The 72089-nt window shown below is 35.0% G+C and overlaps 4 protein-coding genes across 4 annotated transcripts; 2 read left to right on the plus strand and 2 right to left on the minus strand.

The window, feature by feature from the left end:
- Window positions 1-14517: 14517 nt before the first annotated feature.
- Window positions 14518-19165, plus strand: LOC147548571 (ubiquitin-conjugating enzyme E2 35-like). The gene is made up of 8 exons (XM_086666325.1): window positions 14518-14684; window positions 14863-14890; window positions 15187-15273; window positions 16551-16609; window positions 17441-17482; window positions 17993-18066; window positions 18144-18241; window positions 18956-19165. The coding sequence occupies exons 1-8, from the start codon at window positions 14649-14651 to the stop codon at window positions 18991-18993; spliced, it is 462 nt and encodes a 153-aa protein (XP_086522451.1). The 5' UTR covers window positions 14518-14648; the 3' UTR covers window positions 18994-19165.
- Window positions 19166-22766: 3601 nt separating this feature from the next.
- LOC147548572 (arogenate dehydrogenase 2, chloroplastic-like) lies at window positions 22767-25241 on the minus strand. The gene is made up of 7 exons (XM_086666324.1): window positions 24787-25241; window positions 24524-24692; window positions 24274-24441; window positions 24057-24139; window positions 23846-23915; window positions 23679-23753; window positions 22767-23213 (listed from the first exon to the last, which is right to left on the minus strand). The coding sequence occupies exons 1-7, from the start codon at window positions 25239-25241 to the stop codon at window positions 22923-22925; spliced, it is 1311 nt and encodes a 436-aa protein (XP_086522450.1). The 3' UTR covers window positions 22767-22922.
- A 26530-nt stretch (window positions 25242-51771) lies between these two features.
- On the plus strand, window positions 51772-53088 carry LOC147548573 (uncharacterized). The gene is made up of 3 exons (XM_086670650.1): window positions 51772-51913; window positions 52402-52443; window positions 52524-53088. The coding sequence occupies exons 1-3, from the start codon at window positions 51818-51820 to the stop codon at window positions 52929-52931; spliced, it is 546 nt and encodes a 181-aa protein (XP_086526776.1). The 5' UTR covers window positions 51772-51817; the 3' UTR covers window positions 52932-53088.
- A 14283-nt stretch (window positions 53089-67371) lies between these two features.
- Window positions 67372-71873, minus strand: LOC147548574 (inactive TPR repeat-containing thioredoxin TTL3-like). The gene is made up of 7 exons (XM_086666388.1): window positions 70261-71873; window positions 69786-69981; window positions 69120-69292; window positions 68703-69036; window positions 68213-68417; window positions 68014-68120; window positions 67372-67860 (listed from the first exon to the last, which is right to left on the minus strand). Exons 1-7 carry the CDS (start codon window positions 71271-71273, stop codon window positions 67708-67710), a joined length of 2181 nt encoding a protein of 726 aa, XP_086522514.1. The 5' UTR covers window positions 71274-71873; the 3' UTR covers window positions 67372-67707.
- Between the last annotated feature and the right edge of the window lie 216 nt (window positions 71874-72089).

Genomic DNA, 72089 nt, shown 5'->3' on the forward strand with positions numbered 1-72089 from the left:
AACTCTCACACAAGGATGAACAAACCTCGCCATACCTTTTACCGACAAAATAAGAGTTTGCCCACTTTTCAAATGGGCAATTCTTAAAGAAATCCGTCAAACGTCTACCACCTACTAACTCCATCTCTTTAAAATGAATGTTAAATTCATCCTTAGTCAACGCACGAGCAGCCCGATACAACAAAGACTCAATGTAATCTGCTCTTTGAGAACCATAACCAATTGCATTAACTAAGTTGTTCCTAATATGCCACACACAATAACTATGGTGTGCATTTGGAAAAAGATCACCAACTCCCTTGATAATACTCGGGTGACGGTCAGACAAGAAAGTATATGTACGACTCCTATCAACAACACGAGCCAAATTCTCCAAAAACCAATTCCAATTTGAATTATTTTCAACACTAACAACAGCTAAAGCAATAGTAAAAAATCCTGAAAAGAAAACGTAGTTAAATAAATAAATTGCAACTAGTTAAACAAAACTATATAAGTTCATCAACTTAAAAAACCATACCAAACATGTTTTCATGACATATATATGCAGATGTTAAATATGCAAACAGGTGTTTGCATACCACACATTGTTCCCAATCAGGTGTGCATACAGAAACCTTGAACTTAGAAATCATACAAACTTAGAAATCATACCTTCATTACCATTCTTCGCAGAAGCAATTAGCAAAGTCCCCTTATATTTGGATTTAAGATGCGTCCCATCAATCCAAATAACAGGCCTGCAGTACTTAAAACCATGAATACAAGCCTCGTATGCTATAAAAACCCTCTCAAACTGATAAGTGTCCATATCAAGTTGTAGCTGCACATAACTACCAGGATTCCACTTCATAATGGACTTCGTATACCAATCAAGTTTAGCATATCCAGATTCCTCATCACCAAATGCAGAATGAAGTGCTTTTTTCTTTGCATTGTAAGCAATATGGTATGGGATTAAGACCATAATCTGATTGAAAAGTAGTAATAATAGCTTTGTTTTTCTTCTTTGGATCAACCTTTACTTCACTTTCTATCAAATTAGACACAACAGTAGAATGAACTGCTGGCTTGTTTATATCAGTAAAACCTCCACCACAAGTGTGCTCAGGAACATATTTTTTCAAATAAAATAACGATGATATACCAAACCTTGAACAACCATGAACCTTCCACCCACAACCCTGAACCGGACATACTGCTACTACCCGATGAGCATGGTTCCTCTTCATTCTATACCCAAAACCAAATTTGATGGAATACCTATTCAATGCAAACCTAAATTGATCAGCACCTCCTTCAAACTTTTGACCAACTTCCGTAAACACAGATCCCCAAGATTCAGACCGGAGAGGATGTTGGAACAACTTCGATGAAGAACTAGCTTGAGTAAAACAAGATGACACACAAGATGACTCAATTAAATCCATCACCTGACCATGAAAACAAAAAATTTAACAATGATGCAAATTGTGCAAACACCATTTGCAGAACAAAAATCAGATTTAGGTTTGAAGATTCATCAAAAATCTGTTAAGAATGTTGCAAATACAAAAGTAATGTTCTAATACAAATCAAAAAGTATAATCAAAAGCAATTCATATATAGGGCTGAAGATTCAACAAGTAGATAGAGGAAAATAAACAACAAACAAATCAAAAAATAATCTATAATCTATTATATAAATAAAACAAACTTACAGTAAAGAAGATGAAGAAGATGAACTTACAGTAAAGAAGATGAAGATGATGAACTTACGAAACGAGTGTGAAGATGAAGATGAAGTAGATAACTTCGGCAAACCCTAATTATTTGTATAAAAAGAAAACTAAAGAGAAGACGAAGACCTAAATAGTTATGAATCAATGAAGGAAGAAATTATATCTTCAAATCATCGTCTTCTCTTCGTCTTCTCGTTCGAAAATTTATGCCCTAGGTTTTCCCCATCGAGTTGCAGCCGTAAGGAGAGAGAGAGAGAGCAAATTTCGAAAAGGGTAATACGGGAATAAAGAAAATTCTGTTTTAAAATTTCGACCTTAATAATAATTAATGAAATTATTTTAAACCTAACCTCTGATTAGTCTTAATATTATGATAGAAAATAGTTAATATTGAAAGATTAGGGTTTTTTTAGCTAAATTGAAACTATTTACTACCTAAAAAGTCATTTCCTATTTTCAAAAACGATGTTTAGAATTGCCTAAAAGATTCACATGGTATTGACAAGAATGAGAGATAGGGCCTTAAATCCCGTCCTGTTCTAAAACAGGGCCAACGACCCACGCCTAGAATTAGTTTTTCGGGGCACATGTACAGGAAACGACGTTTTTAACCATTCTTCATTTTTTAAGTTGTTGCGGAGAAACACGAAGCATGGGAAATAATGTGTTATGGAGATGTTTTTGTATTATGATAGCTCATAATGTATTGTGAAAAGTAAAGATTTCTAGAGAGAAAAAAAATCCTAAAAGCCACTTTGATCGTTTTGATCACGAGATAATTAAAATTTTCTGAAACTTTATATCAAAAGATCATTCAAATATATGGTTGATGTGCTTCAGAAAAAAGAAATGTGGTCGATGTAATGAAATAAATTGACAAACGCATTCGTCAAATTTGAATTAATCGCAAAGTAACACTTACGATGATATGCAAACACTATTATGATTTTTTTTAATGTTATTAAGGTAGTTCACCCATTTGTGGAGGAACACCCGAGCTAATTTCGTATTAAATGGAGTCGAAATGGATTTTTAGACCATAATTCTTAAGAATAAATAATGATAATATAAAATAGAACTGTTTATCTATTGCCGTCATTGGATATATATCCTTAATAAAAATAGGTGGGCAATACGTGGACAATCAATTTTCTTATATAGACAACTATTTTATATGGACAACTAGAAAAATTAAATTTTTTATATGGACAACCGATTTTAAGGGGACATCATTCTATGATTTTTACTCATGTCCTCTAAGAATTCGAGTTTTATATTAAGCCCTCCATCTTTTATTCCAAAAACCCTGAACTTTATTCTACTACTTTTTCTTCTTCATTTGTGAATCAATCGTTTAATCTAGTAACAACACACATAGTTTTAGGTACCCATATCTTTTCCCTATTCGATTAGAGTTAGGGTTTGCATTTCATGACAGATTTGTTAATAATTAGAACCCTAGAAATCTAAAGATAAATTCAATTTATACAAGGGAAGAATGGAAGATCTGGATGTGTTCCATGCTCACCTAACAATAGCAGGATCTAACACAAAGATTACTGCTAGCTTAAGGACTACAATTCTTCTATGAAGAAGATTATGTTCTTTTGTGGGTAAAAAACTGTTCTTGTTAAATGTGTATGAACTGTGAAGGATGATATATTGAGATTGATGAGAGAATGAAATCAATAGAAAGAAGATGAGATTGATGAGAAAGAAATAATAGAAAGAAGATGGGATTGATGAACCATTGATCAACATAAAGATCAGACAAGTGAAATCAATAAAAAGATGAAGCTATTGATGAGAGAGAAACAAAGGAAGGAAGAAAATAAGCTTCAATCATGATTGGTTTATCAAAGTTTCTGATGAGAGCTTAAATTTGTTGTAGAGAGAGAGAGAGATCGAGAGAAAGGAAGGGTTTGTTTTGCAACAGAAAATAGTTTAATCACATGCTGGGACATAGAGTGATAGAGCTTCCATAATAAGTCCTTTTAGTTTTGTTGTCCACTTAATAAATACACGTCAATTATGTCAAACTAAGTTGACTTGCACGGGCCGAACAATAGTTGTCCATATAAGATGTTTGGTTGTCCATATATTGGCCACCTAAAAATAGCTCAAACTTCGAAATTTGATCTGATGATCAATTTTGAATTTTAAGAAGTTACTTATAATTATCAGTGAACTTTAGGAAGTTTTTTTTTGCATTGGAACTTTAGGAAGTTACTCTCACAAAAACTTAGATTTTAGGAGATGTGGAAAAACCAGGGCCGGCCCAAACATTTGGGAGGCTCAAGCAACGTCAAGAATTGGGGCCCTATGTAACGCTTAGAAAATTTTTGTAAAAAAGTACATATGGGTAGAATTGAACCTTTGACTTCTTAAACATGACCCATCGCCTTAACCATTGAACTACAACTCAAGTTGTGGTATAAAACAGTGTATAACGTTATTATTGTTTAACGACTTACATAAAAACCAAAACATTAGGTCCTCCGTCACTGTGGGGCCCAAAGCGACCGTTTTGGGCCCGGGCCGCCCCTAGGAAAAAAATTAAATGTTGGAATATATAGACGATGGAGCGGGAATTTGAGAGAGGGCAATAAAAAAAAATATACTTATCTATTGTATATAGAGAGACAGAAGATCTAATGTATGTGTATGAGATTTGTAATTCCAATGTTGGACTGTCAACAGGAGTTCTCAATCCAAATTTAATATGTTATTACATGTGTGATGTACGTGTGTATTATTTTGATTTCAATTTTCAACTGTAAAATTATTGTTTCTAATTAAAATTTTGAAGTTTAGTTATATGTGATCTGAGTCTAAAAATATATTTAGATTTTCATTGAGGTTTGCCACATCAAATTCCGAATAATAAATTAGACAAGAAAAAAGTTACGTCTAATAAAATAGATTTTAAGGAAATTTGAAAAACATATAAAATAAAATAAATGGGATGGGTCCCCTAAAATTAGGGGATCCACCCCAAAATAGGCCCCAACTGTTATTATTCGAGCTAGGAGCCCCTCCGAACTCTCGTTGAAAGCCCGGAGGTGAGGGGTTCCCAGCCCCTTAGGGAGCCCAACCAAATCTTACTAAGCTAACCGGGCTAGACTCAACAGAAGCAAAACTACTCACCCGACCATCACTCTGGTAAGAGCACTCATTACCCCAGCCTCAGAGCTCCTTGGTTGGAGCACTGATGTATGAATTTCGGAACCCCAACCCCATACGTTGGCTTTGCTCTTATAGGGGTAAGAGAGGAGATAAAGCCTCAAAAGAGAAATTAACCTGCATGGGGTACCCGATTGTCTTTAGTTACAAAGATCCGAGCTGGGTTTAGCATTAGTGGGCCCCATGTTAATGTTTAAAACACGCAAGTGTGGCCTAATGCCTTTTTTTAGTTATGGGTCTCAAAGCGAGACTTTGCGACAAATGAGATGGACAAGAGCATCTTGGGCATCTTGAACACCTTGAGTTGTTCGAGGCACAAGCGAAAAGGTGAATTGAGCCAGCTCTGGCAAGAGCTCTGCTTTGCCTCAAGCAAGAGGGAAGGTGGATCCGAGTCATCTTCGCAACTTGAACCCTGTTTGAAGACAACAACAATTACGCAGAAGCCCAACTATGTTTTCACACAAGAGCAGTTATGTGTCTGAGGATCTGTCAGTGTTTGAAGACACTTAGTCAACAAATATTATCTTTCAAACGACCACGCACACGTGGTTATTATGAGAGCCTGTGTCTATTACCGCATCATCTCAGTCGTGCATTATTATAACTCTTTAAATATATATAAGCATATCAAGTCCTAAAAAGGGATTGAAGGTCATCTTACCCACTCAGACTCGTTTAAATTATTTCGTAAAGATGTTAGAAAATTGTGTTTGAAAATACAAATAAAGAGGGGTAGAGATAGAGATTTGAAACATGCACAAGGTACATTGTCCTTAAAACATTATTTGCCCCCTCTTGATCGAGATTACTTGAAGGTTACAAGGCAAATTGTTTCGTAGGATATGACAAGCTTTTGAGAAATGACACCAAGTAATTTGTGGAGATTTCACGTTAAGATCGTTTGAGCATATCAGTTTTGGCAAAAGATTTTCCGACATAGTTTCTACCAGTTTTTTATTCAATAAACACATTTAGACAAAATCTTATTTATAGAAACAAAAAAACACTTTTGAAGTAAAAAATCTTTTCGCAAAAAAATATATCTCTCCAAATATTTTTATCAAAAGACATGCATATTAGAGATAAAATTCAAATTGAAATAAAATAAGTTTCAACTTTATAAAAATAATTTTATTAATCATTTCAAAAATTCCAATAATCCCCTATTTGGATAACAATTAATAAAACTTAGGGCGCTGCTAAAGGCACCGAGCAAATCTATTACAAGCGAGCAGCTTTATTAGCACTGTGCCCAACAACTACTTTCTCTATAGGTGTCGACCAATCAGTAAGCACCCGACCTAACGTCCATTCCCTCTAACGGTCGTCCCCATCCGTAACATTCTCACCAGTTCAATCTCATTTGAAGTTTCTCTCTCTGTTTTCAAACTCCTCCAAAACCCTGAAACACTTACTTTAATGGTTGATATGGGACTTGTTAAGTTTTATTTCTTCTTTTTCTTCTTGCTTACTTGTTTAACAATATGTTCTTCTAATAAGTAAAAGACTTTTAATTCACTTCTTTTTTAACTTGAAAATGCAAATAGAATCATGTCATCTCTTTGGTTGTGATTAATATTTGACTTGAGAAACCATTAAAGTTATTAATTTGACACCCATATACCTAGAAGCATTTTAATCTTCTGGGTCATAAGAGTCTATTGTTGATCAGATGAACTTCAACTTTCGAAAGTAGAATTTTCTTTTAATATTTTCGTGGCTTTACTAATGTGCACACACTTCTGAGCTAAATTTCTTTAGTGGGTAGAGTTGAATCTTGATTTTAATCTCTGAATTTGTTTTTTTACTTCAGGAACTCTTATGGGGTTGTCCTCCTCGATTTCAAAGAGAAGGACTTTACTTGATAGAACATCGAGTGTCTTGGACGAAAAAAGAAAATCAAATTCAAAGAAATTTTCGGTAGTAGTGCACTCTTCGTTAGGATTTTGTTTTGGAATAAAAAGAATTTTGATTCGGAAGAAGGTAGAAGAAGATGTAAGTGAACTTCACTCAGGTTAGTTGGCCTTGTGCTTATAGAGATATCGGGTCAATGGTCATTAACTCACATGAAGTCATGCATACCGACTTATAGATATATACTAATTATTACTCTTCTTAAATAATAAACATGAGATTCTTCAACTATAATAGTTCTGATATCAAATGTTGCACTTTTATATTGGATACTACCAAGTAAACTATTAGTCTCAGTGATCTTGGAATCTCATGCATGTTTTAAGATTCATATTAGAAATAAGAAATTGGTATGAATAGTGAAATCCATGTGTACCTGTCTTTATAGTGGAAAATGATTTCTTTTGATCCTTAATATTTTCATTTTTCTTGAGCTCTTGAGCTTCTTTGTTTAAGACGAGGACATGAAGTCGAGTCTTTCTCTTTGTTTTCTTTAAATTCTCTAAGTGATGGGGAAGAACTTGATTTCCTAGATCAAGAGCCTTGCTCATTCTCCACCCTCCTGTATAGATACTACCACTTCATTCCAACATAAAGTGTTCCAATGCTAAGTTTCAAAATTCATGTTTCCTTCCTACTAGATAACATATTGGACTGAGTCTTATTAACTCCACTTTATTATGGGCCTTAATTATATAGAACATATATTTTGATCTTTGTACTTGTTATATTTACACTTTTTGAGATTGGACTCCAAGAGTCATTACATTTCAATGGCATCGATACATCATGAATACAATATGCATACAATATGCAATACATTGTAAATGTATTGATCTTCTCTACTCAACTTGAGTCAGAGCTCTTGCGTTTATAATGTTCATGAATACATATGTTTACTTTTGAGAGAGAATAATTACAAAATTCTCTATATACTATGGATACAATATATATTGTTATCCTTCAAATTTTCACAAGTTAAAGAAGCAATATATTGTTCTTAATAAGATAGAAATATAGGATAAGGATAATACATCATCAAGGATAATATATATATATATATATAATATTTCAAAATTTATTTTCTTTATCACTCCCCCCCCCCCCCCCCCCCCCTCAAGATGAACGTGGAGAATCTCAAAGTGATAGCTTGGAGGATAGGAGTCGAAAACGAGAGCTGAAGAGACCCTTTGTGAGAATATCTATGATTTAGTGTCGTGTTGGAATATAGTGAATAATTAGGGTTCCACGATGAACACTTTCTCGAACAAAATGGTATTCTACTTGAACATGTTTTGTACGGGAGTGCTGGACAGGGTTGGCAACCATGTATGTAGCATTGATATTATCACGGGAAAGTACTAGTGGCTTTTTGAAAAAGATATTGAAGTCATTAAGTAAATACTGAATCTATGTCAAATGTGATGCAGCTAAGGACAAAGCGCGATATTCTGATTCAGTGCTTCACTTAGAGACCAATGGTCGCGTTTTGGAAGACCGTGATATAATATTTGACCAAATAATACACATCCACTAGTAGTAGAATGAGTATCATTTGGAAACCCAACTCAATCTGCATCACAATACGCTGTTAGTTCAAAAGAAGAATTTGAGGAGAAGTAAATACCCTTGCCGATATACCCTTCAAATATCGAAGTATTCGCTTCACTGTCTGAAAATGAGAATCAGTAGGACTTTGTATAAATCGACTGACTTGATTAGGCGCATAAGTTATATCTGCTCTAGTCATTGTCAAATATTGTAATGTACCGACCAAGCTACGGTAAAGTGTAACATCCTTAAACAAAACACCACCACTGTTAGAAGAAAGTTTGGGACCACAAGCAGCAGGGGTGCTTACAGATTTGGCATGAATGAGATCAACTATTTTTAATAAATCAAGAGTATATTTTGTTTGTGTAAGGTAGAGGCTAGTTGAGGAACGATTTGCTTCCATTCCTAAGAAATAGTGTAAAGGACCAAGATCGATCTTTGAGAATTGAGAACTTAAATCAGTGAGAAGATTAGAGGTGCCACGCCTGTCAGATCCTGTCAGAATTATGTCATCAACATACAGAAGTAAAGCAATAATCTCGTTGGAAGATGAACGAGTAAACATAGAATAGTCTGATTTTGATTACTATAACCTAATTCATCGAGATATGAAGTAAAACGATGAAACAAAGCATGGGGGGTTTGTTTCAAACCATATAAATCTTTATGGAGACGACAAACATGATTAGGACGCTTAGGGTCGACAAAACTGGTGGTTGTGTCATGAAAACTTCTCCATCAATGTGGCCATGCAAAATTGTGTTTTTGACATCTAGTTGGCGAATGGGCCAGTTAGACATGATAGCAACACTAAGTACGAGACGAATTGTGACTGGTTTCACTACAGGACTATAAGTTTCATCGTAATTAAGGCCGGTGTTGTGAATAACCTTTGAAACTAAATGGGCCTTATACCGATCTAAAGTACCATCAAATTTTTGTTTGACACAATACACCCATTTACAACTGATTAAATTCATGTCTGGTGTTAGATGTTCTAAAGTCCACATTTGATTTTTGAGTAATGCAGCAAATTCTTCAGACATAGCTTGATTCCGACGTGGGTCTTTCGAAGCCTCTGAAAAATAAGTGGGCTCCCAAGGGATGTTAGACATTATAGAAACAAAACAGGAATGAATTGGATGACGAGTAGCTAAAAAAGATTTAGGAATGTTAGGTCTGGTACCATCGAAGAAGGCGGTATTGGGGTTGGTACAGAGATTGACGACAGTGGAGACATAGCAACTTCAGTCGGAGATTGGGATGCTTCCATAGTAGTGTTTGCATGCACTGATTGAAGATCCTGCATATGAGGTGTTGGTTGAGAGATGATCTTATGTGTGGTATGTTGTAATGAGGTTATTCTTAGCATTGATGAAGTTAAGGGATGTGTAACAGATTGTGGCCAAATTAACTCAACCCATGGTTCTACATTATGTTGAAGGGCAGGTTGGGTTTCAACAACAACAAAAAATGGGAAAATTGTTTCATCAAACACTACATGACGACTTATATATACTCGATTTGTGTTTGACTCTAAACATTTGTAGCCTTTGTGTGCATCATTGAATCCAATGAATATGCATGGTTTGGTTTTTGGATGAAACTTGTGTTGATTATATGGGACTAAGTATGGGTAGCAACGATTGTCAAATACACGCATGAAAATTGATGTGAGATACAATGGGTTGATAAAAAATCTTTGAAAGCATTGGAAATATATTCCCCACCATCTGTTTGAAATACTTTGATAGAGGTTGAAATTATATTTTCCGTTATTTTGTTGAAATTGGTGAAACACCCAGTAAATTCAGATTTATTGTGAAGAAAAAAGATCCAAGTGAATCTGAAAAAATTGTCAATAAATAAAGGGTTAATTCCATTTTGGCCCCCTAAAGATGACCAACTGACCAAAATGGCCCCCTAAAGATGATCAGCTTCCAATATGGCCCCCTTTTTCATCTTTCCGTCATTTTCATCGTTAGGCGTTAGTGAGCTGGCGATTTACTGCCGGAAATGCCCCTGCCCGTATCTTCCCATATCTTTAATAAGGCACAAAAAAATTTTATAGTCCCAAGGTGGTCAAATCAATTAAAATCATATTTACTTTTCAATTTAATACCCAAAATATGGCTATAAATACCCCTTCAACTACTCACCATAAATATCCAAAATATCCATTAAAACCACCATAAACCTTGATAATGGCTAACACCTCCATGAAGAGCCTTAACAATTTGACCAAAAACCAGACGAAACAAATAGGAAAAAAGACCACGAGTCTTGTCCGATGAAGCAGAAGTTCCAGATGCTTCGTCATCGGAAATTACACAATCAACCCTAACCACAACGTTGTCGATCTGAGGAACAAGACCATGAAAACGTTGTGAAACTACACATCACCGATCTAGGGCTTTAACATCTCCTATCTTGTTAAATAACTAGCTTCTTCTCATCAGATCGAACCAAATGAAATCTCTCTAACATAACCCTAATTTAAAAACATAACCCTAAGGGAGAAGAATACATAATAAGGAATCAAAAGAGAGATTATCTCTGTGCACATTCATAAATCGTTAAGGAATCAAAATAAAATAAAATTGATTAAAGACAAAAAGAAATCAAAGTTTATAATCTAAAATAAGAAAAGTTCAGAAAGAAATGAAGAAGAAGAATAATAGGAAAAAAACAAGTCATAACAATACAATATTGTTTTTTTATTTATTTACATTGTTCATCAAGACCTGATTTTCTCTTGTTCCAATAACAAATCTCATCAGATGAATCCATTTTCATTGATTTTCTTCTACTTGCCGCTTCGGATTTACATCTTGTTAATCTTACTGTCAGTATTTTTTTCTTCTTCTTCTTCTGTGATTTTAGTACTACTTTTTCTTCCACTTCTCCAACTTTCATTGAAAAATCCAAGGTTTTTCTCAATTTCTGGATCTGATTTTGGTATCAAAACTGAAAGGTGGGGTTTATCCAACTTGGGTTTCTCTTTAATTTCTTCTTGCTCATCTTCATTTTCAATTTGAGTCAGGTCTCTGTTTTTCAGTTCTGAATCTTCATCAGTGATGGAAGGAGAATCCCAAAATCGAGTTAACATTGAAGAATTTCGATATGGGTATGATCTATATCTCATTAAAAGTAAATCATTTTTTGGTGGTGTTGATGAAACAAAACCCTTATTTTCACTCTCTTCATCAACATCACTATCAACATCTTCTTCTTTCTCTAATGAATCTGCTTCCTCTTCTTCTTCATTTTCTTAAGGTTATTCTTCATTTTCTGTTCTTGATTTAGAGTTTTCTTCAGTAAAATCTTCAAAGATTTCTACTTTTTTTTTTATATCCATTTTGTGGAAATGAAAACCAACTTCTCCAAACAGGATTAAAATTGAAAAGTAAATATGGTTTTAATTGATTTGACCACCTTGGGACTATAAATTTTTTTTGTGCTTCATTAAAGATATGGGAAGATACGGGCAGGGGCATTTCTGGCTGTAAATTGCCAGCTCACTAACGCCTAACGGTGAAAACGACGGAAAGATGAAAAAGGGGGCCATATTGGAAGCTGGTCATCTTTAGGGGGCTATTTTGGTCAGTTGGTCATCTTTAGGGGCTCAAAATGGAATTAACCCATAAATAAAACAAAGTATTTGTAACTAGAATTTGATGTTATAGGAGCGGGCCCAAATATCAGAATGTATCTGGAATGAAGGTGCAGATTCAATAAAATTATAAGAAGTAAAAGGTAATTTGTGATGCTTTAAGGCCAAACAACTTGGACAATGATTTAGTTTATTCAAACTAGATGCCAATAATAAACATTTATTCGATTGTAGATTGGAAATAATGAGCTATTAGGATGTCCCAAACGCATATGCTAAACTTCAGCAAGGGCTTTCAATGTTAAAAATGCAGTGGGTACACCAGGTTGACCCCATGCGCAATGCTACGTATTGGAAACAAACCGCCTTCATTCCGGCTTTGAGTACAATTCTCCCGAACCATCGTTCCTTAATAAGAAAGTTAAATTATCAAAGATAAAGACATAATCATGATCTCGAGTTAGTTTGGAACCAGAAATGAGACTTTTGGATACACATGGTAAATGTAAGACATCTTTAAGAAGAATTTTAGTGTATGGTGTTTCAAGGGAGATATTACCAATACCTTTGATTGGAAGGCACATACCATAAGCAATAATGATTTGATCCGAGTTAGTGTAGCCAGATCGGTTTGTCATGAGTCATGCATTTGGAGTCATGTGGTGACTGACCTCACTATAAACATAAAGGTATTGATCATAAGGGGTTGCTGCTAAATGCATGGCTGCAAACAACTGAGGCAGATCTTGTGGTTGGAATGAGTGATTGGATCGCTGATGACACTGAACAACCGTGTATCCATTCTTTCCACATAGTTGACAAGTTAGACGGGTCGAACGTTCACCGGGAGGGGATCCTAGAATAGATCTAGTTGTTAGTTGGAGCGTCCACGACCACGTCCACGAAAATTATTGTTTGAGCGATTTGAGTAGATTGATGACTGATGGTTGGCAATGAAGGTTGTTGTTGTATGTGCTAAATTTATTTGCTTGATGTTATCCTCAATTATAGCTTCATGGCTAAAAGTAGTGCAGAAAGTTCAGAAAAACATAGCAATAGGACGAGTATACGCCGATGTTGTAAAGGCTTCATAATATAGTCCTAGACCACGAAGGGTATTGGATACAATATCAATATCTGTGACAGGATGCATAACGGCAGCAAGAGCATCAGTTATTAACTTAGTCTTGTGAAGATAATCTGTAATAGCGGAATTTTCTTTACGAATTGTTTGCAACTGAAGACGGAGTTGAAGGATACAAGCATTATTTCGAGAGGAGAATGTTGACTCTAGTGTGATCCAAACATCACGAGCAGTTTGGAGTCCAACAACTTGGGCAAGCAATGGTTATGTAAAAGTAGCATTAATCCACAAAAGAAGTGCTTGATCAACTCAACACCACTGCGTGTAAGAGGGGTTAGGAAGAGAAAGACAAGTAACTGTATTAGTTATTTCAGCTGTAGGAACAGGAATAGTCGGATCAACATATCAAAACAAATCTTGACTGTTTAGAACTGGTAGCATTTGACTCTTCCATAGTAAATAGTTATAATGGTTAAGTTTCATGGAGGCCAATTGACAGATGTTAGTAAGGGATGGAAATGGTAAAGTTCAGGTGATGGGAACTGCAATAGAGTCGGATGAAGTATTGGCTGCCACAGTTGGAAAAAAAATTGAGATGTTTAAATTGAGTAACTTGGGCTCTTATACCATGTACTAGATGTATTGATCTTCTCTACTCAACTTGAGCTAGAGCTCTTGCATTTATAATGTTCATGAATACATATGTTTCCTTTTGAGAGAGAATAATTACAGAATTCTCTAGATACGATAGATACAATATATTGCTATACTTCAAAAATTTTACCAGTTATGGAAGCAATATAATGTTCATGAATACATATATTTCCTTTTGAGAGAGAATAATTACAGATGTCTCTTTATACGATGGATACAATATATATTGCTATTCTTCAAATTTTCACAAGTTACGGAAGCAATATATATTGTTCTAAATACGGTAGAAATCTAGGATAAGGATAAGGATAATACATAATCAAGGATAATATATATTGTATCTCAAAATTTATTTTCTTTATCATTATGAATCTGGATAAGCACTATAACTGCCAAGTAAAGCATCTTGGGCTTTAAAGGCCATGTAAAGCATCTTGGGCTTTAAAGGCCATGTAACCCTTAGGGTCATTTTAGGTGGGCCTGAAAGCCCATCTACTCCTACCTCTACTTTATTTAGTGCCTAACTTACATTGGATAAATTTTGATGGCAAACTGTTTCCATCGAGACTCGATCTCACGACCTCATGAGCTAAAGAGAGGGTGTCCAACCACTACACCGACGGATGGTGGACTTGTTCTATTTCCATTGAGCACACTTAAATGTAGAAGCCCATCTTACACAAAGTACATATTGGTTTAGTTTAATTTTGTTCGACATTTGATTTATTTTTAACTACCCCTACTAAACATGTGATGCCTATATAACTTCCCATGAATGGGCAATGTGGTCTAATATCCTACCCGTGGACCACAACCCATATACCCGAAATTCTTCCAAACGCCACCCGTTTTGTTATGCCCTTATTTCCGCTGAGAGATCAGAAAAGACATTGACTCTCTCTCTCTCTCTCTCATCGAAGCTCCAATGGCGAACAGCAATCTACCTAGAAGGATTATAAAGGTTGGTCACGATCTTTACTAGTGAAATCTTTCTCTCTATCTACTCGATCTTGTTCATTCTTGAAGTTTCATCACATGTTAAAATTTAGGGTTTTATTCTTCTTAATCAATTTATTTTATATGCTCAAGCTTCGAATTCTGTACTTGATCGTAAATTTCTTTGTTCCGTTAACAAACAGGAAACTCAACGTCTCCTCAGTGAACCAGGTCTCTCTCTCTCCCTCTCTCTTTGATCCATTCTTTATACCTAATTTTGCTACTCGTACATTAATTATGTTCAATTGACGTGTCCGTCTTATTTGAAATTTCTTTCTTTAACTCGATTCTAGGGTTTTACTTGATGTCTTTAGTTATCAACTTAAATTACTGATGTTTGAAGATCATTAATCAAATTTTGTTGAGAGTTTTACTTCGAATTTGAGATTAATTCAGTCATAATTTATTTCAAATTGGGGTGATGTTTAAGTTGTTTTAATTCGTTATCGATATATTATATGTTGCAGCTCCAGGAATCAGTGCGTCTCCATCTGAAGACAATATGCGATATTTCAATGTCATGATTTTGGGACCAACACAATCTCCTTATGAGGGTATTCAACTTGATAACATTCTTCATTCATTAAGGCTTCTTTAAAGTGTTATTTGTGGGTTTTGTTTTAATCTTTTCTGCTAGTATTATATACGAGTTTGATATAACAAATCTTAGGTTCGAGGAATATATCCATTTGTCTACTGAGAAGAGTAATTATCACAACCAATTGAGCTTGTTGGGAAGCTATCTGATTAGTTTTTTGATCAATTAGGAAGCTCGTTACACTCTAACCATTTCTTGTTCTGCCGTAATTTACTTGACGGATTAGATGATACCTTCGTTTGTCTTAGTTAGATATATTGATGGCTCTTTTAGCTCATTTCACCAAGAAACTGGACAGAGGGTGGTTGTGTTAAAAAAGTAACAGTGTTCAACTTATTTTCAACGTAGTGACCTATTCTTTTTTTTCAAATGTGTTATAAGAAATTTATCCAAAATGTCCAAAGACCCGCTTCTGTTTTAACTTTTAACAGTAAACTCCTTTTTTCTGTGGTTCAACTTTAATAAAATTGTTTTGATAAGATGTTGTCTTCTAGTATTAAAATTTAAAAGAAAATCAACCTTTGAGGCTATTTATGAGGATGGAATTGCTGTTTTCTCCTTTGGCCTTCAATTATGGGACAATGAGTATCTAATATACACACCTGCATTTCAAGTTTATTATATTAAACTAAGCAAATTGTGCCACTTCTTAGAGCCCCTAATGTATTATTTTCTATTCCTAAAGTGACTCCTCAGTTATAGTTGCACAAAACTACCAAAATAGTTTAAGGAATTCTCAACTCTCATCATGCATTCGCTCATGAACTCTCATCACGCATTTGCGCATGAACTTTCATCACGCTCACGCTTTCGCGCATGAGCTTTCATCGCGCATGAGCTTTCATCGCGCATGAGCTTTCATCCCGCATGAACTTTCATCACGCATTCCTGCATGTCAACGTCTTCGCGTCAAACAAGACTAAGAGGTAAGATGGGTGAAAAATCCTTACGAAGATATTCCACATGTCTTTAGTTTATCATTAACTCTAGACTCGATGAGATGCATAATGTCTCTTCCATTTGCGTGTATCTATATCCTCGGCGATAATGTAGGGGTTGTTACTGAAGTGGTGCATTAATAGGTGCTAATAATGTAATTTTCAGTTTATACATAAGGTACATGATGATACAACTAATTACTGAAGTGATCTAGTTTTGTTACGAATAACTCTCATGTTGCTTGATTACTACCTCCTATTCATTTTCTCACTGACGTGCTATAATTCTATGTAGGAGGTGTGTTTAAGCTGGAATTGTTTCTGCCTGAAGAATATCCTATGGCCGCACCGAAAGTATGACTATTCATTTATTTTTATGTGAAATCTATTGCCAATAATTTCTAAACGTAGTTGGCTCTGATGCTTATTTCCTGAGCATTCCGAGTCATTTTAACCTGCCAATGTGTTGGTGGTGTTTCTTAGATAAGCAGAGAAGTAAGTATCATAAGGTTATTATCCAATAACAGAGGAGCATCCGTACTTGGTCTAAAATGGCAAAGTTAGGGTTGAGTATTCATTTCAAATTGATATCCCAGTCTAAGTTTTACTTTAGAAAGTTAGCCGGACAAGAATAGTACTACTTGTATTTTTCAAGTTAATAGTTCATGGCTTCTTGCTTCTTTTTTTGAAACTAAGCGAATGGGAAATTTATTCAATTCTTACATCAGCTTGTTTTTCTGGGTTTACATTTTTCTCTTTGACATCTTGTAAAATACCTACCTTGATAAAGAAGAAACAGAAAACTACATTATCATGAGAAACTTGCTCTAACGTCTTTCTCTTACATTAATATGGATTATGGTCATTTCACCGGTTGAAACTATTAATTGATAATTTCCTTACATTTAATGAAGTCATAGTGGGGATATAATGTTCCCCTTACATGTAACTATAATATTGTAGGGATTTATGTTTTACACATAGCAAACTGAGCTCACAGAATGATACCGAGTTCATTTCTAGTGGCTTATAAGTTCATGAAATCTAGTGCTAGGGTGAACTATTAAAATTGTGACGTATATTACTAATTGGACTATTGGACCATTATGATGTGTTTTTTTTTCCTTTGGGAATTTTCTGGACTTCTTTTATACCTTGTTTACTGTTCTTGGGTTCTTGTAACAGGTCCGGTTTCTTACTAAGATCTACCATCCTAACATTGACAAAGTAAGCATATCTTGCTTTGCTAGTTCTCTCTCTCTCTCTCTCTTCCCCATGTATATAATGTATATATATACACATACACAACGTTTTTAAAACCAGTGCCTCAAGGCGGTTTCGTCTTGAAAAAGCGAGGAGTAGAAGCTGTACAACAGTTTTTAGATGAAAAATATAACATACTCGTTCGTACTTTGCTACAACAATTTTAAATTTGAAGTGTCTAGATAAACTACAATTATCGGCGTTCTTAGTCTCACATAAACTCCAAGTCAGAACGAAGCAAACACAAACACTCCAAAATAAAATCTCTCACTTCTGCAATATCCATTTTTCTTGAATCTTGCTGACTGTTTTTCTTCAATATTAAATGAAAAAATATCAAGATGACCCGTTTCACACAATTGTGCCCCAATCTGTAAACCGTACGCCTCAACCCGTCAACGGAATTTAAATATTGCTTACACACACATACACAGATCTGTTCCGTATCTGAACTGTGAGGATTTGTTAATACAGCTTGGGAGGATATGCCTTGATATTCTGAAAGATAAGTGGAGTCCGGCTCTTCAGATCCGAACAGTACTGCTTAGGTAAAGATTCCTACCCTTTTTCTTCCTGTTTCAGAATGTTTGCGGCAATAGTGTTTTTCATTTGTGTATTTGTACAGCATTCAAGCACTCTTAAGTGCACCTAATCCAGATGATCCACTTTCTGAAAATATTGCCAAGCATTGGAAAGCAGATGAGGTGGAAGCTGTTGAAACAGGTGAGACTATTAACTTCCGTAGATTTCAGTAGTCACTAGTCGTTAGTCATATTAAGGGCGAAGTGATTCCAGAATAAGATGTTCTAGACAGTCTAACCAAACAATCAACTTAAACACTGAGTTGTGACATTGCTCGAAAATATAAAATAGAAAGATCGGAAGTTGTCCCTCAGGAAGTTGAAACCCATTTTCAAAATAAGAGCTTGTAATTCTGCAAATTTTTTGGCTATTAAATTTTAGCTGTCCACTCTCAGATTGGGCAGTAACCCTAGGTTGTTTGTACTCTTTTTGACTAGTTGAGTAGTTTTTTTGTCAACTAGTTAAAATCTGTAAGTTTTATGAGGTGGAATATATCAGAGTAAATCATATCTATTTCCTAAGCATCGTAGAAAATATATATTCTAGGAAAACAGTCCAAAAAAAGTACCACTGTCCATAACTGCAGAGGTATCTAGCTGGTCAAATAGTACTAAACACTATAACATACTGTATACACAGCTTGTACCACGTATCAGAGGGATCTCGAAGTAAGATTGAACTGGACTTGTGTTTAGGATTAGGGTTTACCATTAAATTAGGACTGATGTCAAATATCAATAGTATTTTTGTATTAAGGAACTGATGCAGTGACAACTTTTCGGCAGAAATTTGTTGAACTTTTTATATGTTTCTTCATGGACTGAGTCATTGGCATTTGCATTTTCAATTTTGCAGCAAAGGAATGGACCCGTCTATATGCTAGTGGAGCCTGATAGATTGCAAAATAGAGTCATCTCTTTTGACCACAACCCACGTAACATTTTATATATTGTTGCTGTTGCAAGTTACTACATTTTATGTCATTTGTTTAAAATTGAAATACCAACGAATTGATATATGAAAATCTTAATGATCAAGGGTATTTATATTATGGTTTCTGAATCAGTCCATATTTTAGTTACTCCGGCAGCACTTTTCTTTTATTTGTTTTTGTCAAGATACCATTTGTAACACTTTTTTTTTTGTTGAAGAAAGAAAAAAGAAAAACAACAAACAGAATTACAATCCCAACTCCGTCGTCCTAGCCTCTTTGGAGTTCCATATGCGCCTGACTTTATTTTTCCTCCCCCATTTGGCCAATTGATCCGCTTGAGTATTAATCGTCCGTGGACCGTATAGGAATTGGATTTGGTCGAAGCTTTTGCTGAGAGATCTTATTCCTTCCATATGATTCTTTGATTGCCAATGAATATCCTGTCTCTGGTCCCTGAGGTGAGAAGTAAGGTTGAGGTTGTCACTTTCTATTTGTAGATGAGAGATATTGAGCTCCAAAGCCCATTGGATGGCCTTTAGAATCGCTATACATTCACACTCCTCTGCTGTATGTCCTCTGATGGTGTCGGCCAAGGCTATTATGAAATCCCCATGCTCGTCATGAATGATGCCGCCACTTCCAACTGGTTCTGCATAACTCGTGAACGAGGCGTCCACATTGATTTTAAGAAAATGTGGTGTTGGAGGACTCCATCTTGGTTTGTTGGTGTTCCTTATAGACGTTATTGTCACTTGGAGCAGCCAGCAATTCACGTTACAGGATAATAATAAGGTAGAAGGTAATGTTGTGTTGTGTAGTAAGCAGGTGTCCGTAGTGCTTCTATCCTGCTAATGGTAGCCACTCGAAGCCCACGTTCAGACTAGTCGGTCTAACGGTTGTACCGGGATGGCCTGGTGTGCTTGCCGTCTCTTATGCCGGCTGGACCAGCCTAGCCCATGCCCGGCCTACTCATAAATGTGACAATGCAGAGGGAACTAGTGTCACAATGTTATTATTTCAAAAACATTTATGGAATCCTTTTTTATTATTTTAAAAATATCAAACAGAATCCTTTTAAAAAAAAAATTTATTAAATTAAATAGAATCCTCTTTATTAATAATGAGTTATTATTTTGGACTTACTTTATCTTCGAGTATAATGAATATTCAGCTGAGTTAGAACTAAGAATCAAATAAAAATAGACTAAAACCTATGTCGAGTTAATCCAAATCCCTGGATTACATTTTGTATTTGGATTTAAAGTAGTATGACACGATCTCGGGGGAAACTAAAACTAACCTTGAGATTCCATATTTAGACAGCCTGCAAGCTTAAATATTATATGTAGACAGTGGGTTATTGCTCAAACCAAGACCATTATTAGGAGAGCCAAAAAAAGGTCGTTGTTTTGATCGTTTAATAGCTAACATCCGACGGTGATCAAAGATGTGTGCTCATGTGTCTTATGTAGAGGAATCAAATTCGGGGTTCTTTATCTTCTGTGCAGCAGATAAAGCTCAGTATTCTTATCTTTTATCTTGTGGGAGGAATTGACATAAATTGTATGCGACCCCTAGTTTAATTCTATGTGCATGAGATCCTTGGTTAGTCTAGTGCTAAAAATAAGATTTCTGACAGTCCTTTTAGTGTATTAGACCGGACGACAAACCCAACAAGTAAATCTTTTTTTTGAGAAATCGACTATGATCTACGTTAGTCGTTACAAAGCATGTATACATCATCATGATGCGATAAGCACGATAACCGCCTAAGTTAAACCTATAATTAAAGGGATCAAAAGTCCAACAACATATAGAGCTTAGTTTCTAGATGAGGAAATATGTCACCCTCTAAGTACCAATTTCTAAGTCACTCTATCATTTCCCTAGAGCTTAAAGCCTGACAAACTTATGTCACCCTCTAAGTACTAAAAGACAAGAGTTTTTCAAAGTTTGACTACGGTGGGGACCACTTTTGTTTCTAAATGAGGAAATATGTCACCCTCTAAGTACCAATTTCTAAGTCACTCTATCATTTCCCTAGAGCTTAAAGCCTGACAAACTTATAGTATTATTTATACCTTTAATAACTCAAATTCAATAATCATAGATTCCTCCTCTTTTGAAAATTGAATCTAAGACCTCTAGGGTTTTGGTGTTTATGTCAATACGATCAACCACTTGGGCAACTAAGTGTTGATTTTTCAAAGATATATTGGTAAGACGGTAAAGTCTTTTTTTTTTTTTCGAAAATACATCTTTTATATTACTTCTTTACGATGTAATGACTAAAACGATTTAGACTTAGATTTTGTTTGTTTTGCAGAGAAAAGTATGCAAAGGACAAATTTGGTTACAGTTCGCAGAAAAATCCAAAAAATCTCGTGAAATTTTGTGGCAAAAGCCGATAAATCAACTTGAAAATTCATCTTTCATCAAAAAAAACTTGAAAATTCATGTTAATAGACAAAAATTGGGTTGAATCTTCATGCTACGAATTTTCTTGTCCCATCCCAGCGTTTTTGCCACAATTTTTTTTTTGTAAAGTCTATATTTCTCTCTAAACTACAAAATAATATAAGGAAAAGTTAGGATTTTCGATCGTCAATATCATCAACTTCTAGTCCCTACACTCCTCCATTGAGATTATGTCCTCCATTCTTAAGGATGTGAACAACAAAATAGTAGATGAATTACATAAATTAGTGCTTAAATCTTCTTCATTCTAGTAAGGAGGAGCAGGAGAATCTTATTTTAATATTGGAGTCTTTAGGTTAGTTGCCCTCTATTAAAAAAAAATGTCAAATTGGTCATATCTTGTACTTTTTTTTTTGTGTTGCAATGGTCATGTCTTATATGTTAGGATGGGTCTTTCAAAGGGAATATCAAACGTGTGAACTTCAGAAATAATGATGGTGCTTATGTTGAATGTTGCCCCACTCTATCATTTTTTATGGCTTTGTATAGGCAAAATTATTTACAACCGCTTTAAAATTGAGGCAAAATGGATACCCACTTACAACATGAATATGCTTTCTAGCTCTTTTTCTTCGTAACAAGTGGTGAGGCGAATCGATGCCCACTTACAACATGAATATGCCTTCTCTTTTCCTTCATAATATGTGGTGAAATTGTATGTAGGGTAGATCAAACTTTTTTCTTTCTCTCTTTTCTTAAATTTTGAACCATGTGAAAATGTTGTGCCACAGAATATATGCAGAAAATAGTTTCTTCGAATATTATGGTAAATATAATGCTTTCATTGAGATTTTATTTGGTGCACGTGAAAATTAAATATAAAAAGTCACCGTTTGGTTGGACTAAAGTGGCGAGACAATCAATTTTTGATGGTAGACTCTCCCTCGCTCTACACTTGATTAAACGGTTCATATCTCTCTCGCCCTCTGTCCCAAAAAGAAATGGATGACCAGGACGTGGTTAAACCCCATTTAGCAGGTCATCTAAAGAAAGAAAAGAAGCCGCGCAATGGAGGTGCGCCACATCAACATCAGTCTGAGGTTGGCCCCCTTTATTTTCAGGCCAAATCACACTGCTCTTGGTTCTCCTGCAAATCTAGGTTTTTTGTCAAATGAAGTGAATAAAATTTTGATTTCGTCACAGACTAAACGGTTAATTTTGAATTTCTAGTGTGAAAAATATGTTCTTTTTCCGATTTTTGGGATTGAGTCTGGAATCTAAATATTTCTACAGGACCAAATGGGAATTGTGTTGTGATAAAATAAAATCAAAATTCAGCCGAAATTTTATTGACAATAATACAGGGCATCATTATCATAGTTCTACAAGAAAAAAAAAAGATAAGAGATCATTCACAATCTGACGGCTGAGATTTACTCAAATATATTATATATATATGATTTATATAATCTAGTGTGGGACCAAGTTATCCTTGCCAGTCATGAGAGGTTGTGAAGCAGACTCATCAATCTTTTCCTGCTGTGAAAGAGGAGGTGGTATGGCAAAAGATGATAGATCTCTCATATTCTGGTTGCTTGGTAAGAAGTATGGTGTAGTAGTAGTAGTAGTGGTGGCTCCCTTTGACCCTTGTGGGGCACCTTGTAATGGAACCCTCTCCACTATCTGTTTCCTCAGTATATCATGGAGCCTTCCAAATAATTTTTGCTTTACTGTCTCGAATGCTCTGTCAAGATTCTCTATCTGCAGAGTAATGTCAACCTTTAGATTATTTTCATGTATACGAATTTATGAATTAAAGAAAGAACTATAAAAACCTAATTTTATGCGGACTTTGGGTAGAAATAGTATGTGACTTGTCGTGATTTGCAGTTCAGTGGATTTGATGCATGGGAAGCACGAATCACAGCAACCCAAATAAGATTTTTGTCCAGAATCTGTCTAGTTTTTCTTGTTCTCTAACATTTCTTTTAGGATACCTTAAGTCCTTAAAGGCGACGTATCTACCTTTAAGGTTGTCATTCAAAAGGGTCCAAAATCTATCGCATCTACCTTTACTTTATTCATACCTAAATATGTAGATCATGAATTTTCTTTTTTATGGGATCGAACTTAAGACTTCCGAATTGCAGAGAAGTGGTGGACTATAGTTATTTCTATTACGTAATTTTTAAATTTGTTTAATAGAAATGACAATAATAAACTTGCCTGTTCTGTTGCATTCACGTTGTACATAAACAATCCATAGTACAAATCAAAGCTGTCACTGACTGTATTATCTGTCTGCAAAATTTAAAAATTTTGTTATTAATTTTTAATTAAGGGATGAGTATTACTAAATGAATGAAATATTAAATTAAAATATAAAAAATTACCAGTTGCAAGAGTGTTTCATAACCCTTGGTGTTAATAGGGGTGGATTCCAAATCTAGATGTGATAAAATCCTGTCCCATAAAAATTATAAAAAAAAGAAATTAATTAACAAAGAAAATTAAATATTACAAAGGACATGATTGTAAATAAAATATTATATAATAGATCTAATCTAACATCTATTAGGGCTCTGATATAGCACTTCTCCTTACCTTCCAATGGTATGTGTGATGAATTGACTGCCTGCCGCGTGTCTATCGTGTTCTTCGCAAGACATCTCAACCATTCGACAACCCTAAAAAAAAATAACAACCGATATTTTAATAATAAAATCTAGGGTTTCTTACAAACCTAAGCCATTGACTAAACCATCCATGAAAGTAGATCTACACAACCAAATTAATAATAATATTAAATTACTAGACTAACCTCTCCTTCAAAAATGCTCAAAAACTCTTCACATTTCCTCTCTTGTGCAGTTTTCTCCGTAATTCGAACTTTATCATAAACAAAGGGCAAAGTCGTCCAACCATTCTTTCCACTTTCCGGTCCGAACATCGGATGGGTACAAACTATCCCAAATTCTGATGGAAGAATCTGAACATCAAAACTTGGATGAGTTTTCACATAACAAAAACCCCATAAAATCACAAAAAAAAAAAAGAGAAAATTTATTTACCTCCAAAAATAAGTTCCTAGGATATTGTTTGACAGATAAAACATCCGCAAATATTGTATCAGATTTCAATTTATGTATCGGAATACTACGTAGTACTGTCTCAGTTGATAAAATTGAGCTGCAAACTAAGATGACATCTGGTTGTTCATCACACATTGCATCAATATTTCTGCATGGAACAAACAAAAATCATGAGAATCAAAATAAGTGGTTTAGATATCTTAAACACCTAAAAAAGTGTTATATTTATGAATTAGACTTACTGGAAAAAGTCAATTCCATTTTGTTGACAATAGTCAGAGTAGTCTGACCGAGAAGTAGCAAGAACAGAATGACCTTGTCTTTTAATTGCTTTAGCTATAAATTGACCAAAGTTTCCGAATCCAACGATGCCGATCTTTAATGGTTCTTCATCTGAAGTAATGGAGGGTTGAGATGATTTTGTGACATGGTTGTTAGTGATGGAAAATGTTTTCCTAAGAGGAAAAGATTTTAACTTAAGTTTAGGAAATTTAGTGAAAGAATTTGAAGGAAATGAAGATGATGAAGAAGAAGATGTGAGATTGTTAGTGAAAAAAAGTGTCTCTTGGGAAATGTTTGAAGGTAAAATTGATTGAGTTTGAGAAGAAAGGTTGAGTAAAGCTGCCATTGATGTCTCTATTGGAAAAAAAAAACTTTTTTTTTTTTCTTTACCCTTTTGAGAGACACTCAATGGCATAAGAAAATATTGTGATATGTGGGTTCTTTATATATGAATTATTTTGCCTTCTATGTCTAAGTACTTTAATGCCCATTTGTTGAAATGTTTATGACAAAACTGCCATTTTACGACATAAAAATTATTATTTTATTTATTAATGATAAATATGATTTGTTTAGATTTTTATTTATATTTTATTCAGAAGACAGACGTTGACCACGTGAAATTTATGTGATTGCAAGTTCAGAATCGGATTTTTTTCATTTAAAAAGCTGATATATTGATATCAGTATCTAGTGAGATTTGGAGTCGTGCCAAATATGTTGGGAGAGAGAGATGATTAATGATATTGAACCATTAAACAATATAGTGTAATTGGTCTCTAGGTTATTTAGGAGTAGTAATCCTAGACCTAGTAATGTGGGAGGTTAAAGGCAACTCTATGATCAACTTATTAGGTTTAAATTTCACAAGCACCTTCTCATCAAAAAAAAAAATTCACAAGCACCCTTAACTATATCATGCTTGGATTCTCCAATCTCAATAAACGATTGATTCTTATTTAAGTTAGAGTAGACCTATTTTTGTGGTATCTTTTTGGATCATTTTCAAACAACTCTCTATGAATTTTGTCTTCCTGTTTAAGTCGACTCAGTTCGAACTACGTGTAAACTTTTCAATGGATCCTAGCTCCATATAAACAATTGTTACAAACTTTACAAACATCAAAATTAGTCATAATGCTAAAAGAGTTTAGGGAGAGATTGTGTCATGGTACTATATCTCTTTCTCTTCCTTGTTGGCCGAATATACCCGGAAAGCAATTTGATTCTTACATCTAACTATTTAGTTTGTTTTAAGTACAAGTCTTAATCGAAAGCTCTTAACAAACTGTTTTATCCCTTTAATCAATTAGTCGAAAAGCCTTATATTCAAATTAGTATTGGAAATGGATATATAACATGAATATATAATATGTATAAAGATGAATATATAAGATAAAATTTTCAAGTTCTTGTTCCTAGCATGACATGTATACCTATATATGTATAAATATGAATAATATAATATGTAGTCAAAATATAGCACGTTTTACTTGTAACATTGACAGTTAGGAAATGGGAAGGAAGAAGGTGGACAATCATGTGAAGGTGGATTCATTGGACATGGGACAAGGGACTGCACTCCACCAATTCACTACATTATTTCTATTTTTTTATTAATGAATCCAACCTAACACGATTCACAATATTTATTTCATGACGGAATAAATTAACAATCATATAAACATGTTCTTAGGTATTTCCAAATACTTTTCTTGCAAAAGGATATGCCATATAGGATATTTAGAATATTTTTGTAAAAGAAATTTCCAATCTGAAATTCCATTTGAATTTTTAAGAGCATCACCAGACAATAAGAGCATCGCCAGACATTCAGAACAGAATTCCATTAGTCTTATGGGTCTAAGTCTTAACAGAGAATCTCATTTTTGTTGGCAAAATAGTGATCTTTCAGTTTTTTGTCTCCAATGCGAATCTTTAAAGTTTTTTTGTTTACTTATGACATGATGATTTTTGTAAACAAAATTTAGTTATTTTGAAAATATGTGAAGAATCATATTCTATTTGTCTAAATTTTTTAAAATGACGAGTTAGACAATTAAAGATATCTCGGGATGAGTCTCTTGAAAGTGTCTTCCTGAGATATCTTTATTTAACTACTTTCACATCATCTTCGAGATCAAACTTGAGTTTTCAGAGAGATTTTAAGATAACTCGAAAATCATATATGAAACTTAGAGTTTAAAAAATTGAGTGTTGCATTGAAGATGCTCTAAGATGACACAGTCGTAGTTAAAGAGCATCTCCAGTGCGACAACGAATTTTAGATACTCTAATGTACCACTTAGATTTTCAGAATTGTTTAGAAATTTTCTCCAATTTTAAATTTAGTTCATATCTCTAAAATACATGTCGGTAGTTAAATAGGATATCACAAAAGACCCTTTATTTGTAGAGTTCGTCTTTATGACCAATATATTTTATATACATAAATATATATAATCTAAAACTAGTGTTTGTCCGTATGACCAATATATATATATACAGAAATCTCGTATGAGAATTTTATTTAATGAATTTTTTAGGCGTCTTTAATTGACTATTAATTAATCTACGAGACTTCTTAAGACGCCCGCAAGTACAAAATGTTGAACCGTCTTTTTATTTGAATTTGTCAACGGGTTTAAAGGGCCCGGTCCCGAACAAAAAAACAACTAAGAATAAGAAAGTAACAAAAGAATCGTAAGGGAAAACATCACTAATAAAAAACCCTAAGTATACCGCATTCTAATTACACCCTTTTTATCATCTCTCACTATTTGCTACAGCTCGGGAGGAAGATCATGCGCCGTATATTCTGACATTCCCTCATGTGTCCTCAGTTTCGACAGATAGTCCGCCGCCTGATTTATTTCTCGAAACACATGCTTGGTTGAACAAGTCTCAAATTGATTCCATATATTCCTAATCTCACTTACTAAGCGTGTAACTTGCCAAGGCGGTTGTTTAGTATTGTTAGTAAGAATGTCCACTGTAAGTTGGGAATCGGTGGCAATTCTCACTCTTCTTAGTCCATATTTGGTTGCTAAATGGAGATCCAAACACACTCCCTGTAACTCATGCTTCAGTACTGAGACTCGGTGTGTCCTAGTTGCTGCCGTCACAAGTGCCTCTCCTTCCGAATTTTGAATAATTGCTCCATAACCTCCAGCTGAATCGTCGAAAGCACCATCGGTGTTTATAAGCACCTCGTCAGTTGCTGGTCCTTGCCACCGACAGAATTTGGGTGCTCGTATATTCGATGTAATGGCCAGATTCCAGTTCGCAAGGATCTGCTGCCCCCCCAACCATGTTGGGCTTTGTCTTCCATGCAGTCGCCTTTATTTTAACTTCACTAACCACCACCATGCATAATGTTTGTGCTGACTTTGATTCTTCTCTGAATACTCGGTTGTTCCTCACTGTTCAAATGGGTTAGAAATACGCATTGAAAATCAAGCTTCCTAATCGACCAAGTAATGAATTTCCATGAAAGCTGGACACACACCAATTTACTTCATCGGTCCAAAGCCTAGAATGGTTTCTACTAATACCGATCATCTCTAATAATTTAGTCCACACCGATAGTGAAAAGGCACAATGGAAAAAAATGTGTTAATCACTCTCCATGGCTTGACAAAACGTACACTTATCATCGATATCAAGACCCTAACCCCTCAATTTTGCTTTAGTTTTAAGTCCTCTTTTAAGTGATATCCAAGTTATGAATGAGTGTTTGGGAACTCTTTCGTGACACCATACCAGATTTTTCCACGGTACTTTCAGTCCCTTTCGTCGTATAGAGTTGTACGTATCCTTCATCGTATACTCAATACTCCCCCGATGTGGTAATCTTCCATACAACCGTATCCGCTATCAAACCCCCAACTTCTACCTCCTACATAGAGTCCAAAACAGACCCAAGAGCATAACGAAACTGATCCGAACATACCCACTATCCATTGACCAAAAAATCTAATATTAAAGCTTCCTCTCTAAGACTTGAGTCAACCTGATGAAAGACGGAAAACCGATCAGCTAGGGATCCGCTAGGATGCCAAATATCCCTCCAAAAGAGGTTATTTCTGCCATCATGAATACATATTGAACCGGATTGCTATGTCCTTGCTGCCTAGGATACGCCTCCAGCACCATGAACAACTAGACGGAGTTTTCATAGTCTAGAAGTTTTTTCCTCTTATTAGGTAGCGCTTAACCCACCTGACCCAAAGTGTATTTTTATCACTTATGACATCCCATACATGCCTTAAATTCATTGTCTGTGTCATAGTCTCAATGTCACTCAAGCCTAAGCCACCCTCATTTTTCGAAAGACATACATCAAGTCATTTCACTGCCGGACGGTTGCTCCCCTCTTCAAGTCCTTTCCACAGAAATCTGTTAAAAATACTATTTATTTATTTATACACCCGCTTAGGAAGAACGAAGACTGATGTCCAAAAACCAGCATACTTCCCAAGACTGTCTGTAAAAGAATAAGCCTTCCTGCATAAGATAAGAACCTGACTTTTCAAGAATGTACCCGAGCTTGGATCCGATTTATAAGAGGAATGCAGTCTTTATACGCCATTCGGGAAGCTAATAACAGAAGACCAAGATACCTGATAGGTAGTGTGCCCAATTGAAACCCGATAACTACTCTAATTTCTTCTTTCTGAACATCGGACATGCCCGCACAGAAAATGGAACTCTTCTCTGTGTTAAATGACAGACCTGCACCCCAATATAGTTTACTAAGAACCACCTGTAATGCATGAGCGGAGCCAACATCGCCTCCCATAAATACCTAAGATCATCTACAAAACATAAATGTGTAACAATCGGATTGCGGCAGCGAGGATGCAAACGTAGTGTACCCCTTTCGGACTCTTGTCGTATCAATACTGAGAAAACCTCCATGACCATAACAAATGTTGAAACGTCTGTACACATACAAGTTAATTTTTTTAGTTATTCACTAAGTTTAATATCTTCGGTGTAGGGATTTGTCTTCAGTGCATTGGGACTCAATTAGTAAAGTATGTTTATTAAGTAGACATTTTTCTGAAAAAGTTATTAAATCATCATATATTCACTTTAAAAAATCATGTTGAAATACTTAAATATTTAGATTTAACCTACTAAAAGATAAAAAAAAATTAAATAGTTGACTATCTATTTCTCTATCTAAAAACTCGGAACAAGAGATGGAATGAAATTTAAAGGAAAATTTTTGGTCAAAGTATTAGGAATTAATATGCACAAAATTTCGACCACTATGGTCGAAATATTTCATCTTCACTATTAACAAGTGACCAAAATTCAGGTGACAAAGAAACAAAGTAGTCAAACACTTGTGGTTAAAGTGTTGACATATACTCTAACGGTCCCTGGAGGTGCCGAGTTCGATCCCAAGAGAAGGTGGAATTTCTAGATTATTGAACTTAGTGTTATTAGGGCATAAATAATGTAGATGGGCTTAAGGCCATAGTTCAGTTGGGCCTTAGGGCAGTTCACGTTTGGTTTGGTAGTTACCGTGCTTATCACATCTTTGATGTATCAACACCATTGTAATGACTATCATATATCGAAGTCAATTTGAAAACATGTATCAAAAAAAAAACAAGTAACCATAATTATCAAAATTTTGTAGTTTTTGAGAAAATATCTTTCATTGGTGAAGCATCATCTTCCATTAATGGAGCATCACTTTTTACGTAGTGAGAAATAATAAATGAATTACATAGGACAAAGATGAGAAGAACTTAAGAGTACATAAGAGTAAGTCTGTAAATGGATATCCGAACATTCGACATCTGATCTGTATCCGTATTCGATTTTTTACAAAATTTCCAAAATTTCCGATATCGGATATTTGCTTAACAGATACACCAACATCTGATCTGATAAACATCCGCATCCGATAAGTAATGTATAAAAATTATAAAATTATAAATTTTATTAATAATAACATATAAAGGATGGTTGAGATTTATTATTTAGATCTAAGGGTAGAAAACTTAAATTTAAAATATAATTTTTCTTTTTATTTCGGTTATCCGTTAATATTATCGGAGTCGGATTCGGATAATGATATATAATATCCGTCGGATAATTATCGGATATAGATGTCTATATCTGATCCAACAAACTACTGTTTACAACCCTAATAAGAATATAGTGTTTATAGGCATGGCCGACCCTACCGCCTACGAGGTCCAAAGATTTATAACTTTGAAGCTCTTAATATAAGTTTCTTCAAACTGTTTTATGAAAAAGTATAAGAAAAATGAACTGAATGTGACTCGAATCTTGGTCAATTGACTTCCAAACAAGTGTACAATACAATCTATTAACCATTCTTTCATGTTAGGTATGGTAAAGAAGCAATAAAATAAGCCGAAAATCTCATTTTGTAGGCCCTCTAAAATTAGGGGTCCAGAGCCACCACTTTGGTGGCTTTAGGCGAAAGCCGACCCTATTTATAGGTTGTTGGTTATTGGTTGTTGGTTGTAGAGATGTTTAATATGGAGTTTTGCGCTAGAATTTGTGGTTTATAATGAATAAGAACATGAAACTGAAAGCAAACTCCGATACTTGTGTTATTTTGATTCTTAATTTTTGTCTCAATAAAAATTAGGTTATTCAATCCAATCCCTAGAAACAATGTTTATTTTCTAATTTGTAGAGAAACTTAAAATCTAAAAATATGATATTTTGGTCATGTCTTGATACCATTTAGTCAAGTCACTATAATAAAGATCTATAATATTCCAAGATGGCATGAGTGCATATGTAAAGCAAGAAATAACAGTAATGAATCAAAGTTCTATTACAACACAAATGAGAAATTAAGGGCGAAACATAATTCCAAATTCTATCTTCATCTTGAGTACTAGCTCATTTTGCTAACTTGTCTGCTGGAATGTTTTGCGATCGACTGATATGGTGAAAGAAATGTGATGAAACTGTGGAAGTAAATTCCTTATCTGTTGGATGTGATAGAGGGATTGTCATTGCAAGTTACTTTTTGCATCTTTAAGGTGATATATGAGCTTTTGGTTGTCAGTTTTAATATTGCCGTTCTTGTATTGGTTGTCTGTTGCACATTGGATGCCCGTTAGAATAGCTTTTGCCTTGCATTCTTCACTAGTTCGAGCTCTGGATGAAGAAGTCTTTGCTATAATAAAATGAGCCAAGTGATCATGACAAATGAAGCTTATATCGATTTTCTTGTTAATCTTGATGAATCATGCGTCCAGATGTGAGTCTGCAGGGGGTACCATTTTTTGTTGATCGAAACGGTCTTATAAATGCAATGTCTACTAATATTACTAGGGAAGGCTCGAATTTGTTTTATAACCTGAGTTGAGGTTGTGATTGAATATTGGAAGCATCTATCGCATCAAGAGTCCTTGTTTTCTTTCCAAATAAGAATCTGATCTATGACAGAGGTAATATTAGTAGTAATGATGTTAAAATAAAACCAAATATTTTCGGCAAACATGCAATGCAGCAATGCATGCTCAATAGTTTCATTGAGCGTACATGAAAGACAATGAAATTGATTATTAATGTATTTACCGATGCGCATACAGACAGGTAGTGCTCGTGTGCAATATTTCCGTAGAAATAGAGTAATATGAGGTATGGTACATGAAGGAAAATCGAAATCTATCGATTGGGAAGTTGGATGAGATGTCATGCATACAAAAAATAAAAAACCTTGTGCTGGAGTGAGTTGTCTAGTGATCAGTGAGACCGAGTGCTCCTGCTACAGTGTACCTCGATATCCCCTTACAACCAAGCTACCATGTTCATACGATATGACAATGTTTTATTCATGTCACTCTATAAGTGAGATAAAATAATGAAGTCATCCAAAATATGCATAATATTGTTGGTTTTATTTGTGTGGAGAAAGATAAGATTGTTGGTTAACTTATATATCTTTTTGAGGTGTTAGTTATGAATTTTGAGTCTAAGGTCTAAAAATAGGGGTAATTATTCATATATTCACTCGTAAATCAATACACACCAAAATAAACGTTAAATGGAAAAGAAGTCCAACAGTGTACTTTTTTGTGGGCCCCATATTTCAAGCCATTCATTTTCTCTCATTATTGTCTTTTTATAAATATATTTTAACCTATAGTAAACCAAAGGTTTCTTATGGTTGAGTTAATAAATATATTCTCTTAAAATTTATTATCAACATTTATTACGAAAATAAATAGTTGTGAAGACTAATATATGAAATCAGCCGTTCTTTTCCTAAAAATGAGATTCCCTTCTCTCTCTCTCTCTCTCTATGTTATTACAATGTTTCTGTCTCTACAAATTATTTTGTCTTGAAAATTATTATGAAAATTATACATATGTTGATTAAATTACGATTCTTCTTAAAATATTTATTTAACTCAAACAACATACTTAAATGTAACACGTTTTGTCATTTTTTTCGTAAGAAAAGAAGTTGGATTTTCGATCACTGTAGTTTTGTTTTCATAAAAAAAATGTAAACTGATATTTATTCTGTTGACATTTTCAGTATTTTGATAATATTTTATTGATTCTATTAGCATGTTCTGAATTAGTTAGAGTATGTGAATAAAAGTTTGATTATTTATCTAGCATCTTACTAATTCTAACAACATTCTTAGATATAATCGAATTTTAAAAAAATTAGCATTTTATTGATTTTAAAAGAACAATTATATACTTACACTAAAAAATACTTCTGACTTTTTAAAACAACTTAGGTGATGAATCGATGTAACAACAACATAATAATAATGTATCATATATTTTCTGACTTACTTACATTATGTTAACTAAATTTTTAACATTTCTCTAGCATTTCCTTGATTCTCCTGTATTACTTAAATTAGGAGAACAACATTTTTCTAGAATTTTCTGTATTCTTATTATAGGTATTGTTTTTACATTTTTATGGACAGTTATTCAATCATTAAATGGATTTAGTGATGCAAATTCTTATAGTTGTTACCTTAAATGGAAAACAACCAAGCACGTCGGTCAAAAGTTTGAGGGTGGGGTTCAAGCCTTCTGAGATGCTCTCTGTCATTACTCTATCATCAGTAAGAAAAAAAACTACAAATTTACAAAAAATGATCGACATTTTGGCTGCAATGGAGATGGGTGTCCTTTCAACACTTTTTAGCATTTTATTGATTTTAACAACATAATATGTCTTGTTAAATTTTTTGCCTAAATTTTCTTGTAACATTTATTTGATTTTTGAATAAATTTTGACAACTCTACCAACATCTTCTAAACTCTAAAAATTTCATCATACTTTTACAAACATAAATAAGTTGGATTTTACTACCATATAAGTATATAAATTTCCCTAATTTACATTTTTATTCTTTTAAATCGATGCGTTCGTATCATTCAATTTTTATTTGTTATGTAAATGCACATGTTACTCGATCATGAAATAGATGTTAGTGAACAAAATTCTACGGTCTCTTATATGAAATGGGGAATAAGTAAGAAAGAGGCATGTAGCCCTATTTTCACCCATGTAGGCCAAACATTATATGGATATACTCAAAGATAATCAAAAAACATTGTCGACATCATTATGGTATTTCTATTAACTCTCAACATTTTTAACGTAGCTTTCACGATATTTGTACTGAAATTTAAAGTAATTAAAATTAAGAGAGATCCATTAAAACATAATCCATTACAAGAACTAATAACTTAAAGATTTTTTTCCATTAATCTTTCAATTCATCCAATATTGACTAAGTTGATTCAACCCTCTTCCTTTGCGCTTGTATTGTTAAATCCTTGGCTAACATCCCGTGTGAAAAATGTTTATAGTTATATTTGAGAACAAGTTCATTCACGTGCAAAATCACATACAACCACAATCTTGTCTGTAAATTTGTAAAATATATTAGTGTTCAAACAAGTGCTTGGAATTTATGGAATGATAAAATAGTAAAAGAAACGAAATGTAAAACTTTACGAAAAATCGGTAAAGATTACTGCCGATAAAGTCAATTTGAGAATAATGCTGTTATGTTTGTAAAATGTGTTATTTTTTTTAGAGTTTAGAAAATGCTTATAAAATTTTCACAATTTATACAAAATCAAATAAGTGCTACAAAAATTTTGGGGACGTCACTGTCAGAAAAATAAACTCGCTCATTCAAAATTACAAAACCCAAATGATTTTTTGGGTAACTCAGAAAATTACAAAACGTATATATGCTTTTAGAATCAAGAATATGCTATAAGAATATTCAAAAAATTTGCAAAATACATAATTATCTTTCATGCAAATTTTTTTGGAGAAAACAAGATTATGAAAAGAGATACTGTGAGACAAGATCTGAAGGATTTTTTAAAGATCAGATTGATATCCTATCACCCTGGGATAGGTTAGGTAGTAGTAGAGAAAAGAGAGGTTAGACATGTAAATTACTCCTAATGAATTTATTTTCTATTTAATATTATCTTTGGGCTCTAAATTCATTGAATGATTGAGTCGAAATAATATCCAAAATAGTTAAATGGACAACAAACATTTTACAATTATTATTTGATCAAGATATTTATAGAGCTTAAAATCTCTGTAACTTTTCTTTTAAAACTTTAAATATATGTATATATTATTTTTATTAGACTTCAAATAGGGATAACAATTATATATTAAGGAAGGATTTTCTATAATATTTCTAACAAGATCTACTTTCGACACATTCTTATATACAAAACCCCAAAAAAATGATGATTCTTTTCTGTATTTTTCTTCCTTTGCAAACTGGATTTGTAAATTTTAAAAACTTGTTTTTCTTTTTGCGCAATCTGAGACTGCAACTGAGGCAAATTGGATTTGCAGATCTCACAAACTCGATTGCACATGTAGATTGGATTTGCAGATCTTGCAACTCGATTTAGAGAGAGAAACAACTTTTTCAATTTGTTGGTCATCACGGATCCATTGTAGAATTCAGTTGTAGATCGATATTTGCTATTTGACTTAGAGACATAGTAGTGAAAAATATCGATAGAAATAGAAAAAAATAAAATAAAAATAATATTCACTTTTTGTTTGATGTAGAAACAAACCGAGAACAAAGAACAAATAAAAATAAAAACGATATAAGAAAAAATCACTCTGGCAAAGTCATGTCAATATGATTAAGAAATCTCTCTGATAAAAGCAAACCTAAGATCATTCCATATAAAGCCCTAATCCATTTGAGCGACACATCGTGCCATTTTCAAACCTCAATACTCGTTATTTTTTCACGGGTTCATCGTAGAAATTAGTAAGCATGGTAGTGAACAATATCGACTGAAATAAAGACTAACTTTGTAGACGGTGATGACGAAGAAAATGGTGATTTAGAGAGAAAGAAGATTTGAAGATGAAGAACTATAAAGTGCGAAAATTGAGGAAGAGAAAAATTAATTAACCGTTTCAACTTCGTTCGAGCTGTAGCTCTGGAGAAAGAGAGATGAAGTAGGAGAAAAATGAAACCCTAAAATCCCTAACTATTCCTGAAATAAAAAATAAATTTTATTGGCTACGGCACTTTTGAAATGAAAAAGATACAAACTGACCTGATTGATAATCATAGATATTACTCGTACATAAGTCACAATTGCACTTAATAAACACGACAGTTTTAGTTATTTCGATAAGCCACATATATTTTGTTTATTATGTGTAGTACAACAGTAGTTCGATCCAAATAATCATTTTAAGGCCTCGTTTGGTTTCACTTAAAAAATGTTAAAAGTCAGCTTTTAGCTTACTTGAAGTGCTTTTTGAAAACTTTAAGCATTTGGCTTAAAAAGATGCAATTTATTTTAAGCAAGAAAATCTTATTTTCTCCAAAAATCAGAAACCACGATTTTGTGGCTTTTATATAATGTCTTTCTAAAAGCTAGTTATGAAAAGAAAACAAAATATTTGCGTCTTTTTGCACCATCACTTAATAAACACGACAGTTTTAGTTATTTCGACAAGCCACATATAATTTGCTTATTATGTGTAGTACAACAGTAGTTCGATTCAAATAATCATTTTAAGGCCTCGTTTGGTTTTACTTAAAAAATGCTAAAAGTCAGCTTTTAGCTTATTTGAAGTGTTTTTTGAAAACTTTACGCGTTTGGCTTAAAAAGATGCAATTTATTTTAAGCAAGAAAATCTCATTTTCTCCAAAAATCAGAAACCACGATTTTGTGGCTTTTAAATAATGTATTTCTAAAAGCTAGTTATGAAAAGAAAACAAAATAGTTGCTTCTTTTTGCACTATCATTTAAAATTCACCGCCTTCATCACAACCACTCCACCATATCCACCACCACAACCACTCCACCACCACAATCACTCCACCACAACTCCACTGCCTCCACCACTGAGCCACCACTCTAACGGCTCTGCCACCACTACTTCACCATTCTGCCACCCACTTCTCCCGCAACTCCACCACCACCGCTCCACCACTTTCGCCGCACTCCACCACCACAACCATCAAAACCATTTTACAACCATCAAAACCATTTTACAACCACTCCACCACTATAACCAACATCTCACCACTCCTAGCACAACTCCATCATCGTCACTCCACCGTTTTCGTTGCAACTCCACCACAACCATTCTACAAATTCACCACAAATCAACCACTCTACTTCCACACTACACCACCGTCATCGCAACTTTACCAACAAAGCCATACCAATACCCCCCCCCCCCCCCCTCCATTCCACCACCACAATAGCTACCAACTCCACCACCATTAAGCACAACCACAACAGCCACAATACGTCTACCACCATTACTCTACTACCGCCTCATTACCAATACAACGTAATTCTTAATATATTACTTCCATTGTGAATATTAAAACCACCGCTATGTAAGGTTCTAACTTCTAAAATTTTGATCTTTGTGTCATTATGAAAATTAATTGTATATTATATAATTTTACTTTAATTTTCATTGTTTATATATTTTTGGGAAGATTGGACCTTAATCCCTTTTTGAATTTTATTTTGGGCCTAAAACCCGGGACCCTAATTTTAATAACCACAATACAAAATTATATACTTCTACCAAACGCCACATCTAGGTTTTTTAAGATATAAAAACACTTTTCATATAGTTTATCAAGCAACTCAAATTGATTTTTAAAAAGCATTTTTATTTATGGGCTAATAGAAAAAGTTCTTAAATGAGCTATGTGTACCCAGATAAGGCATAAATATATGGAATTCCATCTCTTTATAATGAATTTTGTTTTATAAAATTAATATGTCATTAACTGAATGAGCAAACTTAACAGCATAATATTAACATTAGGCCTATAAAATCCATCTAACTACTGCGTAACGTCAAGCTTTTCTCGATCAACTGGACCAACTATCTGAGAAATATTCTCCCCATTTACGTAGTGAGTGTGTTTTTACGTAGAATATCTCATGTATGGTCTAATCAACTAAACTCAATGGCACTAGAAGTAGCAGTACCAGGTAAACGTGTGGTGGAAAAACAATTTAACATCACAAAATAACAATTGTGATTAATTTTTTATCTAAAAATTATAGTCAAGAGCAGGGGTGGGAAAACGACCCAAAGGCTCATTTCCCGCTTGGGTCCTTAGCTCGAGGTAGACCACGAATACCTGCTATCAGTCATAGGCATATCTGAGCGATACTGACTATCAATGAACCCAAACTAGATATGTCATTGTTGAAGGAGATGTCCTTCGATCAACATGACAATGCGTGTAACTTGTCATATAAGACAAATAGTGATGAAGATCATCAAGTCTGGTCGATTAGGGATTGTAATAATCAGCTAGAAACTAACTACGATCAGTGGATCACTTAAGTGATTCGAAACTAATTGTGACCGGATCCTACAACATATTACACAACGAGTACCGACTCGGTCAGAAAATAAGACTAAAAAATAAGGCACCATAAGTGTGGATTAGATCCATTAACATGGCTAAAAGGTCTGGCAAAAGTGCGAAGACAAATGTAACATAGGCCGAGCCAACTGTCTGGACCAAAAGGAATCGCCCGGCATAAGGCTCGACCTATGGAAGAACCGCCCATATTATGGATGTCCCATATGGGATAGACATCTCATCTGGGAATCCCCCACTCTAAGTGGGACTTAGGAATCTGTTTTTGTGGTCTATATGAAATCCTAGTCCGAATTGCATTCAAACTTCAGGTGTTTATATAATGACCTCATTGGAACAAAAACAGGTGTGGATTTCTACCTCTGTCGTATCAAGTAGAAAAAGTAAGAGAGAGAGCGAGAAGATCTCAAGCTACATGTCTAGTTTGAAAGAAGAATCTATTGTTCATCTAACCGCTTAGTGGAATTCTAGCTGACTTGAAAGGAGGGAAATCAAGTTGATTGCTCGGGTGTCTCGAGCGGAGGAACTACGGATTGGAGCTTTTGGTCTTCGATAAAAAGCGATCCATTTAGTCTGAGGGAAGAGATATAAAGTATATCTCTTACTTTCTAGTTCAATATTAGTTTATGCAGAGACTTAGGGAACGTAATGTTAGACGTATTAGACGTCTGAGATTCCGCTTAGAACATTAGGAGACAATAAAACTCAACATGTGTAAAAGGGGGGTTATGGCATCTCTCAACCGCATGCTTACCTTTTGATTTTCTCGTGTCTTCTGTAATCTTGTCATCTTTTCTAATTTCTATTATCTTCTCCAATCTTCTTTAACCGTGTGTTAGCTTCTTTAACTTTGTTCTACCATAATTATTTTCTTTTTTGTTCTTTTTTATATCCCAATTGTTAAATTCTCAGTAGTCTGCATTTATTGTACCTGTATTTGGTGACACTGAATCTCAAAAGCTCAAATTTATATTTTAGTTATGATATCATATATTATTACAGTTACATCGCAATTTGCAACTAGTTGCAAGATAATTGCAACATATTGCAAAAGAGTGGCAAAAAATAAATTGCAAATGTCTGGTTTTTAACCAAACAAAATATAACTAGTCGTTCTAACTTAAAAACATATACTCAGTCGTTTTATTTCTCACTTTTACCATCTCACTCAATGTGATGAAAAAAAAATAAGTAGTTATGTGATAAGAAATTGCTCACTTTCTTGGTGGTGCGTAAAATATGGACTGAGTCAGATATGTGTGACAGAAGATCTCTTCAGATTCAGCTTAGATTTTTGGAGTGTTTATTTTTGTCTAGTTCATGATTTGATTCATCCAAATGAGTCACTTGGAATTTGGGTCTATTTGAGTTGGATATATTTGACTAGAAAGAGTAATATATATTCAGTCAATTCAAATTCAGATAAGTTAGACTCAAAGAACGTTTGATAAGAACCTAAGTCCTTCCCTAGGCCAGTCAAAGATAAACGTAGTACTAATATAAAATTTTATTAATAATTTCAATATCCATATTCATATCCTTACTACTGTGAACTCAACCATATATAGGCTACAACCAGACAAATTAGACTCTAAATAGGACTCCTGATTAGACTTCCACTAAGATTCAATGTTTAGAAATATAGATATAGAAACTCCTAAATTACTTAGAAACTCTAAAATATAGAAACTCCTAATATTAAATATAGAATATCCTAATATAGAAACTCATACTATTCAATATAACGAATATCTTTCTCTATCATTCTTCCCCCTTTGACAGCATCCTTGCCCTCAAGGATGTTCTCGATCATAGTTAACACCGGGTCACCCTCATCTTCGATAATTGGTATTTCATCACCAATCGCAATATTGAGGATAAGTGCCTTCTTCAAAACAGAAACATGAAAAATAAGAAGAATTTTAGTTCTCTCTGGCAATTCCAAACGAAACGTTAGTGGACCGATTTTTTCCAGTATTTTATATGAACCATAGTATTTTGGAGATAACTTCAGAGATGCCCTTCTTACTGTAGAACTTCCCTTCTCAGAGCATCTACTCTACTTAGATTCTACTTGTTTGGAATATCCTCCATATATGATCAGTTTTGTTTCCTTCAGTGGATTGATGTTCATCGAACAATTTGATCGAGGAGAAGGTCTAGGAACATTTTCTTCAATGTGAATTTTCTTCTTTTCGGATTCTTCTTTTTGTATATTCATCAGGGTGGCATCGATGTCGTCTTCCTCTGAGATTTTTTTTGTTCTCTCTGCTAGCTTTCTTCTCCTCTACTTTGATTGTTTTTTTCTCTGTCTTCTCCTTATCTTTCCCGAGCTCCTTAACCATGTTTGAAAGACGCTCAAACTCTTCTTGATATTCATAGTAGGACCTTGTTTGTCGTAATTTTGTTAGTGCATCCCCTACATTTTCATACGTTTTTCTCCCGAAGCGACCTACAACCGCATCGATAAACTCTTTCCATGAACGAAAATAGTTACCTCTTTTAGCCCGACGACACCATTGAAATGCTTTTCCATCCAAGTACTTGATTGTAAACTGAATCTTTTGGTCTTGTGCAGTGTCATAGAAATCAAAAGATTGTTCAGCTTGAAAAATCCATCCTTTCGCATCTGATCCGTCAAACTGTGTAAAATATAACCTTTCACCTTTAAAACGATCACCTGTTTGAGACACAATATCTATATTTTCGACCAATCAACCAATCTTCTCAATCAATAATGATTGATTTACCGTCATCCCAATCATCTTCTCTGTCAATACACCTAATTGCTTCTCCATTTTTTTTAATTTGTACCAAAAACAAGTTTCTCTAACGAAGATAAAAGTAATGCGAAAGCGAATGATAGGAGCGTCTGGTCTGGATACCAATTGATAAGAACCTAAGTCCTTCTCTAGGCCAGCCAAAGATAAACGTAATACTAATATAAAACTTTATTAATAACTTCAATATTTATATTCATATCCTAACTACTATGAACTCAGCCATATATATAGACTACAACCAGACAAATTAGACTCTAACTAGGACTCCTAATTAGACTTCAACTAGGATTCAATATTTAGAAATATAGAAGCTCCTAAATTACTTAGAAACTCTAAAATATAGAAACCCCTAATATGGAAATAACTATAGAATATCTTCCAAAATATAGAAACTCATAATATGAAATATAGAGAATATCTTTCTCTATCAACGTCACACGTAAAGGGGCGTGTAAGAATACTCCCGTATAGGAGAATGGCTATCTAGCAACCAAAAATATAATATCTAGGTCATATCCAGTCATAGTCAATTAGTTTTGAGTTGGGCGACCACAAACTTATCACAAAGTACTTATGACAAAGCATTTACTAACCCACTTACATTCTTTCAGAAAAAAAAATATTAAATTCTAATTCTATTTAAGAACCGTTATCCAAAAAGAAAACGAAAACGAAAACAATAACTATCCAATTTCAAATTCCATAAATCCTTAACTTAGAAGTATATATTCGTAAGTTAGTCTTGTAGGTATTTTTGTCGCAGGGAGTCCAGTGTCTTCGCATTTACAACACCCCTCTCCCACGTCCCTGGATCTGACACTTCATTTGAATTCAAATGGGTCATAAAAGTAATATTACCTACGGAATTTCGGGGCATAACAAATAGTATATATTTTCGAGTAGCAGCAGAGAATAATGTGAGATGTGGCACCTTATATATTGTGGAAAAATATTTATTCTGTCCCACGAGGGTTGCGTGGGGTGAGCGCCTGGGAAATTGGTTTCCTTTCCATTCCACCAGACAGCAAAATAATTGGACCCACCATCCCTTGATCCTTCTACTTCTCTCACTATCAAGGAATTATTAGTAGGGAAATTGTCTCATGTGCTTATTAAAATAGTCTAGTTACTTCTTTCTATCTAAGTCTCGTATTTGAGATAGTTCAACAAAAAAAAAAAAGTCTTGTATTTGAGGTCTTGGGTTAACTAAATAAAGATGATGTCAATGAATGAGTTAGTTACATTTATATGTTGGGTAAGAATATTAGTAAATCTTTTTGTGTCGATCCTTAACCCATTTTTATGAATATAGTCAGACAACTTGATAACGTGACTCGAATAAATGGACCAATTATAGAACGACACGTCCTGCTCTCATTAGATGAACTATTTTTTTTCGACACGACCCGTTGTATGGGAGTCAGTCCCTCACGTCTGCTTTTAGTTTATGATTAGTCCGTTTTTTTGGTCGTTTAGTATTTTTTATATAGGGATGACCCTAAAAATTGGTCTAAATATACTTACTGAGAATTTGAGAAGAATTGCATATTTGCATATCCATCAAAATGGGGAGCTTAAGAAAAAGATCTCTGACTACATATGTGGAAAAGTTTGAGCTTGAGATCTTCAATTTCGCTTTCTTTTTGTTGAAAAGGAAATGATGTTTTCGACTTCAATTTTTTTCTGCTCTTATTAACAAATGATCTACTTTTATTTGTCTTCTATGTCGTGAAAAACTTTGTGAATTTTGGACTTTGGGTTTGGATAACATTTCTCTAGGTAATGAGTTTGTTTTTTTAGTTGAAACTCTAGGTAATGAGTTGCTAACAAAATATAACCTTTTTTCTTTGTTGTCGAGAAACAAAATATAACTTGAGACCACCATTAGAGCATCCCCAGTAGTTGGAGTAGTTGGCACCAAAAAAATAACTAAAAAGGAATCTTCACCAAATTATTTGGTGTTCTCAAATTTTTGAACTCTAAGACTCCCACCAAATCACTATTCATCACAGTAAATTTCATTTTTTAACACTCATTTTTTAATTAAAATAGGATAACAACTAATTTATTAAAATAGTAATTGAAATTATAAAACTTAAATTACAAATTAAAATCATTACGACATTTTATTGTTTTATGGAGACCAAACAGAAATATTTTATGAGAACCAAATAAAAACATTAAAATGACTGAACGGGCTAAAAGAAAAAACAACAAATTTCGAAAAGTATCAAATTTAGATTTAAAAATGGAGCGATGCATGGTTCCCACCATTTTGGGGAGAGTCACTGTTCACGGCAGTGGAAATCTTTGGTGGTCCCAGTGTCGTTGGGTATCTCCTTCCCTCCATAACGCCAAATAATGGCGTTATGCAGGGCCGTTGGGGATGCTCTTAGTAGAAAGATTGTCATAGTGTCCACTAGTATACTTGGTTGTTAAAGCATTTTCTATGCAATATTAATCTTAGAAACTTTGAGTGTCATATAGGAGTTTTATAGTTTTTTTCTTAAAAAATCTCTCCAATGCAATACTCAATTTGGACCCTTAATATGACGCGAAAGTATTTAAATAAAGATATCTAAAGAGGCACTCTATTTTCAGAGCGTCCTTTTTAACAAATCTCTAGTTGTCTAACTCATCAATATTTAAATTTCAACCAATTGAATTCGAGGTATCCTATATTTTTTACATAACTAATGATTTCTCTTACAAATATAACTATGTCTTATAAGTAAATAAAACAAGTTTAGAATTTTGCATTGGAGATACAAAAGAATTGAAGATCTCATTTTCGCCACCTGCGAGTGGAAATTCCAATTGGAACTTGGCACATGAAATAAATTTAGATAATTTTTGAATTTTGCATTGGAGATACTCTTGTATCTAAAATGCCCTATTAATTGTTATTATTAACTTTGTAATGGGAATTTCATCAAAAAAAAAAAAAACTTTGTAATGGGAAGCCAACAACCCTTGATTGGAGTGGTAAGATGTCTAGTCTTCCACTTTAGAGTTCAAGGGTTCGAGGCACGTTGATAATTCGAAAATAAAAACTTTGTAATGAGAAGATTCTCAGTATTTTTCTCATCATCTCACACCTCTACCGAACAACAAACACATTAGTTATTCATTTTTCCATTTGAATTAGGAAAAACATGGATTCAAAAAAGTGGATTTACTACCTGTTGTTTATTAAGTTTGGGTCTTAAACTCATTATATTTTGGGTATGACACCCACGTACCCATGTGCTTTGGGGACTATCATAAACATCATGATAGATCATGTGGTGGTCCATCTTGATTTCAGATAAAATCTACCATTTAGATCTTTTTTTTTTTTTTTTTTTGTTGAAAGACCATTTAGATTTGTTGGTTTTGAATAATAGATTGTCAATCAATAACAAGATTATAATCATTATTTGTTTCAGTTATCTAATCCTCTCCATTCAAGCTTTCCCATACCTACGAAAAAAAAAAATGAAATCTTTGTAGTTGATTTTGATCCGCTGGGAAGGCCTCTCGTCTTGCACAACCCATAGGATCTCTAATGTTTACTTTAGAGAATAGATGTCCAATACCATTTGGTGTAGTGGATGGACACCCACTTCAAATATTGGAGGTACAAAGTTGAACTCGCATGGAAGTCGAAATTTATGATTTATTGACCTTGGATACAAAATAAGTAGATTTAAATTGGAGAATTTGACCAAAACTCCCTTAAAAAGTTAGACTTTGGTTAAAAATGATGAGTCAATTTTTTTTAGTCTTCAGCTCTCTGAGTACTTTTTTAATTTGCAACCCCGACAACTTTACAATTGCTTTGCAACAGTTTTAGAGCGTCTTGCAACACCTTACAACAACTTTGCAACACCTTGCAACACATTTGTAAGAAAATGAAGTTTTAACCAAAAAAAAATACAAATATTTGATTTTTAACAAAAAAAAAATATAAAATTTGAGTTTTTAACAAAAAAATATAACTTGTCATTTTAACTACTAAAAGAAGTTCAAAATTAGTTTTTCGATCCAATTTCCTGATTTAGAAATAAGTGGTCTTGATGCTCCCATAGAATAGCCTTAAGGGTTTCTATATGACCTTTAAGGTCAAGATGTCTTTGAGATGGTAGTTATTGACTCATGAGTCCATATCAAAGAAAGAACCGATTCACAGTGCAATTACTTTAGCTTTCTCTCACTCTAAATAGACTATTAATCTTGTTTCTGCTGACATATACCAACATTAGGTTTGTGTAGGAACGTTCTGCAGAGGTGATTTCTTGGTGTATGATAGAAAAAATATCATGTATGATCACTAATACCAATTTAGGTTTCAGTTATTTTAAAGTGGTTGGGAACAGGGGCGGATACATGGGGGTGCGAGGGGGTGCGGCCGCACCCCGTGGATCCTCCCGAAAAAAAATTATAGTAGTAGTAAACTTTTTTTTATATTTATAAGTACATCTAATATATAAGTTCTGATGCAATAAGGTAACAGAAAGGAGGCCTTGCCTTAGTGGTCAAGTGTGGGTTGGATTGTTGGCGGAATAGCGAGGACCTGGGTTCGAATCTCAGTTTAAGTGATTTTTTTACAATTATGTGCCAAATGACATCAAGTAGGATATGGTTCAACGGGTCTTTGAATTTTGAGTGCAATTATGTGCCAAATGACATCAAGTAGGATACTGTTCAACGGTTAAGGCTTTGAATTTTGAGTGACCAGGAGTGTGAGGTACTGGGTTCGAGTCTTATCAAACTATTTTTTTAAGTTTTAATAATTCAAGTTTTCAACTAGGCCATTGTTTTGGGGAAATAAGCAAAGTTTCCGGGACAATAAGTTTTGGGTGGAAACATTTTTTTTGTTTCATCTAAACAGCACCCTTTCAATTTTTTTTCTTCTTCTCCTCTCACCTCCACCGGACTCTGGCGACTTCCACCATTCATGCCGGCGAACACCGTCAACAGAGTTCTTTCTTCATTCTTCTTTCTTCTTTCTTTTTTCTTTTTCTTCTCTTTTCTTTTCTCTCTCCTCTCTCTTTCCCTCTCTCATTGTCACACGAACTTTCCGGCGAAGGGGATTTCCCTTCGCCGGAAACTCGTCCAAATCTGGAAGACTAGATCCAGACGAAGGAACCCCACCTTCGTCTTGAAACCAGACGAAGGGTTCCGACGAAGGAGAAGAGAGAGAGAGAGAGAGAGAGGCAGATGGAGGAAAGAGAAGAGAGGAACCCCACCTTCGTTTGAGTTTTTTTTGCTTTTCCACCGTCTGCCCCGAAAAATTTTCTGCTTTCCCCAAAATAGTGGCCTTCAACTATCCTTAATTCCTATAAGGGTCCATACGTGGGAAAATCTAGCAAGAAAATGGATTTCGAGTGTTTGATTGGCCATTTGGGTTTGAAAATCGAATTCGTACGGGAAGAAAAGGTGTGAAAATTATCCAAAAATTTTTGCCACGTTTTAGATGGTAAAATTGAAAATACAAATCTTGGAAAACCTAAATTGAAGCTTGCTGAAATCGCTTAGAATCGATGAAATTGCTTGAAGATTGACGAAATCGCTTGAATATCGATGATTGCTTGAAGATTTTGATGAAATCGCTTGAAGATTTTGATGAAATTGCTTGAAGATTTTGATGAAATCGCTTGAAGATTTATGAAATTGCCTGAAGATTGATGAAACCAGGAAGCAAATCGAACTCTCTCTCTCTCTCTGTATTTGCCTACTCTGTTAAATCCCTTATCTAAATCTGTTATAATTGGAAGAAACCCTAATGTAGAAACAATACAGAGAGAGAGAGAGAGAGAGAGAGGGAACTGGGATTGAGATGAAATTAACAATGAATCGATTATGAAAACATTTCAAACTATGAACTCTTTGAGGTTCATTGCATTTGTAATCATTGATGTATTAATATAATTAATGAATATAAATATTTTGTTAACTACTCTGTTTGCATAAAAAAAAAAATTATTTAAGTATGTTAATCTACACCCCCTAGGTGAAAACCCTGGATCCGTCCCTGGTTGGGAACTTAGCTTCTTCTTTTGTTGCTATGGTACAAAGAAGTTGTGGTTTGAATTTTGTTTTATGTGTTTGAGATTAGTAATTTGCCATGCTTCTGTTTTATCATAGTTACGCTATACAATTTTTCATGAGATATATTGAACAATATTAGGGACTATTGAAACCTAGAGACAACTATTACGAGTACTCAGAAGCTCCGTGTTGTGAGCTTTCTTCTTCACTTTGTGTATATTTCTAGCTATTATGTGCGATCTTATTAATTTTAGATATATTACAACTCACTGGATTTGGAAATTGATTTGATTTAATTTATGTTATCTGAATAATGTTGAAGAGATTTTGAACTGAAACATGATTTTAGCACATTATCGTTGAAGTCCTCTATAGTGAAAAAAATATGGATGATTTTCAAATTATTTCTATATTTATCTTGGTTTTTGTGATCGAGAGGTCTTAATTTACATGTATCAGGCGCTATTAATTAATAGTTTTTTCTTCTCCATAGAAGTAAATGCAATTTACATTAACCAAAATGTACTCATAATTTCTTCTCCATAGAGGTATATCCTTATTTTTTAGTTTATTTCTCTCGTGACTTCTACATTTGTAAAAGTGTTTTATATATATTCTTAATATTTTCTTCTTTCTTGGTTCCTTACAACTTAAGCACTAACCCTTTCATCACAATATTAATTTCAAAACAATTAAACGTAATTTCTTTCCTTTAATTGTCTTTAACTATTCGCTTACAAACTCGCGTCATGTGCTTCACATAATTGGCCCTACCCTATGGGCACGAGTTATATGTTTATATAAACTATAAAAACCATGAGTATTACAATTGTGTCTCTTTCATTTCTACCCTTTAGTTGTGTGATACATAATTTTTGTGGAGATTGTATCCCATCTCGTCATGAAACTTCGAAAACATTTTTCTTTTTTTGGCAAATCATGTTCAAAATTTGAAATAATTCAAAACCAATTTCATAAGTTTTGTTTTTCATATGTCTTGTCTACTAATATAAACACTTCATAGGCGGAAGTAACATGAAACTCTACTACAACTTTTTACATATTTTAAACGTTGCAATAAATCAAATAATGTAACATTATTTAAAGGTTGCTATAGGACGGATCTTAATAATGTGATATGGGTGTCTACTGTCACTAGTTTTTCTTGGTGGTCCCTATTAAAAATGGGGAGGTTTGTTCACCAAATACTCCTCTCACGGGCATCACGTGTTTCTAACACAATTGTTATACAATGTGTTATTTAGTGGCCAGCGTTTTGGGGAAAGCTAAATAGTTTCCGGGGTATGAAATTTTAAAAGGAATATATAAAAAAATTTGAAAATTTTTCGGGGAAACATATTTTATGAGGAATATTTTTTACCTCTCTCTCTCTCCCCACCACTCTCTCTGTCTTCTCCGACCAAGTCGCCGGCCGAAAATTTTTTCGAGCGGCGACCTAGAAAGATCTATCTCTGTTCTTCAACATACCGGAACTCCGGCGAAGGGAAACTCCTTCGCCGGAGTTTCTAGAGAGAGAGAGAGAGAGAGAGAATTTCTTTTTTTTATCTTTCCAAGTCGCTGGTCGGAGAAGACAGAGAGAGGTGAGGTGGGGAGAGAGAAATCGAACCAAAAGTCTAGCTGGGCGCTTAAAGAGCCTTTTAGACTAACAGGGCCATTACCCATAAGGCACTGGGTTTCTTCTCCACAATAAATGGGCCCAATCTTAACTAAAGGAGAAGGGAAATTTTAAATGCACTCACCATTTTTTTTGTTATACACACTCACATCAAAGGTAATTATTAAAGGCCAGCGCTTTGGGGGAAGCTAAATAGTTTCCGGGGTGTGAAGATTGGGGCCTCTTTTTGACGGAAATATTTTAGTTACTTATGATTTAAACTCCCTCCCTAGTTGTATTTGGGAAGATGGAATCTAGTTTGAAAATGATTTTTTTTTCTTAATCTCATCAAGATTGTCATTTTAGTGTATCAGAAAATTTTGAACATAGTCAAGAGGTCAAATAAAGACGTATTTTGTACATTGTTGTGTATTTGTATTGCAACCTGTTGTAGTCAGATAACAATGACGGGGACTTGTTAACCAGTACACAAAGTCTTGCCTGTACTGGGCATGATTCTTTCAGCTTCGTCTACACGGGCCACAATTGTCTAACTCGCTTTGGCTACATAAATGCCAGTGCAGACCCTGAATTGATAAGTCTCATAAATGCCAGGGGCCACAATTGTCTAACTCTCTTTGGCTACATAAATGCCACCTAAAAGACATTATAGAAGGCCTGACGGAAGAATAATATTGAGCATAAAATTTACATATTTCAAAAAATTTGGTTCTAATGATGCAAAAGTGCACTCAAACTTTCACAAATTCGTAACCAAATTTTGTTTTCCGTTAGGATCATTACTTAAGTTAATCGATATGGATTCCTACTATGACACGTACACGGAAAAAATACAATGGTCTTTGTTGATATACGATGATCTAAAACTCCATATGCGTTATGTACTACCAACTTTTCGTATTATACACTCACTCAGGTCACTGATCAATTTTGTTCCAAATTATAAGTCAGACTTTCTAGTAAGGAAAACCTTCGAATGGTGAAACATGCACGCATACCCAATGGATGACAAATAGATTTCGTGTTTTCGACCAAACCACGACTAACTAAATATCTAAAAAATTGACATTATTATAGAAAATATGGGCCAACGTATGTTCCCGTATTTATTATACAAAGTGGATGATAGATCAACCTGCAATTTACTACCTCTTAGATATTCAGAATGAAAGCCACAAGAAAGTTAGTTCAACTTCTACGATTAGTATGCATTACCACAAATTATGTTTACTACCTAATGTGAATTTAGATGTTTAAGAAAATTAAGAATAGTTTATATCGACTAACGAGTAAGCAACAACAGACAAAAAGAACTCACAAGAAACACAAACATTCAAGATTTGGTCGAGAATTTCGAGTCCTGCATCCGTCCCAGACACCTTGAACGTAGCGATGGCATTTCGAACACCATCTCTCTGAAAATCAATACAAAGTTCATTCACATATTGTTACCAATACACAGGAATGACAAATATAAAGTCATCAAAAATTGCATTTATGAAAATACATACGTACCCCTTCCAAATGCTATATGCTGTATGATTCTCAAAATTTTGAAAGGGTTGGGTTTGTTGAGCCTCCTGAGAAAGGGTCATTAGGCTTACTGCCACCTTCTTCTTAGATGTACCCTATGTTGGTTGTATTGGACGACTCCCCTCTTCATTGGTCGAGGGGTCGTGTACTCGTGTCTTTGTTTCTTTCAAGCTTTCTCCTTCCTATCTCACTTTTCATTGGAGGGAAACGACCAGTCGTGACTAAAATGAAGCCAAATAAAGTACTTAAAAACAAATGTTGATTAAAATAAAAGGAAAAAAAATGGAATAATCACAAAATATGTGAGGCCATACCGATTATATTATTAAATATCCAGGGGCTTGTGTCCAACGCCTAAACAGAATTTGACACGAGCCCACTGAAATGTACACCAATAGCCTTTCTTCAGTATAGAGTTCAGTTCGGTGACCTCATGCCGAAAGACCATATCCATTTCAACATGGAGACACTGAATTTAACACGAGTAATGAGGAGAGGAAACTGGAGTTTAATTCGGTAAGCTCATATCAAATTCTCTCAACAATTTGACATGGACTAACCGAATTCAACCCCACTTAAGTAAACTTACTTACTGGACTTCAATTCAATAGCATCAAATTGATTTTCACTAAAGTCATCGACAAGAGCCTACTGAATTCACCCTCTGAACCTTAGAAAAAACACTAAACTTAAATTAGTGAGACCATGTTGAAGTACCTTTCGACTTTCAGCCTAATTCGACCGAATGCAAACACTAAAAATCAAACCTAAAATCCTAACAGAATCAACTTTATCGTTAGTCCAAACTCCAAACTGTATTCTTAAAGAGTGATTCTTAGAAGGATAGTGCTTGTAACCAAAAGCCCAACGGGAGGCCCTTTCAACAGAAACGAGGCCCACGAGTCCCCCTCTATAGAACTTCCCAGAAAAATTCAAACAAGTAATAGAGACTAGGCGCGGGAAAGGGTAATTTTGTCAGCTTAAGGAAAAGTTTGGCTATATATATAGTAACCAGTTTAGAGAGCTCTTTATATCTCTGAGAAGTGAAGTCGTAATTCAGAAGAAAAAGAAGAAGAAGAAAATGGGGAAGAAAACTCAGAAGTTGGAGTTTGAAGATTACATGAATTACTTTTCAAATCCTCAAGAACACTTTATCACCGTTCCTTATATGAACCAGGTAATTCACTCACTCTTTCTTCTTTTGATGATGATGAGAAATTTATTCATGTCATTTCCTCAAATCAACTACTGTTAGATCGTAGATTTCAACTTCTTCATCTGAGAATTAGAGAGTAGATCTGATTTCTTTAGATTAGTTTCAAATCGATATCTCTCTTGAATTGATTGATCGTTTTGATCGATCTGTTGAACTTAATGATTACTGTATCAATCAATTCAGATGATGAAGTTTTAATCCTTCAATTTCTTCTACGTAGATCCAATAATTCTTGATTTTTAACTAGTTAGATCTGTTTGATTTTATAATTTCATCGATCTTTTCTTTCATTCTTAAAGACGATTCAAAATTTCGTCCAGATCTGATCAATTTTTTAACTCGATTAGCTTGATTACTCGCATTCTTACATATAGATAGATAGATAATGATCGGAATTCGATTCTCTCTCTCTATACCTAATCGTGTTCGATTTTGATTTTGTTTTCCAGATTATCGGAATGCATGGATTCCTAAAAATGACGAGGAACAAGGTAACTTCCGTCACTGATCCTTTTTTCTAACCCTAGAAATCTCAGTTTTTCTTTTCTCTTATCTAATCAAATATTCTCAGGCGATTCTGATTGAGGAACTAAAAACGATTGATCTGGTCTCTCCATTCCGATCAACATTGAAAGAGAAAATATCATCCTCTGCTTTTCTTCATCCTGACGAAGTAAAAAAAGATCTTGCTGATCTTCAATGGAATGAATTCTTAATTGAATCTATTCAAATCCAAAGATCTGAAAGCAACAATAATCAGAATAACAATAATAATAACAACAATCTTTTGGATGATAAGGAAAATCAATTTCTTCAAAATCATTCATCGATTGTTGTTAAAACTGATGGCGGGAAACCTAAATTGAAGAGGAAGAGAAGAAATTTGAAGAAATTAACTGAAATTCCTCCTACTACTACTACTACTACTTCTGTTCTTACTACTGAAAACTCTTCTTGTTTATCTCTGGCATTATCATGATCCAAATCTGTTCTTTTATCTTTTGGTTGGAAATTTTAGCTTGGGATTGAAGAAGATGAAGTTTGTTTTGAGTTTCAGACTTGGTTTGTAATTCTGTTAAAGTTTCAAGGGTATTAATGTCTCTTTCAAATAAATAGGATATCTTTCTTGTTACAAAGTTTGGTACAGATTTGCTTTATCATGATAAGTTCCAAATAACCACGACCTAACGTCTATAGGCGGCCCTCTTTTTTATTCAGGGCCGCTTTCTCACTTCGTGCCCCACGGACTAAGCAAGTCAAAGGGCACTTTGACGTGGGCTTATTTGTGTTGGGATTGAACAACACGGACTGAGATCAGCCCGAATTATCTCTAACTGCCTAATCTATGGGCCTCAAACTGCTCAATACGAGGCTCACGAGAAGGGCCAAGAGTGAAGGCGGGGCAGTTCGAGGCCCACGGGAATTATTTGTGAGAATTACGTGATAGTCTTGACATTGATTAACGAGGGTCTTATCACTTATGTATATGCTAGGTATATGTATTATCCAGGGCCAGCCCTAGCCCAAAGCCACCAAAGCGGTGACTTTGGGCCTCCAACTTCGAAGGGCTCCGAACGAAGTTTTATGACTTACTTTACCAGTTTTTTACAATAATTAGCACAAATGACAAATTAGCACATTGGTTCAGACAGTTATTTGAATCCAAACTGACCCAGGTTCGAGTTCCAGCTAGTGCGTTGCCCCAAATTTATAAACGGCTTTGGGCCTCACAAATGGTAGGGCCGCCCATGGTATTATCAAGTTCTGAGAGAGCCGAAGTCCTCTGGATAGACTCGTAAAGTCTTTGTTAAAAACAAAATCTTATAGCCATTGCCATTGGGGTGGAAACTATGTAACAGAAATGGGACGATATAAGTGAGTATTGGAGCTTGTATTGGCTTACCTTAAATTAATAGTAACCCTAAGATTCACACAAAGAAAATGCCCGAATAACACGCTCAATTCAATTGACATTACTTTTATTTCCTCTATTAAATTTCTCATACTTATTTGCCCACTTATATCAAACCTTCAAATTCAATGTATAAATAACAATCATCTCCTCTCAAACTAATAACTTAAGGTTATTAATCCATCTTATCATGGCAGAAAAGGAAGGAGGCATTATCAAGAAAGGTCATGAAGAAGGTATGAAAATGGTGAGTAGTATTCTTGAACAATTTGAGCTTCCTCTTGGCCTTCTCCCTCTCGAAAATATAATCGAAATTGGGTTTGTTAGGAGTACTGGTTATGTATGGATCTTACAAGAAAACAAAGTAGAACACAATTTTAAGATGATTAATAAACTTGTAAGTTATGATGTTAATATTCATGGATATGTTGATAAGAAAAGGATTATGAAGCTTAATGGTGTTAAGGCTAAGGAGTTTATGATATGGACTCCGGTTAACGAAGTCTATGTAGATGACCCACGGGGACGGAAAATTCACTTCAAGAGTTATGTGGGTTTAACCAAGACATTTGATGTTGAAGCGTTCAATGTTGGTCAATAAACTTTTGTTTTCGGCGTACTGATAAAACTAGCAATCTCATTTTATGTCTTTGAGAAATTTACAGTCTCTTGACTTGTATTAATGGAATAGTAAAAAAATTCTGTTTTATACTTAACCTTACTGTTTTAGTTTAACAATATAACAGGATTAAACTTGATGATAATGAATACAAGTATAAGTGTATTCTAGGTGTTAATATGAATGAAGGAGAAGGTGTAAACAGGATGTAAGAAAAGAAATAAATGAGGTATAAGGGTGCCTTTAGAGTGTTAACAGAATAGGTAGTTAGAGTTTGTTGGGAATAACAGAATTTGTTATTCCACACTCTCTCTCTATAACTGAATCTATGAGAGCTTATATAAGCTTAATACTTGTAATTGAATCATAACAATAATTCATGAGTTTAATGAATTCTAATTTCTCTCTGATTTCTATCATGGTATAAGAGCTGTGGTTTTTTTTTTTTTTCTGTACTTCGTCTTCTTCATCGAATCACTCTCTCTCTCTAAGAAATCGATATTCATTCTCATTAATCTCTAATGGCTTCTCAATCATCGCATTCAGTTTCATCACCAAATCTCACTTCACCGAATACTTCCATATCTAATATAGCAAGTTTTGTTTCGGAGAAGCTTGATGGATCGAATTTTCTAATATGGAAGGATCAATTCGAAGCAATTCTAATCAGTACCGATCTCTTTGGATTTGTCGATGGCTCAATTGTTCCTCCAAATAAGTCAATTATAGAGAATAATCATGAAGTTCCTAATCCTCTCTATCTTCAATGGAGGAAAACAGATAATTTTGTCAAATCATGTATGAAAGCAACATTTACTCATTCTATCTCTTCAGATGTTCTTGGACTTCAAACTTCTAGAGAAATTTGGTGCTATCTGGAGCAAAATTATGTTGAAGAATATGAGGCAAGGATTGCCTCACTTCGTGAACAAATTCAGTCGATTAAGAAAGGTGATTCTTCTACAACTGAGTATCTTCGAAAGATCAAGGTATTATCTGACTCTTTAATTGCTGTTAATGATCGTTTATCTGATAAGGAACTTAGTCGAATTGTTCTAAAAGGTCTTGGAAAAGATTATCGATCATTTGTTATAGCTATTCATAATAGAGAAACACCTATTACTTTCTCTGAACTTAGAACTCGTCTAATTCATCATGAACAATGGATGAAAACTCAAACTCAAGAAGATGAAAGTTCAGCTTATTTTGTCAGAAATCTTCCTTCTAGAGCTGGTTATAAATCTTTTAATCCAAATAGATCTTCTCAATTACATCCAAATTACAAAAATTCTTATCAAATAGATCAAGGAAAGACAATTTCTAATTCTTATAGAGGTCCTTCTTCTTCTTCTTCTAATCAAAATCTAGGAGAATCAGCTTCTGATTTTGATTTTAGTACTGTTCCTTGTGGCATATGCAAAAGATGGGGACATTTTGCTTCAAAGTGCAGGTATAGATATGCTCCTGATGATTCTATAAAGAATTCACAAAGTAAAAATGATCAAAATCAACCTCAAAAGAGGTTTTCTCAGCAACTTAAGCCTATAAAAGGAAATTTTGCTGGTATCCATCTCTATGAAAGTATAGATGAAAGTAAAAATGAGAAAATGGGAGTTTACACTCCAACAGATGAAGAATTGTATGAGTCAAGTTTTGACTACAATTCAGATGAATTTAATTGTGAAGAGGCAAATATGGTGGTCATAGTCCCTTCACATGATACTCCAACTAATGAAGTCCATAATACCATCACTGAGAGGGTCTGGTTGGCTGATACTGGAGCCACCAGTCATATGACAAATGACCCTACTACCATTATTGATCAACAAGAGTATAAGGGTTCTGACTCAGTAATGATTGGAAATGGTCTTTCAATTCCTATTTCAGCTACAGGTAATGCTCAACTTCATACTCCATCCTATAATTTCGATTTGTTTAATGTGCTATATGTTCCTAAACTCAAAAGGAACTTGCTTTCTATATCGAAATTTACATATGACAATCAATGTTCTATGACTTTTACACCTTGGGGTTATCAAATAAAAGACCTATGGTCTGAAGACATTCTCAATGAGGGAACAGTTAGAAATCATCTATATCCTATTGTCTTTGATATACAAAATGAGCATGATCATCAAGTCTATACTGTGTCTCTTGCTGCACCATACTCTATTTGGCATACTAGACTAGGCCACACATCAGATGCTATAATTCATCTTCTATCAAGAAACAAATTGATCTCTGTAATAGACAAGCCATCTAAGAGTTTATGTCACCCATGTTCTATTGCCAAAAGCAAATTACTACCATTTCCTCTATCAGATAGCTACACTGAATCTCCTTTGTACTTGATACACTGTGATATTTGGGGTCCTTCTCCAACTGTGACTCTCAATGGAGATAGGTACTTCATACTATTTTTAGATGATTTCAGTAGGTTTTTGTGGATTTACCCTCTGAAATACAAGTCTGACAGTCTCAAGTACTTCAAATTGTTCAAAACCTCTCATGAAAACTTACTCAATACTTCTATAAAGTATTTCCAAAGTGATGGTGCATTGGAGTTGTCGAAAGGAGAATTCAAACAGTACTTGGATCAATGTGGAATCATATTTCGAAGTTCCTGTCCCTATACTCCTCAGCAGAATGGAAGGGCTGAGAGGAGAAATAGACAGATCACTGAAATGGGGAATTCTCTTCTTTTTCAATCTCATTCTCCAAAGAATTTATGGTTTGAAGCTTTCTCAGCTGCTGTCTTCACTATTAATAGACTTCCAACCAAGATTCTGCAGAGCAAGTCTCCTTATGAGGTATTATTTCACAAAACACCTGATTACTCTCTCTTCAAAACTTTTGGCTGCTTATGCTATCCTCACTTAGGTGCTATTAGACAAGACAAGCTAAGTCCTAAGTCATCTAAGTGTGTATTCATTGGCTATAGTGCTTCTCATAAGGGTTATAAGTGTTTTGACTTAGAAACTCATAAGATTCATATCTCTAGGAATGTTATTTTTGAAGAGACTGCTTTTCCCTTTACTACTATAGGACAAGTTGAGTCTAATCCAGACTCTTCACCTATCACATTACAACTTCCACTTACCTCTGTCAATCCTATAAATTCAACACTTGATATCCCTTCTATACATGAACACTCCCCTCAAGCTAGCACATCAGTGAATGAACCCAATGATCCTGAACCAAGTCATAGAATGGTAACTCGACTAAGGAATGGCATATCCAAACCAAAATGCATTCCTGATTATGTATCTCACTTTACCACTACTCACCCTTTATCTCAATCTTATTTGACTTTGTTACTCAAACACAAAGAACCCTCAACTTTCAAAGAAGCTTCTTCAAATCCTAAATGGATTAGTGCTATGAAGGAAGAATTTCAAGCATTAAAAAAGAATGAAACATGGTCATTAGTACCTCCTGACCCATCTATGAATCTTTTAGGTTGTAAATGGGTTTTTAAGGTGAAATATAAGTCTGATGGCTCTGTGGAGAGATACAAAGCCAGACTTGTGGCAAAAGGGTATCACCAAAAAGATGGTTTGGATTATTCTGAGACATTTAGCCCAGTAGTAAAGGCTGCTACTATAAGAACAGTCCTTAATGTAGCTATTTCAAATCAATGGACCATCCAACAGTTGGATGTATCCAATGCTTTCTTGCATGGAGTACTTCAAGAGAAGGTTTTTATGACTCAACCTCAGGGATTTGTTGACTTGGAATATCCTTCTTATGTGTGTCTTCTTCATAAAAGTCTTTATGGTTTGAAACAGGCTCCAAGAGCTTGGTTTCAGAGATTTGGCTCTTTTCTTCTCACTTTGGGTTTCAAGAGAAGTGCTCATGATCATTCAATGTTTATCAAAATCACAGATTCTGTTATATTGGTCTTGCTCTTATATGTTGATGATATCATTTTGACTGGAAGTAATAGTGCTATTATGCATACTCTTATTCTTACTCTTAGCAAAGAATTTGCTATGAAGGACTTAGGTCCTCTCCATTTTTTTTTGGGGATTGAAGTATCTCGAGCTAATTCTTCTGCTCTACTTCTCACCCAAAAGAAATATGCTCTAAGTTTACTAGAAAAAGCTGAGTTGCTCGATTCCAAGCCTAGTTGTACTCCTGTACCTGGTGGAAATCGATTATCCAAGTCTGATGGTGAATTGTTATCTGATCCAAGCTTCTACAGAAGCTTAGTTGGGGGTCTTCAGTACCTAACCATGACCAGACCTGACTTGGCTTATGCTGTGAATTATGCAGCCCAATTTATGCAAGCACCAAGAACATCTCATATTCAACTCATGAAGAAGATTTTAAGGTATGTCAAAGGGACAATTGACTGTGGGATTACTATCACACCAGGAGACATCTCTAATCTAAGAGGTTACTCAGATTCTGATTGGGCTGGGTGCCCGGATTCTAGGAGATCAACAAGTGGCTTTTGTATTGTACTTGGTCAATCACTAGTTTCATGGTGCTCCAAGAAGCAACCTACTGTTGCAAAGTCATCTACTGAAGCTGAATACAAAGCTCTCTCCATCACCTCTGCTGAAGTACTTTGGATTTCATTTCTTCTTGAGGAGCTCCATCAACAGGTGTCTCTTCCAATGGTGTTATACTGTGACAATCTAGGAGCAAAGAATATTGCAGCAAATCCAATTTGTCATGCCAGGACAAAACACATTGAAGTCGATTATCATTTTGTTAGGGACTTGGTAGCTTCTGGTCGACTTGAAATCAAGTATATTCCATCATTAGAGCAACCAGCTGACTTGTTTACAAAGGGTCTTGCTAAAGATCAGTTTCTCAACCTTAGAGGCAAGCTAATGGTTCTGATCGACCCATCATCTTGAGGGGGCATGATAATGAATACAAGTATAAGTGTATTCTAGGTGTTAATATGAATGAAGGAGAAGGTGTAAACAGGATGTAAGAAAAGAAATAAATGAGGTATAAGGGTGCCTTTAGAGTGTTAACAGAATAGGTAGTTAGAGTTTGTTGGGAATAACAGAATTTGTTATTCCACACTCTCTCTCTATAACTGAATCTATGAGAGCTTATATAAGCTTAATACTTGTAATTGAATCATAACAATAATTCATGAGTTTAATGAATTCTAATTTCTCTCTGATTTCTATCACTTGATAAAATGTGAGAGTTATGGATTAACAGAAGTCCTTGTCACGTCCGTTACAAAACTATCTTAATCTTAACAGATCAATTAATTGAACTTCCAGTGAAAAAAAATATTGATGAAGATAAAGAGATATTTAATCGAGAGTATATCTTATGGAGAAAAGGAGATAACTTCGTCAAGTCGCGCCTGAAATCCATTTTCAATCACTCAATCTCACTGGTGTACGCGGTTTATCAACAACAATTTGGATTTATTTTGGGAGAGATTTATGTCGAAGAGTTCAAAGCAAAGATCGATGAACTGAGACAACAACTTCAGTACATCAAGAAAGGTGAATCTTCTCTAAGTGAATACCAAAGGAGATATATAAGGTACTCTCAGATGCACTAATTGCAGTGAACGATAAGATCACTGATAATGAATTGTGTAGAAATGCATGTCATGAATTAGGAAAAAAGTATAATCCTACAACGGGTTACATATAAAGATTGTCGACTTGACAGGAGGAAATGACTAGGGCGAATGATGCCTAAGGCGCGGGAGAAAATCCGGCCAAGGGATGCACAAAGGGGTCGGCCCATGATTAGCATTATGGCCTGTACATTCCCTGGCCTGAAGGAAATGGTCGGACCATGTACTCGGGCAAAAGGAATTGGTTGCGCCGGGCCCAAATGAAAAGGGTGGGCCGACAGAGAGCCCCTAGGAATGGGACTCTCCTGGTCTGCGACATAAGATTCCTTCAGATGAGAATTAATTCCTTTAGTTCCTCATCTAGGAATCATAATTAGAAAATGTTTATTATTATATCTTGAAGAGTTTAGTCTGATTAGAGTCTGGTAAAGAAACTTAATTCGATTCGGATTTTGACTTGGAAGTCTCTATAAAAGGACTTAATTAAATAAGGAAAAAGCATGGAAAAGTTTAAGAAATGGTCTCTAGCTACACTGCTAGTGGAATGTAGAAGAAACTTAGAATTCCCATATCTAGTCAATCAAGTGTCTCAAGTAGAGGAACTGCGATTGGAGTTCTCGATTTTCAACAAAGAGATATCTGGTTTAGTTCGAGAGAAACGAATTAAGGTATTTATATCGCTTCATCTAGTTCATAATTAATTTGTGCATATAATCCTGGAGTAGTTCGTTTTAGACATTAGATATGACAGTGGCATGTCAGATGAGGTCCAATTGACAGCATCATATTTCGAACTAGTTTGTTCAATACCATTACTACTATTATTCAATTGCGGTTTCGTAGACGTCGCTGGTCCAAAGGAAGTAGTAACTCCACTAGTTGGCTTACATGCTAATGTAATTGGAAAGTTTGCATTCAAGTAAGCAAAACCCGTGGCAACATGCTCCGGATACTGCGTAAAATACTTCAATGGCACAGAGTTGATTAGACTCCCGTTAATGACAGGATACACAAGAAGTTCTTCGGACAAAAATCCAGTAGACAAACCCTCAAATAGCTGTTCTTGAATATACGGACCACACATCTGCCTAGATTGACTCACATACATCCACTCACTAACATATACCGGTTGGTGGAATTGGGGTAAGATGTGTTGAATGTGTGGGGATGGAGTTTGGGTGGTGCTTGTAGTTGGGACAGCAATATTGGGTATGTGTAAACCCGGGGTACGTAAAAAATTTGTGGTATTGAATACATGGCTAGGGTTTTCATATGGGTGGTATAGCGGGCTAGGGTTTTCTTCACGTTTCAGGGTATGAATTGGTGTCACATAATGAGGTGAATACGATGGTGGCGGTGGATATGGTGGAGGAGAATACGGTGGTGGTGGTGGTGAATATGGTGTGGTCGGCACGGGATTTCCAAAAGACTGGTTATGATTTGGTTGGTCTATAGAATGATAGTAATATGGAGGGGAATGAAAAAAATATGACTTACTTGGTTCGTCGCCGGGTTCCCAATCATACGAACATGTCGAATTCTTCTTTTGATGATTTTCTTCAACTTGAATTTTGTCTTCATTGTTATGTTTTGAATAGTCCCATTCGTCTCCGGGTTCCCAATCATACGAACATGTCGAATGCTTCTTTTGGTTATGATGATTTTCTTCAATTGGAATTTTGTCTTCATATAGTTATGTTTTGAATAGTCCCATTCGTATCCAAAATCATCCATATTCGACTCATCGAATTTTTCTGCCTCATAGTAGGAGAAGTTATCTTCTTGCCGATCATTGAAATAAATATAATCATCTTCCTCGCAATTCGATCTTTCTTCAAAAAAACTTTCATCACTATAAGACGAAGAATCCATTGATATACAAAAACTAACCTTCACGAAAGAAAAAAAAAATCCAGAATTTTGATGGCTCTGAATACCACTTGATGTAGAACGCAGCGGAAATAAAGAAGACAATAAATAAACGAAGAACAATTAAAAGAAAGATTAAAATAACTCTAAAACTTGATTAACTTTATTAAACTCAAGGGGATTTTCTCTTCAACATGAGAATAATGGACAGACTAGATATCCTTTTATAGGATTTTGGACTTTCCTAGATAGACTTGAATTAGACTTTCCTAAATAATTAAAACACTGCAACTTCCTAAATAGCTAAACTCAAATCTAGACCTTTCCAATTATTGGAAATACTAAAATAGCATAAATTCCTAAACCTAAATTCTCTAATAATCATACTAAAATTGGGACTTCCTAAAAACTACTCTTCATGGTCGGATGGCCTATGACCAGGTTTGGTCATGGAAAAAGCCTCCACGCCGGGTGCCCCTGCATCAGGTTTAGTTCGAGAGAAACGAATTAAGGTATTTATATCGCTTCATCTAGTTCATAATTAATTTGTGCATATAATCTTGGAGTAGTTCGTTTTAGACATTAGATGTCGGTGGCATGGACCAACAAATGGCGAGGTGCTTATAAACACCGATGGTGCTTTCGACGATTCAGCTGGGGGTGTTTGAGCAATTATTCGAAATTCAGAGGGAGAGGTACTTGTGGCGGCAGCAGCCAGGGGTGGGAATCGGACGGGCTCGGGGCTTCAAAGTTCCGGGCTCGGGCGGATCGGGCTCGTACAAGCCGAGCCCGAGGTAGGGAGTCGGGCGGATCGGGCCGGACGAATCTCATGTTTTAAGTGTCCGAAGCCCGTCCGAGCCCGCCAACCCGAGCGGGTTCCAACGGGCTCGGGCCGGACGGGCTCGGATTTTTAACTTTCTCTCTCTCTAGAACTTGATTCTGTATGTGTAAATCTAAAATGAACCCTAATTTCTAACCAAAACCCTAATTTCTAAAATGAACCCTAATTTCTAAAATGAACCCTAATTTCCACCTTACCTTCTTCTCTCACTTATCTCTTCAAACCAAAATCCTAATTTCTAACTTTGGAAATCTAAAATGAACACGAATGTGAAAGAACCAACTCTGTAAATCTAAAATGAACCCTAATTTCTAACCAAACCCCTAATTTCTAAAATGAACCCTAATTTCCACCTTACCTTCTTCTCTCACTTATCTCTTCAAACCAAAACCCACTTCCTTTCAAAACCTGATATATTATTTATCTCTTCATTTAAAATAAAATTTTAGGGTTTTCTTTTCAAAACTTGATATACTATTTAACTAAGGTGGCCAATACGCGGACAACCGTTTTTCTTATATGGACAATTATCTTATGTGGACAACGCAAAAAAATTAAATTTTTATATGGACATCAGTTTTTAAGGGGACAACTTTCTATTATTTTCACTCAAGTCCTCTTAGAATCAGATGTATTATTTGATGACCTCCCTCTTTCTCCATAAACCCTAGGTTAGTTTAGTCTTCATCTCTTCTATTACTTGTTCTTCATCATCACCCAAATTTGTAGAGAGAGAAATTCCTTGGAGAAGCATCGGGGTTATGGCATCAAACAAAGGCAAGGGAATTGTTGTAGAATCTTCCCAAAGACAAAGGTTAGAACCCTAAAACTCTAAAACCAACCATGAAGAAGAAGATGGTACTGATGGCAGAGAATCAGAGAAGATGTGGAAGACGAAGATGGATCTGTTGGCTCCGACTCTGAAAACAATGGTGAAGAGGAAGATGAATCTGGTACTTCGGGTTGTGCAAAAATATGGCATAACAGAACATAACTTGCGACGAAAATCTGGCATAATCAGAAAACTTGCCAGATTTTCGTCGCAACTTAGCTTCTGTTATGCAATATTTTCGTCGGTTTTCTGCGAAAATATGGCATAACAGAAGCTAAGTTGCTACGAAATCTGGAAAATTGGCCGATTTTGCCAGATTTTCGTCGCAAGTTATGTTCTGTTTTACCTCATCAATGTCATTAATGCCTATTATAGAAACGTCCGGAAAAACTTCTTCAGGTGTAGATTGAGGGATTTTGTCTTCTTCATCCATCAGGGATTGATAAAAAAAATGGTAGAAACTACAGTTTACTTTTAGTAGAAGTGAAGAATAAGACTAAGAAGAGATTTTGTCTTCTTCATCCATCTAGGGTTTGATAAAAAAATATGGTATAAACTACAGTTTACTTTTAGTAGAAGTGAAGAAAGAAGAATAAGACTAAGAAGAAGGAAGAAGATGAAGAAGAAGACAGTTTAGGTTTTCAATCTTTAACTATTATTTTTGTTAGGAGTCCACATGTTACTAATTATTAGTATTTAAGACTTTATGGAGTTGTCCCCTTATTAAATCAAAGTCAACTAAGTCAAGCATAGTTGACTCGCATCGGGCCCGAAAATAGTTGTCCATATAAGAAAAACAGTTGTCCGCGTATTGGCCACCTTAACTAAATACATCCATAATATAATATCATCAAAAAAGAACCAAATAAAACCTAAATATAACAAATCTATTAGTGATATAAACAGATCTATTCATGATTTCTTCAGATCTGTTAATATCACTAATAGATTTAACAGAAGATAACATATGAGCTTTACAAAGAACAAGGATAGAGAAAGAAACAAAAAAATATAAATCAAATACTTCTCTACAAGAACATCAAGAACATAGAAGAACTCGGTGCTAACACTTCATCTCTTTAGGTTAATGGCGACGAAGAACAAAGAAGAACCGGAAGGGGAGACACTTCATCTCGTTGCTAGCAATCAATCTCTCTGTAGAAAACTCTCTCTATTTCTCTGTAGAAAACTCTCTCTATCTCTCTGTAGAAAAGTCTCTCTCTTTCTCTAGTAAACCCTAGAAAATAATGAAGGTACAGTGAAAAGAAGGGCTTATATATTGTAACCCTATCGGGCTCTACCATCGGGTTCTTAATCGGGCCGGGACTTGGACAGGCTTTACGGGTCGGGACTCGGAATTGAGAGCCTGTCCGAGTCCCGGCCCTATTAGCTCGAGCTATCGGGTCGGGTTAGCCCGACTCGGGTTGGCTTCGGTCATCGGTCTCTCACGGTTCGGGCCGGACCGCGGGGTTTCAGACCGTTTTCCCAGCCCTAGCAGTAGCTAGGACACACCGAGTTTCAGTATTGAAGCATGAGTTACAAGGTGTTTGTTTGGGTCTTCAATTAGCAATCAAATGTGGGCTGAGAAGAGTGGGAATTGCCACCGATTCCCAACTAACAGTAGACATTCTTACTAACAACAACAAAAATCCGCCTTGGCAAGTTAGACGTTTAGTAAATGAGATTAGGACTATATGGGATCAGTTTGAGACTTGTTCGATCAAACATGTGTATCGGGAAATAAACCAGGCGGCCGACTATCTGTCGAAACTGAGGACACAGGAGGGAGTGTCAGAATACACGACACGTGATCTTCCTTACGAGTTGCAGCAAATAGTGAGAGATGATCAAAGGGGTGTAATTAGAATTCGGTATACTTAGGGATTGTGTGTTAGTGATGCTTTCCTTGTGATTCTTTTGTTACTTTCGTGTTCTTAGTTTTTTTTTTTTTTTTGTTCGGGGTCGGGCCCTTTAAACCCGTTGACAAATTCAAATAAAAAATATCATATTCTCGTAAGGTTGTTACATACTTACACTTATTAGAAATTTATCACAACCAACCTTTAAACCTCTATAAGTATGTGGAATCGTTACTGAATGAAGTTGAGCTTTCTTTATCGAGAAACTGTTTTTTTTTTTTGTTAAAAGGACAATTTAAATTTATTTTTGCCTAAAACTCCACATATTTTTCAAAATGTTCCTGCAGTCCCATGCACATATTTTAAAATTGACTGTTGTATTTTCTAATGCAGTGCAACCTTTCTACAACACTTTTGTATATCCACTTCAACTCTTTGCAAACCTCACAATCTTTTTCTGGAAAGTGTAAAAGGCACCTTCAATAAATGTTAAAGGCACCTTCACAAAACAATTTGCTAATCAACCAACCAACTTGACACACACTTAGAAAGCCCAAAAAAGCAATCTAGGTGTAGTTGTAAGTGTAGGATTTTTCTAAGGTGAGAAGTTTTAACAATGTCTTTTATTGTTAAAGGCAATGCTCGTGAAGGGTCTGGTTTACTAGAGGAGGCGTTTTTAATAAAGAGAAGAATAAACTAAGGAGAAAGAAAAACTGAAAAAAAAAAATATCCTTTTTTATTTGAAAATCAATATTTCCTTTCTTCAGTTAAGGTCGCCTGTAACATTTTGCCAGAAAGAATGATGAGATGGCAAGAGGGAGAGAAAAAAAAAATGGGTGGTAAACAACCTAAACAAAATTACTAATAAAGAATTGCCTCTAACCATACTAAGTCAACTTGTTTTGACCAAGTCTTGAATGAAAAATCACATCACCACCAACAATTATGGGCATTGCCACACCATCTATAGAAGATGAGACCTTCCCGGCAACCGCAGATGGCATTAAGGGTTTTCTAAAAAGGGTTTTTATTTTAAAGAAGTCAAAGTAAAGAACAAAATCTATTGACAATATTATTTTCTTTTTGTATTTATTAAAGCACAGAGACAGAGAGAGAGAATGGGTAAGAGAAAGAAGATATAATCCAGTGGTCATAATTTTCTTGTAGTGAATAGTTCAGAAAGTAGATAAGTTGTTTGGTCAGAGTAATATGTTGTCACAAGAGTTATGGGGCAAAATCTATCTAAAATGCAACCCTTTTTAGCAGAGGATATAATGAATGATTCAGAAGTAGATACCTCTCTTATAAAAGAATCCAAAGCAATATACGTTTTTTTTTCTAATAGATTTTCCATGTGAGAAAAAGTATTTCTATTGTGGAATCTTTATGAGAAGTTTTAACGAAATTTTTTTTTACCACAAAATGGTAAAAGAGGTTTCAGACTTTCAGTTTAATCTTCGGCTTTGGCATTTTATGGCTTTCTTGTCATGTTCCTTGTCTTCTTATTTGCACTCTTTTGACACATTACTCATTGTAGTGTTCGATATACGAAAATGTGTCAGCGTCCAAACATAGACACAGTGATTGTAACGCTCCCTCTCAGCTTTAATACTTTAGTCCCTAGAAACCGAGACTGAGAGTTAAACTCTAAATGATTGTAGCATTTTCTTAGAGGAAAATGTTGCAGAGTTCGAGATAAGGTCTGATGATTTTTTTCATTCAAAAAATGGTAGAGGAAAAGCAATAAACCTTTTGATCATCCCTCTTTCTCTCATCAAAGAAACCACAAAAGAGAGATGCAGTCTCTCTCTCTTACATTGCCTTCACTTTGTATATTGCATGTTTCATACATGTATACACAATCTAATCTTCTACCAGCCTCTCCTTTCTCTCTAAATCTAACCAACTAAAAGAGCCATTCATATTCCATAATTGTACATATCTTTTTCAGATACACTAAATAAGGTAAAGTTGTGTGGGGATACAAGAATGAGACTAACCCTAACAAATAGAAAAATGACATGGAACCACAGAGAGAGAGAGAGTGAGCAATCACAATGGAAGAATAAATGAAAAACTACAAATGAACTAAGATGTCTTTACTCTCTCTCTTCTTTCCTGTGACCTGTAAAACTCTGAAATTATTGTATTGAATTTGTGAAGAACAAGCACTGGATAAGTTGCTTGGGCTAATATCGGTGGCTCGACGACGAGATGAACCCGTAAAATGGGACTCCCAATTGTATCATAAATTCTTCTTTTAGAGACTGTAATGCCTTACCCAATTCTCCAGGACTCCATTATCTGGATAGATCAACTCCTTTACTCTTCGACCGTTCTTATAGATCTTGAAGGTTGGAACTGTTCCGACACTCTCTACCTTCGCTACTGCTGGGCTTTGTTCGATGTCCACCTTCAATCAAATTCATCAAGTAGATTATATGATAATATCTCGTACACATTTATATAAATCATCGTTTTTCTAGCTATTTTTGTTTGAGAATTTTGTAGATTAATGCAGATAAAAGAAAGTCTAAATGTCAAAAAAAAGGATAAAGGCTAATACCTTGAGAAAATTCACCGACGGAAATCGGACACATAATGTATCAACAAAGGCAGATATTTGTAGAGATTGCTTGTTTGATGCCGACTTAAAATGAACTACTGAAACACCTAAGAAAACGGTAAATAGTGATTAGTAGCTAGAAACTGAAAAAAATACAAGGATTCATGAAGTAAAAGGGTAGGGCGAAAAATGTACTTACTAGGTGAAGATATCACGGCTCGAAACTGATCAAGATCCAATATTTCCTCTACTCCACCACCGAACTTCATATTATAGACTTCCTCTCCACGGGATTTTTTCAAGGCAACTTGGGCATGGAATAGAGCTTCTGCTACCTCGTTATCTCCTGGAAGTTGTCTTCTCAAGACCTCGTAATCTCTTACTGTTTCAACCCATCGCTCAAGCTATAATCGATCCACCAAAGAAATTAGTTTAGTTGATTAGTATTAGATGATAAACTCCTCAAAACAAAAACAAAGAAAATGAAAAACGAAGTTTAATGCAAAACAAAAAAGTTCAATGCATTTAAGAGAAAACGAAGTTTGATGATAGGAGGTGAAGGTCAATCCGTCAATAATGGTCGGATATATTAACTCTTAAATTCAAAGCTCGAGTTTCCAAGATATCCTATAATTTCATTTTAACCCATACAAAAAGGAAAAGAAACACCCGAAAAATCTAAGATTCACCTTGCTATTGGATGCAGCCCGGCGAAGAAGGGCCTTGGTATAATTAGGTTGGAATCTAAGAGCTGTATTACAGTCTTCAACAGATTTCTCCCACTGTCCAAGCTTTGACCAGCAAGCAGCTCTATTGCAATAGAGAATGGAGTTGGCAGCATCGATTTTGAGCCCTTCATCATAAGCCGAGCAAGCTTCAGCATACATACCAGATTTGAACAGATAATTACCATGAGAACGGGCTTTGGACACCAATCTCACATTCTTGAGCATCATCATAACTTCGACGTTTCTTGGATCAATCTGTCCCGCCTTTTCAGCAGCAGAAATTGCATTCTCAAACCTGCAAACATCCATCATCTTTTCTCACTTATGCCAAGACCCTATAAGTATTTCTCTTCTGGAAGAGTATATATCTGAGCTCACCTTCCAAATGACATCTCAACCTGTGCTCGGACAAAGAAAACGTAACATTCGGCGAGCATCCCGAAAAGCTTCGTCTCTGAGCATGGTGTAAATTTGGGTATTTTTGAAAGACTAGTCTCTGCTTCCTCAAGCTGATGTAGCTTCAATAAAGCTTCTGTTCTGCATGCAAAGAGCTGTAACTGCAACTCAGTATCATTCTGGGTCTACGTGTATTTGTTCTACTTATTAGCATTATACCGCATCGCGTAGGAGTTAGAATTTGCAAAGTAAAAGAGTGTCGAGTGACTCCAACCCTAGAAGTGAGGGAGGTCAGAGGTGTTCTATCCGACATCACCTTGGCATTATAATTTGAAAAGTAGATAACTCTGGGGCAATCCTTTCCTTGAAAGCTAGTTTTCTAGGAGAATTAGGCCCAGTGACCTCCATCATGGTACTAGAGGTAGTGAGTCTCAGGGTCGGTTGGGACTTCTTAACCTTAGCCTTAGTGGAGGGGAAGTGTCAAGTAACTCTGAACCTGGCATCCCACATCGTCTGGGCTTTAGAATCCTTTCGATATGAATCGAGTTTCAAGGAGAGCTAAGCACTGGGCTCTATCATACTTAATAAATTAAGTTCTAAGACTGCAGCTTTAACAAAATAAAAAACTCAATCGAGGGAAGGATATACCGCAGGAGAAGAATCAGCTCCAGCAGCAATGGCAGCATCAGCTTCCCTCATCGCACTCTTCCAGTCTCCAATTTTGCGGGAATTCGCACATTTACTAAGATGTTTTTCCACTTCTTGTATCTTTGACAACTCAAATGGATCAGTTTGCTGCCCAAGATAACAAAGGTGCGTCCGAGCCTTCTCCACCTGCCCTAACCTGAAGAAAAACATCGGAAAATGGTAAAGAACATATAGATCAAAGACCAAAAAGAAAATGAAATTTGATAAAACCAAATGATACAAAATCAAAATCTCTGAACAGTATAATCTAGTAGTCAACAAACCAACAAGAACAGTAATGAGAAGACAAAATCAGAAGAAACAAAATACTATAATAAAGCAAACAGACTGTGATCAACCTGCCCACAAAAATCTAGAACAACAGTGATCACTTTATACAAGAAAATCTAATTGATTATTCCTTTTTCTAACTTACCTCAAATGCAAAGAAGCTAATCTTTGATGAGCCCTAATATACCCAGGATCCAATCTAATTGCTTCTTCACATTCTCTAATGGCTTCCCCTAATCTTCTCAATCCAGTTAATGCAGCTGCTCTATTACCATGACAAACTGCATTTCCTGGTAAAATTGAAATTGCTCTATCATAATAATATAAAGCTTCTGAAAAATTCCCCCTTTTATATTCTTCATTACCTGCCCTTTTCAATTCTTCTGGATCAAAACTTGAAATCACTTTCTTTGTCTTGATTGATGATTCAGGACTTGATTTACCCACAACCCCACCTCCTCTAACTATACTTCCAATCCCATAATTTCCTCTTCCAGATCCTAAAATATCACTTCTTGATGAACTTTTGCATGTTATCCCAGGTCTTAAAATCTTCCCAGATGGACATATATTCCCAGCAGGAAGAGCATTTGTAATCGGAGAAGTTGCAGAACTTCCAATACTACTGGCGGCGCCACCACCCACACCACCATTACTACCACTGCTACTCCCACTACCACCACCACCACCACCACCACCGGAATAGATTAATGGCCCGCTTCCTGAATACGATCTATTATGACTTGGTCTGTAATTTCGAGTACTACCAGGAACAGATCGGACACTTTCGGCAGCTGTTGGACTATTTTCGCTCGACACCGAAAGCTCACCGGAATGATTATTTCCACCACCACCACCACCACCGCCACCACTACCACTACCATTCGATCTTTTAGCAACAGTATTTCGATTATTGTTGTTGTTTCCAGTTTTGCCACAAAAAGAACCAGAAGAACTAGAACTACTACTTGTAGGTGTAATTCCACTACCACTACCAGAAAGACGAGTTTTTAAAGGAGAAATAGGGGAACCCAAATCGAATTGTTTGAAATCTGGTTTATTGTTATCATCATCATCATAATTTAACTTTTGAAATCGATCAGTTAAGGAACTGTCAAACCCTAATTGAGGAATAGGTTTCTCTTCCGATTTAGACATTGTACAAACAATTACTACTAGAAATCAAAAAGTAATAAAAAAAAAGTTTAATTTTTCGATCTGGGTATGTTTTGATTATGTTCAAAATTTATAAAATTTCATTGATTTCAACATTTGTGTATTGATAAAATGAATGACCAAAGAAAGGGAGACGGGGAAGACGAAGAGAAATGTGTTCTAGAAGACATGTAAAATAGAGATTTTTAGAGAGAGAAAGAGATGAGATCTCGTGATTTAAAAGGTTGAAGCAAGGAATGAATGTGAGAAGTCTCTTCGGATAAGAAACCAAAAAAAAATTACTCCACACAAAAGAGAAGGGGGGAAGAAGAAGAGAGAAGAGGAAGAAGGAGAAGAAGAAGAAAGCTTTTATTTCTCTCTCCTTCCTTTCTTTCTTTCAACTGCTTCTTCACGAGACACCTCTCTCTCTCTCTCTACTCTCTCTCTCTCTCTAGAGTATTCACTCTCTCAACTCCTATTTCGTCACTCTGGTTTGGCATTTAATTCTCCTTTAATATTTTTTATCTTTATTTTCTTGTAGTAATAATATATTTATATTTACATATTTAACAAGTAATGAATTTAGGAATTTAGGGTTAGCCCCTAAGGACTTTTGTTCAATTAGGGATACCTCCCTCAACCAACATACGCCGTTATAATGAAAATGTTCCTCTTTGAATTCTCTTTCTATTATCTTCATCTTCTTCACCATCACTACCGCCACAATAACCATATGTCTCTTCAACCTCTATCACATATTTTTCTTTTATTTTTAATTATTTTTTTTTACAGTTGGGAAGGACAGAGGTGTGAGGAAGA

Source organism: Eschscholzia californica, unplaced genomic scaffold (assembly GCF_041429995.1).
Source record: "Eschscholzia californica isolate CP2 unplaced genomic scaffold, dmEscCali1.0.p SCAF_3, whole genome shotgun sequence".
Classification (NCBI taxonomy): Eukaryota; Viridiplantae; Streptophyta; class Magnoliopsida; order Ranunculales; family Papaveraceae; genus Eschscholzia; species Eschscholzia californica.

Bases quoted from the DNA above. Each gene is read 5' to 3' on its own strand.
- LOC147548571 (XM_086666325.1), top strand. From the start codon at position 14,649: ATGGCGAACAGCAATCTACCTAGAAGGATTATAAAG. The intron at 15,274-16,550 runs GTATTCAACTTG...AATTCTATGTAG, and splicing joins AACACAATCTCCTTATGAGG to GAGGTGTGTTTAAGCTGGAA. The intron at 18,242-18,955 runs GTGAGACTATTA...TCAATTTTGCAG, and splicing joins GGTGGAAGCTGTTGAAACAG to CAAAGGAATGGACCCGTCTA.
- LOC147548572 (XM_086666324.1), bottom strand. From the start codon at position 25,241: ATGCCATTGAGTGTCTCTCAAAAGGGTAAAGAAAAAAAAAAAAGTTTT. The intron at 24,442-24,523 runs GTAAATAAATTT...TTTGATGTTCAG, and splicing joins CTAGGAACTTATTTTTGGAG to ATTCTTCCATCAGAATTTGG. The intron at 24,140-24,273 runs GTTAGTCTAGTA...ATTTTTTTTTAG, and splicing joins TGAGCATTTTTGAAGGAGAG to GGTTGTCGAATGGTTGAGAT.
- LOC147548573 (XM_086670650.1), top strand. From the start codon at position 51,818: ATGGGGAAGAAAACTCAGAAGTTGGAGTTTGAAGATTACATGAATTAC. The intron at 51,914-52,401 runs GTAATTCACTCA...TTTGTTTTCCAG, and splicing joins CCGTTCCTTATATGAACCAG to ATTATCGGAATGCATGGATT. The intron at 52,444-52,523 runs GTAACTTCCGTC...AAATATTCTCAG, and splicing joins TAAAAATGACGAGGAACAAG to GCGATTCTGATTGAGGAACT.
- LOC147548574 (XM_086666388.1), bottom strand. From the start codon at position 71,273: ATGTCTAAATCGGAAGAGAAACCTATTCCTCAATTAGGGTTTGACAGT. The intron at 68,418-68,702 runs GTGAATCTTAGA...GATCGATTATAG, and splicing joins GGGCTGCATCCAATAGCAAG to CTTGAGCGATGGGTTGAAAC. The intron at 68,121-68,212 runs GTAAGTACATTT...CCGTTTTCTTAG, and splicing joins AGCCGTGATATCTTCACCTA to GTGTTTCAGTAGTTCATTTT.